The sequence below is a fragment of the Eschrichtius robustus genome, chromosome 9 (genome assembly GCF_028021215.1).
Source record: "Eschrichtius robustus isolate mEscRob2 chromosome 9, mEscRob2.pri, whole genome shotgun sequence".
Taxonomy (NCBI): Eukaryota; Metazoa; Chordata; class Mammalia; order Artiodactyla; family Eschrichtiidae; genus Eschrichtius; species Eschrichtius robustus.
The window spans coordinates 100,584,282-100,655,422 of record NC_090832.1 but is presented as its reverse complement, the minus strand read 5'-3'; positions in this window follow the sequence as shown (position 1 = coordinate 100,655,422).

Sequence of the window (71,141 nt, the reverse complement as noted above, 5' to 3'; positions counted from 1 at the left end):
CAGAAGCAGAGGCGTGTAGCAGTTTCCATGAGGCCGTAGTCGCTGCTCGGCAGCATTTTTACGCCAGTAGGCTTGTTAGGACACCTAGGTGCCAAGCCTGGAATATCTATTGCCTGCAAGAACACTGAGTACCCTCTGGCTCCCCTGGCCCTTCTAAGCAATATCCAGGCCAGGAGCTTTCCGAATCACAGTGTGTATGCCGAAGGTAGGGTAACACAGTGCACTCTTACTGGTACATCTTGATTTAGCCAGCAATCGCACAGATTGACGAGCACGGTTCTAGCAAGTTCCAACTTGCCGTGGAAGTCTCACTCCTTCCCTAGTTTGAGCTGCACAGAGAAAAACACTAGCCTTCTCCTTCCATCCAGGACCTCCTAGCTGAAGTCAACCTGCCTACAGGAGAAAGACGGCTACGTTCCTATTGCAACTAAAGCACAGTATTTCCTGTAGCACGGCAGGCATTTGAAGAGGCACGGGCCAGGAGGCCTAGCTAGGGCTTTCCTGGGTGAGGCCGTTTACTAGTTGCAGAACACCCTGCCTCGAGAAGTTGACTGAGGGAAGCAACCAGTGTGTACTCTGTGTCTCATTTGACTTGTTAAAAACCACAGAGATGTATGCTGGCTGTGCCCATGGAAATGGGGGCATGATGGGACTAACCTTGCTTTCCATTTGGAAACCTCCATTCTTGCTGCCGTGAAGTTCTCAGAAATTCTCTGCTGTTGACAGGCCCCTGGTCACTGTAGGCATGGGTCTGGGAAGAAAATGAGTTTTCTCTGGCCACACACGGAGCTTCATTGGCCGGGGTGGGGCGCACCTTGCCATGCTCTAGAGCTAAAGGGAATCTCCACGTGAGTCCTTGCCTCGAGGTAAGGACCTGAGTACCCTTGCAGAAAGGGAGGCATGCAGCTCTTTCCATGAGCTCTTAGTCGCTGTTGTGCTTTACTTTAAAGGAAGTACCCTTTTCAGGACTCCTCGCGCCCTCTGGTGAGCATCACTGTTGTTCAAAGATCTCAGAGTACCTCCACACCCCTGTAGGCCTGCTGAGCAATAACGAGGCCCATTGGTCCCTCGGAGGTCGTCTGTGTCTGCTGAGTCATGGGCAACACACTGCACTCTTTCTTGTGATATCTTGATTCTCAGCACTCGCACAGGTTCAAGAGCAACGTTCAAGCAAGGTCTAACATGCCGTGGAAATGGCACTCATTCCCTAGTCTGAGCTGCACAGAGAAAAACACTAGGCTTCTCCTTCCAATCAGGACCTCCTACCTGAAGTCAACCTGCCTACAGGAGAAAGACGGCTTGCGTTCTTTTGCAACTAAAGCACAGTTTTTCCTGTAGCACTGCAGGCTTTTGAAGAGGCACGGTCCCAGAGGCCTGGCTACGGCGTTCGTTGGTGAAACCGTTCACTAGATGCAGAACACCCTGCCTCGAGAAATTGATTCAGGGAAGCAACCAGTATGTACTCTGTGTCCCTTTTGACTTGTTAAAAACCACAGAGATATATGCTGCCTGTGCCCATGGAAATAGGGGCGTGATGGGACTAACCTTGCTTTCCATTTGGAAAGATCCATTCTTGCTGCCATGAAGCTCTCTGAAATTCTCTGCTGTTGACAGGCCTCTGGCCACTGTAGGCATGGGTCTGGTAAGAAAATGAGTTTTCTCTGGGTACACACGGAGCTTCATTGGCCGGGGTGGGGCTCACCTTGCCATGCTCTAGAGCTAAAGGGAATCTCCACGTGAGTCCTTGCCTCGAGGTAAGGCCCTGAGTAGCCCTGCAGAAAGGGAGGCATGCAGCTCTTTCCATGAGCTCTTAGTGGAGGTTCTGCTTTATTTTAAAGGAAGTACCCTTTTCAGGACTCCTAGGCCCCTCGGGTGAGCATCATTTTGGTTCCAAGATCACTGACTCCCTCCACACCCCTGTGGGCCTGCTGAGCAGCATTGAGTCCCATACGTCCCTCGGAGGCCCTCTGGGTCTGCCGAGTCTCGGGCAACACACTCTACGTTACTTCAGGAGAGCTACATTTCCAGAGCACTCGAACAGCATCAGAACCACATTTCTAGGCAGTCCAACATGCCCTGGAAGTCTTCGACATTGCCCTCGTCTGAGCTGCCCTGAGAAAACACTCTGCTTAGAATTTATCGAGGACCTCGTTCCTGAAGTCACTCTATTCAAGGAGAAATACAGCATCCTAACATGCTGTATCGCTCCCAGGGCAAGCAACGTGAGAACTTGCCTCGAGGTAAAGCCCTGAAATGCTATGCAGAAGCAGAGGCGTGTAGCAGTTTCCATGAGGCCGTAGTCGCTGCTCGGCAGCATTTTTACGCCAGTAGGCTTGTTAGGACACCTAGGTGCCAAGCCTGGAATATCTATTGCCTGCAAGAACACTGAGTACCCTCAGGCTCCCCTGGCCCTTCTAAGCAATATCCAGGCCAGGAGCTTTCCGAATCACAGTGTGTATGCCGAAGGTAGGGTAACACAGTGCACTCTTACTGGTACATCTTGATTTAGCCAGCAATCGCACAGATTCACGAGCACGGTTCTAGCAAGTTCCAACTTGCCGTGGAAGTCTCACTCCTTCCCTAGTTTGAGCTGCACAGAGAAAAACACTAGCCTTCTCCATCCATCCAGGACCTCCTAGCTGAAGTCACCTTGCCTCCTAGAGAAAGACGGCTACGTTCCTATTGCAACTAAAGCACAGTATTTCCTGTAGCACGGCAGGCATTTGAAGAGGCACGGGCCAGGAGGCCTAGCTAGGGCTATCCTGGGTGAGGCCGTTTACTAGTTGCAGAACACCCTGCCTCGAGAAGTTGACTGAGGGAAGCAACCAGTGTGTACTCTGTGTCTCATTTGACTTGTTAAAAACCACAGAGATGAATGCTGGCTGTGCCCATGGAAATGGGGGCATGATGGGACTAACCTTGCTTTCCATTTGGAAACCTCCATTCTTGCTGCCGTGAAGTTCTCAGAAATTCTCTGCTGTTGACAGGCCCCTGGTCACTGTAGGCATGGGTCTGGGAAGAAAATGAGTTTTCTCTGGCCACACACGGAGCTTCATTGGCCGGGGTGGGGCGCACCTTGCCATGCTCTAGAGCTAAAGGGAATCTCCACGTGAGTCCTTGCCTCGAGGTAAGGCCCTGAGTAGCCCTGCAGAAAGGGAGGCATGCAGCTCTTTCCATGAGCTCTTAGTGGAGGTTCTGCTTTATTTTAAAGGAAGTACCCTTTTCAGGACTCCTAGGCCCCTCGGGTGAGCATCATTTTGGTTCCAAGGTCACTGACTCCCTCCACACCCCTGTGGGCCTGCTGAGCAGCATTGAGTCCCATACGTCCCTCGGAGGCCCTCTGGGTCTGCCGAGTCTCGGGCAACACACTCTACGTTACTTCAGGAGAGCTACATTTCCAGAGCACTCGAACAGCATCAGAACCACATTTCTAGGCAGTCCAACATGCCCTGGAAGTCTTCGACATTGCCCTCGTCTGAGCTGCCCTGAGAAAACACTCTGCTTAGAATTTATCGAGGACCTCGTTCCTGAAGTCACTCTATTCAAGGAGAAATACAGCATCCTAACATGCTGTATCACTCACAGGGCAAGCAACGTGAGAACTTGCCTCGAGGTAAAGCCCTGAAATGCTATGCAGAAGCAGAGGCGTGTAGCAGTTTCCATGAGGCCGTAGTCGCTGCTCGGCAGCATTTTTACGCCAGTAGGCTTGTTAGGACACCTAGGTGCCAAGCCTGGAATATCTATTGCCTGCAAGAACACTGAGTACCCTCTGGCTCCCCTGGCCCTTCTAAGCAATATCCAGGCCAGGAGCTTTCCGAATCACAGTGTGTATGCCGAAGGTAGGGTAACACAGTGCACTCTTACTGGTACATCTTGATTTAGCCAGCAATCGCACAGATTGACGAGCACGGTTCTAGCAAGTTCCAACTTGCCGTGGAAGTCTCACTCCTTCCCTAGTTTGAGCTGCACAGAGAAAAACACTAGCCTTCTCCTTCCATCCAGGACCTCCTAGCTGAAGTCAACCTGCCTACAGGAGAAAGACGGCTACGTTCCTATTGCAACTAAAGCACAGTATTTCCTGTAGCACGGCAGGCATTTGAAGAGGCACGGGCCAGGAGGCCTAGCTAGGGCTTTCCTGGGTGAGGCCGTTTACTAGTTGCAGAACACCCTGCCTCGAGAAGTTGACTGAGGGAAGCAACCAGTGTGTACTCTGTGTCTCATTTGACTTGTTAAAAACCACAGAGATGTATGCTGGCTGTGCCCATGGAAATGGGGGCATGATGGGACTAACCTTGCTTTCCATTTGGAAACCTCCATTCTTGCTGCCGTGAAGTTCTCAGAAATTCTCTGCTGTTGACAGGCCCCTGGTCACTGTAGGCATGGGTCTGGGAAGAAAATGAGTTTTCTCTGGCCACACACGGAGCTTCATTGGCCGGGGTGGGGCGCACCTTGCCATGCTCTAGAGCTAAAGGGAATCTCCACGTGAGTCCTTGCCTCGAGGTAAGGACCTGAGTACCCTTGCAGAAAGGGAGGCATGCAGCTCTTTCCATGAGCTCTTAGTCGCTGTTGTGCTTTACTTTAAAGGAAGTACCCTTTTCAGGACTCCTCGCGCCCTCTGGTGAGCATCACTGTTGTTCAAAGATCTCAGAGTACCTCCACACCCCTGTAGGCCTGCTGAGCAATAACGAGGCCCATTGGTCCCTCGGAGGTCGTCTGTGTCTGCTGAGTCATGGGCAACACACTGCACTCTTTCTTGTGATATCTTGATTCTCAGCACTCGCACAGGTTCAAGAGCAACGTTCAAGCAAGGTCTAACATGCCGTGGAAATGGCACTCATTCCCTAGTCTGAGCTGCACAGAGAAAAACACTAGGCTTCTCCTTCCAATCAGGACCTCCTACCTGAAGTCAACCTGCCTACAGGAGAAAGACGGCTTGCGTTCTTTTGCAACTAAAGCACAGTTTTTCCTGTAGCACTGCAGGCTTTTGAAGAGGCACGGTCCCAGAGGCCTGGCTACGGCGTTCGTTGGTGAAACCGTTCACTAGATGCAGAACACCCTGCCTCGAGAAATTGATTCAGGGAAGCAACCAGTATGTACTCTGTGTCCCTTTTGACTTGTTAAAAACCACAGAGATATATGCTGCCTGTGCCCATGGAAATAGGGGCGTGATGGGACTAACCTTGCTTTCCATTTGGAAAGATCCATTCTTGCTGCCATGAAGCTCTCTGAAATTCTCTGCTGTTGACAGGCCTCTGGCCACTGTAGGCATGGGTCTGGTAAGAAAATGAGTTTTCTCTGGGTACACACGGAGCTTCATTGGCCGGGGTGGGGCTCACCTTGCCATGCTCTAGAGCTAAAGGGAATCTCCACGTGAGTCCTTGCCTCGAGGTAAGGCCCTGAGTAGCCCTGCAGAAAGGGAGGCATGCAGCTCTTTCCATGAGCTCTTAGTGGAGGTTCTGCTTTATTTTAAAGGAAGTACCCTTTTCAGGACTCCTAGGCCCCTCGGGTGAGCATCATTTTGGTTCCAAGATCACTGACTCCCTCCACACCCCTGTGGGCCTGCTGAGCAGCATTGAGTCCCATACGTCCCTCGGAGGCCCTCTGGGTCTGCCGAGTCTCGGGCAACACACTCTACGTTACTTCAGGAGAGCTACATTTCCAGAGCACTCGAACAGCATCAGAACCACATTTCTAGGCAGTCCAACATGCCCTGGAAGTCTTCGACATTGCCCTCGTCTGAGCTGCCCTGAGAAAACACTCTGCTTAGAATTGATCGAGGACCTCGTTCCTGAAGTCACTCTATTCAAGGAGAAATACAGCATCCTAACATGCTGTATCACTCACAGGGCAAGCAACGTGAGAACTTGCCTCGAGGTAAAGCCCTGAAATGCTATGCAGAAGCAGAGGCGTGTAGCAGTTTCCATGAGGCCGTAGTCGCTGCTCGGCAGCATTTTTACGCCAGTAGGCTTGTTAGGACACCTAGGTGCCAAGCCTGGAATATCTATTGCCTGCAAGAACACTGAGTACCCTCTGGCTCCCCTGGCCCTTCTAAGCAATATCCAGGCCAGGAGCTTTCCGAATCACAGTGTGTATGCCGAAGGTAGGGTAACACAGTGCACTCTTACTGGTACATCTTGATTTAGCCAGCAATCGCACAGATTGACGAGCACGGTTCTAGCAAGTTCCAACTTGCCGTGGAAGTCTCACTCCTTCCCTAGTTTGAGCTGCACAGAGAAAAACACTAGCCTTCTCCTTCCATCCAGGACCTCCTAGCTGAAGTCAACCTGCCTACAGGAGAAAGACGGCTACGTTCCTATTGCAACTAAAGCACAGTATTTCCTGTAGCACGGCAGGCATTTGAAGAGGCATGGGCCAGGAGGCCTAGCTAGGGCTTTCCTGGGTGAGGCCGTTTACTAGTTGCAGAACACCCTGCCTCGAGAAGTTGACTGAGGGAAGCAACCAGTGTGTACTCTGTGTCTCATTTGACTTGTTAAAAACCACAGAGATGTATGCTGGCTGTGCCCATGGAAATGGGGGCATGATGGGACTAACCTTGCTTTCCATTTGGAAACCTCCATTCTTGCTGCCGTGAAGTTCTCAGAAATTCTCTGCTGTTGACAGGCCCCTGGTCACTGTAGGCATGGGTCTGGGAAGAAAATGAGTTTTCTCTGGCCACACACGGAGCTTCATTGGCCGGGGTGGGGCGCACCTTGCCATGCTCTAGAGCTAAAGGGAATCTCCACGTGAGTCCTTGTCTCGAGGTAAGGACCTGAGTACCCTTGCAGAAAGGGAGGCATGCAGCTCTTTCCATGAGCTCTTAGTCGCTGTTGTGCTTTACTTTAAAGGAAGTACCCTTTTCAGGACTCCTCGCGCCCTCTGGTGAGCATCACTGTTGTTCCAAGATCTCAGAGTACCTCCACACCCCTGTAGGCCTGCTGAGCAATAACGAGGCCCATTGGTCCCTCGGAGGTCGTCTGTGTCTGCTGAGTCATGGGCAACACACTGCACTCTTTCTTGTGATATCTTGATTCTCAGCACTCGCACAGGTTCAAGAGCAACGTTCAAGCAAGGTCTAACATGCCGTGGAAATGGCACTCATTCCCTAGTCTGAGCTGCACAGAGAAAAACACTAGGCTTCTCCTTCCAATCAGGACCTCCTACCTGAAGTCACCCTGCCTCCAGGAGAAAGACGGCTTGCGTTCTTTTGCAACTAAAGCACAGTTTTTCCTGTAGCACTGCAGGCTTTTGAAGAGGCACGGTCCCAGAGGCCTGGCTACGGCGTTCGTTGGTGAAACCGTTCACTAGATGCAGAACACCCTGCCTCGAGAAGTTGATTCAGGGAAGCAACCAGTATGTAATCTGTGTCCCTTTTGACTTGTTAAAAACCACAGAGATATATGCTGCCTGTGCCCATGGAAATAGGGGCGTGATGGTACTAACCTTGCTTTCCATTTGGAAAGATCCATTCTTGCTGCCATGAAGCTCCCTGAAATTCTCTGCTGTTGACAGGACTCTGGCCACTGTAAGCATGGGTCTGGTAAGAAAATGAGTTTTCTCTGGGTACACACGGAGCTTCATTCGCCGGGCTGGGGCTCACCTTGCCATGCTCTAGAGCTAAAGGGAATCTCCACGTGAGTCCTTGCCTCGAGGTAAGGCCCTGAGTAGCCCTGCAGAAAGGGAGGCATGCAGCTCTTTCCATGAGCTCTTAGTGGAGGTTCTGCTTTATTTTAAAGGAAGTACCCTTTTCAGGACTCCTAGGCCCCTCGGGTGAGCATCATTTTGGTTCCAAGATCACTGACTCCCTCCACACCCCTGTGGGCCTGCTGAGGAGCATTGAGTCCCATACGTCCTTCGGAGGCACTCTGTGTCTGCCGAGTCTTGGGCAACACACTCTACGTTACTTCAGGAGAGCTACATTTCCAGAGCACTCGAACAGCATCAGAACCACATTTCTAGGCAGTCCAACATGCCCTGGAAGTCTTCGACATTGCCCTCGTCTGAGCTGCCCTTAGAAAACACTCTGCTTAGAATTTATCGAGGACCTCGTTCCTGAAGTCACTCTATTCAAGGAGAAATACAGCATCCTAACATGCTGTATCGCTCACAGGGCAAGCAACGTGAGAACTTGCCTCGAGGTAAAGCCCTGAAATGCTATGCAGAAGCAGAGGCGTGTAGCAGTTTCCATGAGGCCGTAGTCGCTGCTCGGCAGCATTTTTACGCCAGTAGGCTTGTTAGGACACCTAGGTGCCAAGCCTGGAATATCTATTGCCTGCAAGAACACTGTGTACCCTCAGGCTCCCCTGGCCCTTCTAAGCAATATCCAGGCCAGGAGCTTTCCGAATCACAGTGTGTATGCCGAAGGTAGGGCAACACAGTGCACTCTTACTGGTACATCTTGATTTAGCCAGCAATCGCACAGATTCACGAGCACGGTTCTAGCAAGTTCCAACTTGCCGTGGAAGTCTCACTCCTTCCCTAGTTTGAGCTGCACAGAGAAAAACACTAGCCTTCTCCATCCATCCAGGACCTCCTAGCTGAAGTCACCTTGCCTCCTAGAGAAAGACGGCTACGTTCCTATTGCAACTAAAGCACAGTATTTCCTGTAGCACGGCAGGCATTTGAAGAGGCACGGGCCAGGAGGCCTAGCTAGGGCTTTCCTGGGTGAGGCCGTTTACTAGTTGCAGAACACCCTGCCTCGAGAAGTTGACTGAGGGAAGCAACCAGTGTGTACTCTGTGTCTCATTTGACTTGTTAAAAACCACAGAGATGTATGCTGGCTGTGCCCATGGAAATGGGGGCATGATGGGACTAACCTTGCTTTCCATTTGGAAAGATCCATTCTTGCTGCCGTGAAGTTCTCAGAAATTCTCTGCTGTTGACAGGCCCCTGGTCACTGTAGGCATGGGTCTGGGAAGAAAATGAGTTTTCTCTGGCCACACACGGAGCTTCATTGGCCGGGGTGGGGCGCACCTTGCCATGCTCTAGAGCTAAAGGGAATCTCCACGTGAGTCCTTGCCTCGAGGTAAGGACCTGAGTACCCTTGCAGAAAGGGAGGCATGCAGCTCTTTCCATGAGCTCTTAGTCGCTGTTGTGCTTTACTTTAAAGGAAGTACCCTTTTCAGGACTCCTCGCGCCCTCTGGTGAGCATCACTGTTGTTCCAAGATCTCAGAGTACCTCCACACCCCTGTAGGCCTGCTGAGCAATAACGAGGCCCATTGGTCCCTCGGAGGTCGTCTGTGTCTGCTGAGTCATGGGCAACACACTGCACTCTTTCTTGTGATATCTTGATTCACAGCACTCGCACAGGTTCAAGAGCAACGTTCAAGTAAGGTCTAACATGCCGTGGAAATGGCACTCATTCCCTAGTCTGAGCTGCACAGAGAAAAACACTAGGCTTCTCCTTCCAATCAGGACCTCCTACCTGAAGTCACCCTGCCTACAGGAGAAAGACGGCTTGCGTTCTTTTGCAACTAAAGCACAGTTTTTCCTGTAGCACTGCAGGCTTTTGAAGAGGCACGGTCCCAGAGGCCTGGCTACGGCGTTCGTTGGAGAAACCGTTCACTAGATGCAGAACACCCTGCCTCGAGAAGTTGATTCAGGGAAGCAACCAGTATGTACTCTGTGTCCCTTTTGACTTGTTAAAAACCACAGAGATATATGCTGCCTGTGCCCATGGAAATAGGGGCGTGATGGTACTAACCTTGCTTTCCATTTGGAAAGATCCATTCTTGCTGCCATGAAGCTCCCTGAAATTCTCTGCTGTTGACAGGCCTCTGGCCACTGTAGGCATGGGTCTGGTAAGAAAATGAGTTTTCTCTGGGTACACACGGAGCTTCATTGGCCGGGGTGGGGCTCACCTTGCCATGCTCTAGAGCTAAAGGGAATCTCCACGTGAGTCCTTGCCTCGAGGTAAGGCCCTGAGTAGCCCTGCAGAAAGGGAGGCATGCAGCTCTTTCCAAGAGCTCTTAGTGGTGGTTCTGCTTTATTTTAAAGGAAGTACCCTTTTCAGGACTCCTAGGTCTCTCGGGTGAGCATCATTTTGGTTCCAAGATCACTGACTCCCTCCACATCCCTGTGGGCCTGCTGAGCAGCATTGAGTCCCATACGTCCCTCGGAGGCCCTCTGTGTCTGCCGAGTCTCGGGCAACACACTCTACGTTACTTCAGGAGAGCTACATTTCCAGAGCACTCGAACAGCATCAGAACCACATTTCTAGGCAGTCCAACATGCCCTGGAAGTCTTCGACATTGCCCTCGTCTGAGCTGCCCTGAGAAAACACTCTGCTTAGAATTATCGAGGACCTCGTTCCTGAAGTCACTCTATTCAAGGAGAAATACAGCATCCTAACATGCTGTATCGCTCCCAGGGCAAGCAACGTGAGAACTTGCCTCGAGGTAAAGCCCTGAAATGCTATGCAGAAGCAGAGGCGTGTAGCAGTTTCCATGAGGCCGTAGTCGCTGCTCGGCAGCATTTTTACGCCAGTAGGCTTGTTAGGACACCTAGGTGCCAAGCCTGGAATATCTATTGCCTGCAAGAACACTGAGTACCCTCAGGCTCCCCTGGCCCTTCTAAGCAATATCCAGGCCAGGAGCTTTCCGAATCTCAGTGTGTATGCCGAAGGTAGGGTAACACAGTGCACTCTTACTGTTACATCTTGATTTAGCCAGCAATCGCACAGATTCACGAGCACGGTTCTAGCAAGTTCCAACTTGCCGTGGAAGTCTCACTCCTTCCCTAGTTTGAGCTGCACAGAGAAAAACACTAGCCTTCTCCATCCATCCAGGACCTCCTAGCTGAAGTCACCTTGCCTCCTAGAGAAAGACGGCTACGTTCCTATTGCAACTAAAGCACAGTATTTCCTGTAGCACGGCAGGCATTTGAAGAGGCACGGGCCTGGAGGCCTAGCTAGGGCTTTCCTGGGTGAGGCCGTTTACTAGTTGCAGAACACCCTGCCTCGAGAAGTTGACTGAGGGAAGCAACCAGTGTGTACTCTGTGTCTCATTTGACTTGTTAAAAACCACAGAGATGTTTGCTGGCTGTGCCCATGGAAATGGGGGCATGATGGGACTAACCTTGCTTTCCATTTGGAAACCTCCATTCTTGCTGCCGTGAAGTTCTCAGAAATTCTCTGCTGTTGACAGGCCCCTGGTCACTGTAGGCATGGGTCTGGGAAGAAAATGAGTTTTCTCTGGCCACACACGGAGCTTCATTGGCCGGGGTGGGGCGCACCTTGCCATGCTCTAGAGCTAAAGGGAATCTCCACGTGAGTCCTTGCCTCGAGGTAAGGCCCTGAGTAGCCCTGCAGAAAGGGAGGCATGCAGCTCTTTCCATGAGCTCTTAGTGGAGGTTCTGCTTTATTTTAAAGGAAGTACCCTTTTCAGGACTCCTAGGCCCCTCGGGTGAGCATCATTTTGGTTCCAAGGTCACTGACTCCCTCCACACCCCTGTGGGCCTGCTGAGCAGCATTGAGTCCCATACGTCCCTCGGAGGCCCTCTGGGTCTGCCGAGTCTCGGGCAACACACTCTACGTTACTTCAGGAGAGCTACATTTCCAGAGTACTCGAACAGCATCAGAACCACATTTCTAGGCAGTCCAACATGCCCTGGAATTCTTCGACATTGCCCTCGTCTGAGCTGCCCTGAGAAAACACTCTGCTTAGAATTTATCGAGGACCTCGTTCCTGAAGTCACTCTATTCAAGGAGAAATACAGCATCCTAACATGCTGTATCGCTCCCAGGGCAAGCAACGTGAGAACTTGCCTCGAGGTAAAGCCCTGAAATGCTATGCAGAAGCAGAGGCGTGTAGCAGTTTCCATGAGGCCGTAGTCGCTGCTCGGCAGCATTTTTACGCCAGTAGGCTTGTTAGGACACCTAGGTGCCAAGCCTGGAATATCTATTGCCTGCAAGAACACTGAGTACCCTCAGGCTCCCCTGGCCCTTCTAAGCAATATCCAGGCCAGGAGCTTTCCGAATCACAGTGTGTATGCCGAAGATAGGGCAACACAGTGCACTCTTATTGGTACATCTTGATTTAGCCAGCAATCGCACAGATTCACGAATAAGGTTCTAGCAAGTTCCAACTTGCCGTGGAAGTCTTACTCCTTCCCTAGTTTGAGCTGCACAGAGAAAAACACTAGCCTTCTCCATCCATCCAGGACCTCCTAGCTGAAGTCACCTTGCCTCCTAGAGAAAGACGGCTACGTTCCTATTGCAACTAAAGCACAGTATTTCCTGTAGCACGGCAGGCATTTGAAGAGGCACGGGCCAGGGGGCCTAGCTAGGGCTTTCCTAGGTGAGGCCGTTTACTAGTTGCAGAACACCCTGCCTCGAGAAGTTGACTGAGGGAAGCAACCAGTGTGTACTCTGTGTCTCATTTGACTTGTTAAAAACCACAGAGATGTATGCTGGCTGTGCCCATGGAAATGGGGGCATGATGGGACTAACCTTGCTTTCCATTTGGAAACCTCCATTCTTGCTGCCGTGAAGTTCCCAGAAATTCTCTGCTGTTGACAGGCCCCTGGTCACTGTAGGCATGGGTCTGGGAAGAAAATGAGTTTTCTCTGGCCACACACGGAGCTTCATTGGCCGGGGTGGGGCGCACCTTGCCATGCTCTAGAGCTAAAGGGAATCTCCACGTGAGTCCTTGCCTCGAGGTAAGGACCTGAGTACCCTTGCAGAAAGGGAGGCATGCAGCTCTTTCCATGAGCTCTTAGTCGCTGTTGTGCTTTACTTTAAAGGAAGTACCCTTTTCAGGACTCCTCGCGCCCTCTGGTGAGCATCACTGTTGTTCCAAGATCTCAGAGTACCTCCACACCCCTGTAGGCCTGCTGAGCAATAACGAGGCCCATTGGTCCCTCGGAGGTCGTCTGTGTCTGCTGAGTCATGGGCAACACACTGCACTCTTTCTTGTGATATCTTGATTCACAGCACTCGCACAGGTTCAAGAGCAACGTTCAAGCAAGGTCTAACATGCCGTGGAAATGGCACTCATTCCCTAGTCTGAGCTGCACAGAGAAAAACACTAGGCTTCTCCTTCCAATCAGGACCTCCTACCTGAAGTCAACCTGCCTACAGGAGAAAGACGGCTTGCGTTCTTTTGCAACTAAAGCACAGTTTTTCCTGTAGCACTGCAGGCTTTTGAAGAGGCACGGTCCCAGAGGCCTGGCTACGGCGTTCGTTGGTGAAACCGTTCACTAGTTGCAGAACAACCTGCCTCGAGAAGTTGATTCAGGGAAGCAACCAGTATGTACTCTGTGTCCCTTTTGACTTGTTAAAAACCACAGAGATATATGCTGCCTGTGCCCATGGAAATAGGGGCGTGATGGGACTAACCTTGCTTTCCATTTGGAAAGATCCATTCTTGCTGCCATGAAGCTCTCTGAAATTCTCTGCTGTTGACAGGCCTCTGGCCACTGTAGGCATGGGTCTGGTAAGAAAATGAGTTTTCTCTGGGTACACACGGAGCTTCATTGGCCGGGGTGGGGCTCACCTTGCCATGCTCTAGAGCTAAAGGGAATCTCCACGTGAGTCCTTGCCTCGAGGTAAGGCCCTGAGTAGCCCTGCAGAAAGGGAGGCATGCAGCTCTTTCCATGAGCTCTTAGTGGAGGTTCTGCTTTATTTTAAAGGAAGTACCCTTTTCAGGACTCCTAGGCCCCTCGGGTGAGCATCATTTTGGTTCCAAGATCACTGACTCCCTCCACACCCCTGTGGGCCTGCTGAGCAGCATTGAGTCCCATACGTCCCTCGGAGGCCCTCTGTGTCTGCCGAGTCTCGGGCAACACACTCTACGTTACTTCAGGAGAGCTACATTTCCAGAGCACTCGAACAGCATCAGAACCACATTTCTAGGCAGTCCAACATGCCCTGGAAGTCTTCGACATTGCCCTCGTCTGAGCTGCCCTGAGAAAACACTCTGCTTAGAATTTATCGAGGACCTCGTTCCTGAAGTCACTCTATTCAAGGAGAAATACAGCATCCTAAAATGCTGTATCGCTCCCAGGGCAAGCACCGTGAGAACTTGCCTCGAGGTAAAGCCCTGAAATGCTATGCAGAAGCAGAGGCGTGTAGCAGTTTCCATGAGGCCGTAGTCGCTGCTCGGCAGCATTTTTACGCCAGTAGGCTTGTTAGGACACCTAGGTGCCAAGCCTGGAATATCTATTGCCTGCAAGAACACTGAGTACCCTCAGGCTCCCCTGGCCCTTCTAAGCAATATCCAGGCCAGGAGCTTTCCGAATCACAGTGTGTATGCCGAAGATCGGGCAACACAGTGCACTCTTATTGGTACATCTTGATTTAGCCAGCAATCGCACAGATTCACGAGCAAGGTTCTAGCAAGTTCCAACTTGCCGTGGAAGTCTCACTCCTTCCCTAGTTTGAGCTGCACAGAGAAAAACACTAGCCTTCTCCATCCATCCAGGACCTCCTAGCTGAAGTCACCTTGCCTCCTAGAGAAAGACGGCTACGTTCCTATTGCAACTAAAGCACAGTATTTCCTGCAGCACGGCAGGCATTTGAAGAGGCACGGGCCAGGAGGCCTAGCTAGGGCTTTCCTAGGTGAGGCCGTTTACTAGTTGCAGAACACCCTGCCTCGAGAAGTTGACTGAGGGAAGCAACCAGTGTGTACTCTGTGTCTCATTTGACTTGTTAAAAACCACAGAGATGTATGCTGGCTGTGCCCATGGAAATGAGGGCATGATGGGACTAACCTTGCTTTCCATTTGGAAACCTCCATTCTTGCTGCCGTGAAGTTCCCAGAAATTCTCTGCTGTTGACAGGCCCCTGGTCACTGTAGGCATGGGTCTGGGAAGAAAATGAGTTTTCTCTGGCCACACACGGAGCTTCATTGGCCGGGGTGGGGCGCACCTTGCCATGCTCTAGAGCTAAAGGGAATCTCCACGTGAGTCCTTGCCTCGAGGTAAGGACCTGAGTACCCTTGCAGAAAGGGAGGCATGCAGCTCTTTCCATGAGCTCTTAGTCGCTGTTGTGCTTTACTTTAAAGGAAGTACCCTTTTCAGGACTCCTCGCGCCCTCTGGTGAGCATCACTGTTGTTCCAAGATCTCAGAGTACCTCCACACCCCTGTAGGCCTGCTGAGCAATAACGAGGCCCATTGGTCCCTCGGAGGTCGTCTGTGTCTGCTGAGTCATGGGCAACACACTGCACTCTTTCTTGTGATATCTTGATTCACAGCACTCGCACAGGTTCAAGAGCAACGTTCAAGCAAGGTCTAAAATGCCGTGGAAATGGCACTCATTCCCTAGTCTGAGCTGCACAGAGAAAAACACTAGGCTTCTCCTTCCAATCAGGACCTCCTACCTGAAGTCAACCTGCCTACAGGAGAAAGACGGCTTGCGTTCTTTTGCAACTAAAGCACAGTTTTTCCTGTAGCACTGCAGGCTTTTGAAGAGGCACGGTCCCAGAGGCCTGGCTACGGCGTTCGTTGGTGAAACCGTTCACTAGTTGCAGAACAACCTGCCTCGAGAAGTTGATTCAGGGAAGCAACCAGTATGTACTCTGTGTCCCTTTTGACTTGTTAAAAACCACAGAGATATATGCTGCCTGTGCCCATGGAAAATGGGGGCGTGATGGGACTAACCTTGCTTTCCATTTGGAAAGATCCATTCTTGCTGCCATGAAGCTCTCTGAAATTCTCTGCTGTTGACAGGCCTCTGGCCACTGTAGGCATGGGTCTGGTAAGAAAATGAGTTTTCTCTGGGTACACACGGAGCTTCATTGGCCGGGGTGGGGCTCACCTTGCCATGCTCTAGAGCTAAAGGGAATCTCCACGTGAGTCCTTGCCTCGAGGTAAGGCCCTGAGTAGCCCTGCAGAAAGGGAGGCATGCAGCTCTTTCCATGAGCTCTTAGTGGAGGTTCTGCTTTATTTTAAAGGAAGTACCCTTTTCAGGACTCCTAGGCCCCTCGGGTGAGCATCATTTTGGTTCCAAGATCACTGACTCCCTCCACACCCCTGTGGGCCTGCTGAGCAGCATTGAGTCCCATACGTCCCTCGGAGGCCCTCTGTGTCTGCCGAGTCTCGGGCAACACACTCTACGTTACTTCAGGAGAGCTACATTTCCAGAGCACTCGAACAGCATCAGAACCACATTTCTAGGCAGTCCAACATGCCCTGGAAGTCTTCGACATTGCCCTCGTCTGAGCTGCCCTGAGAAAACACTCTGCTTAGAATTTATCGAGGACCTCGTTCCTGAAGTCACTCTATTCAAGGAGAAATACAGCATCCTAACATGCTGTATCGCTCACAGGGCAAGCAACGTGAGAACTTGCCTCGAGGTAAAGCCCTGAAATGCTATGCAGAAGCAGAGGCGTGTAGCAGTTTCCATGAGGCCGTAGTCGCTGCTCGGCAGCATTTTTACGCCAGTAGGCTTGTTAGGACACCTAGGTGCCAAGCCTGGAATATCTATTGCCTGCAAGAACACTGAGTACCCTCAGGCTCCCCTGGCCCTTCTAAGCAATATCCAGGCCAGGAGCTTTCCGAATCACAGTGTGTATGCCGAAGATCGGGCAACACAGTGCACTCTTATTGGTACATCTTGATTTAGCCAGCAATCGCACAGATTCACGAGCAAGGTTCTAGCAAGTTCCAACTTGCCGTGGAAGTCTCACTCCTTCCCTAGTTTGAGCTGCACAGAGAAAAACACTAGCCTTCTCCATCCATCCAGGACCTCCTAGCTGAAGTCACCTTGCCTCCTAGAGAAAGACGGCTACGTTCCTATTGCAACTAAAGCACAGTATTTCCTGCAGCACGGCAGGCATTTGAAGAGGCACGGGCCAGGAGGCCTAGCTAGGGCTTTCCTAGGTGAGGCCGTTTACTAGTTGCAGAACACCCTGCCTCGAGAAGTTGACTGAGGGAAGCAACCAGTGTGTACTCTGTGTCTCATTTGACTTGTTAAAAACCACAGAGATGTATGCTGGCTGTGCCCATGGAAATGGGGGCATGATGGGACTAACCTTGCTTTCCATTTGGAAACCTCCATTCTTGCTGCCGTGAAGTTCCCAGAAATTCTCTGCTGTTGACAGGCCCCTGGTCACTGTAGGCATGGGTCTGGGAAGAAAATGAGTTTTCTCTGGCCACACACGGAGCTTCATTGGCCGGGGTGGGGCGCACCTTGCCATGCTCTAGAGCTAAAGGGAATCTCCACGTGAGTCCTTGCCTCGAGGTAAGGACCTGAGTACCCTTGCAGAAAGGGAGGCATGCAGCTCTTTCCATGAGCTCTTAGTCGCTGTTGTGCTTTACTTTAAAGGAAGTACCCTTTTCAGGACTCCTCGCGCCCTCTGGTGAGCATCACTGTTGTTCCAAGATCTCAGAGTACCTCCACACCCCTGTAGGCCTGCTGAGCAATAACGAGGCCCATTGGTCCCTCGGAGGTCGTCTGTGTCTGCTGAGTCATGGGCAACACACTGCACTCTTTCTTGTGATATCTTGATTCACAGCACTCGCACAGGTTCAAGAGCAACGTTCAAGCAAGGTCTAACATGCCGTGGAAATGGCACTCATTCCCTAGTCTGAGCTGCACAGAGAAAAACACTAGGCTTCTCCTTCCAATCAGGACCTCCTACCTGAAGTCAACCTGCCTACAGGAGAAAGACGGCTTGCGTTCTTTTGCAACTAAAGCACAGTTTTTCCTGTAGCACTGCAGGCTTTTGAAGAGGCACGGTCCCAGAGGCCTGGCTACGGCGTTCGTTGGTGAAACCGTTCACTAGATGCAGAACAACCTGCCTCGAGAAGTTGATTCAGGGAAGCAACCAGTATGTACTCTGTGTCCCTTTTGACTTGTTAAAAACCACAGAGATATATGCTGCCTGTGCCCATGGAAATAGGGGCGTGATGGGACTAACCTTGCTTTCCATTTGGAAAGATCCATTCTTGCTGCCATGAAGCTCTCTGAAATTCTCTGCTGTTGACAGGCCTCTGGCCACTGTAGGCATGGGTCTGGTAAGAAAATGAGTTTTCTCTGGGTACACACGGAGCTTCATTGGCCGGGGTGGGGCTCACCTTGCCATGCTCTAGAGCTAAAGGGAATCTCCACGTGAGTCCTTGCCTCGAGGTAAGGCCCTGAGTAGCCCTGCAGAAAGGGAGGCATGCAGCTCTTTCCATGAGCTCTTAGTGGAGGTTCTGCTTTATTTTAAAGGAAGTACCCTTTTCAGGACTCCTAGGCCCCTCGGGTGAGCATCATTTTGGTTCCAAGATCACTGACTCCCTCCACACCCCTGTGGGCCTGCTGAGCAGCATTGAGTCCCATACGTCCCTCGGAGGCCCTCTGTGTCTGCCGAGTCTCGGGCAACACACTCTACGTTACTTCAGGAGAGCTACATTTCCAGAGCACTCGAACAGCATCAGAACCACATTTCTAGGCAGTCCAACATGCCCTGGAAGTCTTCGACATTGCCCTCGTCTGAGCTGCCCTGAGAAAACACTCTGCTTAGAATTTATCGAGGACCTCGTTCCTGAAGTCACTCTATTCAAGGAGAAATACAGCATCCTAACATGCTGTATCGCTCACAGGGCAAGCAACGTGAGAACTTGCCTCGAGGTAAAGCCCTGAAATGCTATGCAGAAGCAGAGGCGTGTAGCAGTTTCCATGAGGCCGTAGTCGCTGCTCGGCAGCATTTTTACGCCAGTAGGCTTGTTAGGACACCTAGGTGCCAAGCCTGGAATATCTATTGCCTGCAAGAACACTGAGTACCCTCAGGCTCCCCTGGCCCTTCTAAGCAATATCCAGGCCAGGAGCTTTCCGAATCACAGTGTGTATGCCGAAGGTAGGGTAACACAGTGCACTCTTACTGGTACATCTTGATTTAGCCAGCAATCGCACAGATTCACGAGCACGGTTCTAGCAAGTTCCAACTTGCCGTGGAAGTCTCACTCCTTCCCTAGTTTGAGCTGCACAGAGAAAAACACTAGCCTTCTCCATCCATCCAGGACCTCCTAGCTGAAGTCACCTTGCCTCCTAGAGAAAGACGGCTACGTTCCTATTGCAACTAAAGCACAGTATTTCCTGTAGCACGGCAGGCATTTGAAGAGGCACGGGCCAGGAGGCCTAGCTAGGGCTATCCTGGGTGAGGCCGTTTACTAGTTGCAGAACACCCTGCCTCGAGAAGTTGACTGAGGGAAGCAACCAGTGTGTACTCTGTGTCTCATTTGACTTGTTAAAAACCACAGAGATGTATGCTGGCTGTGCCCATGGAAATGGGGGCATGATGGGACTAACCTTGCTTTCCATTTGGAAACCTCCATTCTTGCTGCCGTGAAGTTCTCAGAAATTCTCTGCTGTTGACAGGCCCCTGGTCACTGTAGGCATGGGTCTGGGAAGAAAATGAGTTTTCTCTGGCCACACACGGAGCTTCATTGGCCGGGGTGGGGCGCACCTTGCCATGCTCTAGAGCTAAAGGGAATCTCCACGTGAGTCCTTGCCTCGAGGTAAGGCCCTGAGTAGCCCTGCAGAAAGGGAGGCATGCAGCTCTTTCCATGAGCTCTTAGTGGAGGTTCTGCTTTATTTTAAAGGAAGTACCCTTTTCAGGACTCCTAGGCCCCTCGGGTGAGCATCATTTTGGTTCCAAGGTCACTGACTCCCTCCACACCCCTGTGGGCCTGCTGAGCAGCATTGAGTCCCATACGTCCCTCGGAGGCCCTCTGGGTCTGCCGAGTCTCGGGCAACACACTCTACGTTACTTCAGGAGAGCTACATTTCCAGAGCACTCGAACAGCATCAGAACCACATTTCTAGGCAGTCCAACATGCCCTGGAAGTCTTCGACATTGCCCTCGTCTGAGCTGCCCTGAGAAAACACTCTGCTTAGAATTTATCGAGGACCTCGTTCCTGAAGTCACTCTATTCAAGGAGAAATACAGCATCCTAACATGCTGTATCACTCACAGGGCAAGCAACGTGAGAACTTGCCTCGAGGTAAAGCCCTGAAATGCTATGCAGAAGCAGAGGCGTGTAGCAGTTTCCATGAGGCCGTAGTCGCTGTTCGGCAGCATTTTTACGCCAGTAGGCTTGTTAGGACACCTAGGTGCCAAGCCTGGAATATCTATTGCCTGCAAGAACACTGAGTACCCTCTGGCTCCCCTGGCCCTTCTAAGCAATATCCAGGCCAGGAGCTTTCCGAATCACAGTGTGTATGCCGAAGGTAGGGTAACACAGTGCACTCTTACTGGTACATCTTGATTTAGCCAGCAATCGCACAGATTGACGAGCACGGTTCTAGCAAGTTCCAACTTGCCGTGGAAGTCTCACTCCTTCCCTAGTTTGAGCTGCACAGAGAAAAACACTAGCCTTCTCCTTCCATCCAGGACCTCCTAGCTGAAGTCAACCTGCCTACAGGAGAAAGACGGCTACGTTCCTATTGCAACTAAAGCACAGTATTTCCTGTAGCACGGCAGGCATTTGAAGAGGCACGGGCCAGGAGGCCTAGCTAGGGCTTTCCTGGGTGAGGCCGTTTACTAGTTGCAGAACACCCTGCCTCGAGAAGTTGACTGAGGGAAGCAACCAGTGTGTACTCTGTGTCTCATTTGACTTGTTAAAAACCACAGAGATGTATGCTGGCTGTGCCCATGGAAATGGGGGCATGATGGGACTAACCTTGCTTTCCATTTGGAAACCTCCATTCTTGCTGCCGTGAAGTTCTCAGAAATTCTCTGCTGTTGACAGGCCCCTGGTCACTGTAGGCATGGGTCTGGGAAGAAAATGAGTTTTCTCTGGCCACACACGGAGCTTCATTGGCCGGGGTGGGGCGCACCTTGCCATGCTCTAGAGCTAAAGGGAATCTCCACGTGAGTCCTTGCCTCGAGGTAAGGACCTGAGTACCCTTGCAGAAAGGGAGGCATGCAGCTCTTTCCATGAGCTCTTAGTCGCTGTTGTGCTTTACTTTAAAGGAAGTACCCTTTTCAGGACTCCTCGCGCCCTCTGGTGAGCATCACTGTTGTTCAAAGATCTCAGAGTACCTCCACACCCCTGTAGGCCTGCTGAGCAATAACGAGGCCCATTGGTCCCTCGGAGGTCGTCTGTGTCTGCTGAGTCATGGGCAACACACTGCACTCTTTCTTGTGATATCTTGATTCTCAGCACTCGCACAGGTTCAAGAGCAACGTTCAAGCAAGGTCTAACATGCCGTGGAAATGGCACTCATTCCCTAGTCTGAGCTGCACAGAGAAAAACACTAGGCTTCTCCTTCCAATCAGGACCTCCTACCTGAAGTCAACCTGCCTACAGGAGAAAGACGGCTTGCGTTCTTTTGCAACTAAAGCACAGTTTTTCCTGTAGCACTGCAGGCTTTTGAAGAGGCACGGTCCCAGAGGCCTGGCTACGGCGTTCGTTGGTGAAACCGTTCACTAGATGCAGAACACCCTGCCTCGAGAAATTGATTCAGGGAAGCAACCAGTATGTACTCTGTGTCCCTTTTGACTTGTTAAAAACCACAGAGATATATGCTGCCTGTGCCCATGGAAATAGGGGCGTGATGGGACTAACCTTGCTTTCCATTTGGAAAGATCCATTCTTGCTGCCATGAAGCTCTCTGAAATTCTCTGCTGTTGACAGGCCTCTGGCCACTGTAGGCATGGGTCTGGTAAGAAAATGAGTTTTCTCTGGGTACACACGGAGCTTCATTGGCCGGGGTGGGGCTCACCTTGCCATGCTCTAGAGCTAAAGGGAATCTCCACGTGAGTCCTTGCCTCGAGGTAAGGCCCTGAGTAGCCCTGCAGAAAGGGAGGCATGCAGCTCTTTCCATGAGCTCTTAGTGGAGGTTCTGCTTTATTTTAAAGGAAGTACCCTTTTCAGGACTCCTAGGCCCCTCGGGTGAGCATCATTTTGGTTCCAAGATCACTGACTCCCTCCACACCCCTGTGGGCCTGCTGAGCAGCATTGAGTCCCATACGTCCCTCGGAGGCCCTCTGGGTCTGCCGAGTCTCGGGCAACACACTCTACGTTACTTCAGGAGAGCTACATTTCCAGAGCACTCGAACAGCATCAGAACCACATTTCTAGGCAGTCCAACATGCCCTGGAAGTCTTCGACATTGCCCTCGTCTGAGCTGCCCTGAGAAAACACTCTGCTTAGAATTGATCGAGGACCTCGTTCCTGAAGTCACTCTATTCAAGGAGAAATACAGCATCCTAACATGCTGTATCACTCACAGGGCAAGCAACGTGAGAACTTGCCTCGAGGTAAAGCCCTGAAATGCTATGCAGAAGCAGAGGCGTGTAGCAGTTTCCATGAGGCCGTAGTCGCTGCTCGGCAGCATTTTTACGCCAGTAGGCTTGTTAGGACACCTAGGTGCCAAGCCTGGAATATCTATTGCCTGCAAGAACACTGAGTACCCTCTGGCTCCCCTGGCCCTTCTAAGCAATATCCAGGCCAGGAGCTTTCCGAATCACAGTGTGTATGCCGAAGGTAGGGTAACACAGTGCACTCTTACTGGTACATCTTGATTTAGCCAGCAATCGCACAGATTGACGAGCACGGTTCTAGCAAGTTCCAACTTGCCGTGGAAGTCTCACTCCTTCCCTAGTTTGAGCTGCACAGAGAAAAACACTAGCCTTCTCCTTCCATCCAGGACCTCCTAGCTGAAGTCAACCTGCCTACAGGAGAAAGACGGCTACGTTCCTATTGCAACTAAAGCACAGTATTTCCTGTAGCACGGCAGGCATTTGAAGAGGCATGGGCCAGGAGGCCTAGCTAGGGCTTTCCTGGGTGAGGCCGTTTACTAGTTGCAGAACACCCTGCCTCGAGAAGTTGACTGAGGGAAGCAACCAGTGTGTACTCTGTGTCTCATTTGACTTGTTAAAAACCACAGAGATGTATGCTGGCTGTGCCCATGGAAATGGGGGCATGATGGGACTAACCTTGCTTTCCATTTGGAAACCTCCATTCTTGCTGCCGTGAAGTTCTCAGAAATTCTCTGCTGTTGACAGGCCCCTGGTCACTGTAGGCATGGGTCTGGGAAGAAAATGAGTTTTCTCTGGCCACACACGGAGCTTCATTGGCCGGGGTGGGGCGCACCTTGCCATGCTCTAGAGCTAAAGGGAATCTCCACGTGAGTCCTTGTCTCGAGGTAAGGACCTGAGTACCCTTGCAGAAAGGGAGGCATGCAGCTCTTTCCATGAGCTCTTAGTCGCTGTTGTGCTTTACTTTAAAGGAAGTACCCTTTTCAGGACTCCTCGCGCCCTCTGGTGAGCATCACTGTTGTTCCAAGATCTCAGAGTACCTCCACACCCCTGTAGGCCTGCTGAGCAATAACGAGGCCCATTGGTCCCTCGGAGGTCGTCTGTGTCTGCTGAGTCATGGGCAACACACTGCACTCTTTCTTGTGATATCTTGATTCTCAGCACTCGCACAGGTTCAAGAGCAACGTTCAAGCAAGGTCTAACATGCCGTGGAAATGGCACTCATTCCCTAGTCTGAGCTGCACAGAGAAAAACACTAGGCTTCTCCTTCCAATCAGGACCTCCTACCTGAAGTCACCCTGCCTCCAGGAGAAAGACGGCTTGCGTTCTTTTGCAACTAAAGCACAGTTTTTCCTGTAGCACTGCAGGCTTTTGAAGAGGCACGGTCCCAGAGGCCTGGCTACGGCGTTCGTTGGTGAAACCGTTCACTAGATGCAGAACACCCTGCCTCGAGAAGTTGATTCAGGGAAGCAACCAGTATGTAATCTGTGTCCCTTTTGACTTGTTAAAAACCACAGAGATATATGCTGCCTGTGCCCATGGAAATAGGGGCGTGATGGTACTAACCTTGCTTTCCATTTGGAAAGATCCATTCTTGCTGCCATGAAGCTCCCTGAAATTCTCTGCTGTTGACAGGACTCTGGCCACTGTAAGCATGGGTCTGGTAAGAAAATGAGTTTTCTCTGGGTACACACGGAGCTTCATTCGCCGGGCTGGGGCTCACCTTGCCATGCTCTAGAGCTAAAGGGAATCTCCACGTGAGTCCTTGCCTCGAGGTAAGGCCCTGAGTAGCCCTGCAGAAAGGGAGGCATGCAGCTCTTTCCATGAGCTCTTAGTGGAGGTTCTGCTTTATTTTAAAGGAAGTACCCTTTTCAGGACTCCTAGGCCCCTCGGGTGAGCATCATTTTGGTTCCAAGATCACTGACTCCCTCCACACCCCTGTGGGCCTGCTGAGGAGCATTGAGTCCCATACGTCCTTCGGAGGCACTCTGTGTCTGCCGAGTCTCGGGCAACACACTCTACGTTACTTCAGGAGAGCTACATTTCCAGAGCACTCGAACAGCATCAGAACCACATTTCTAGGCAGTCCAACATGCCCTGGAAGTCTTCGACATTGCCCTCGTCTGAGCTGCCCTGAGAAAACACTCTGCTTAGAATTTATCGAGGACCTCGTTCCTGAAGTCACTCTATTCAAGGAGAAATACAGCATCCTAACATGCTGTATCGCTCACAGGGCAAGCAACGTGAGAACTTGCCTCGAGGTAAAGCCCTGAAATGCTATGCAGAAGCAGAGGCGTGTAGCAGTTTCCATGAGGCCGTAGTCGCTGCTCGGCAGCATTTTTACGCCAGTAGGCTTGTTAGGACACCTAGGTGCCAAGCCTGGAATATCTATTGCCTGCAAGAACACTGTGTACCCTCAGGCTCCCCTGGCCCTTCTAAGCAATATCCAGGCCAGGAGCTTTCCGAATCACAGTGTGTATGCCGAAGGTAGGGCAACACAGTGCACTCTTACTGGTACATCTTGATTTAGCCAGCAATCGCACAGATTCACGAGCACGGTTCTAGCAAGTTCCAACTTGCCGTGGAAGTCTCACTCCTTCCCTAGTTTGAGCTGCACAGAGAAAAACACTAGCCTTCTCCATCCATCCAGGACCTCCTAGCTGAAGTCACCTTGCCTCCTAGAGAAAGACGGCTACGTTCCTATTGCAACTAAAGCACAGTATTTCCTGTAGCACGGCAGGCATTTGAAGAGGCACGGGCCAGGAGGCCTAGCTAGGGCTTTCCTGGGTGAGGCCGTTTACTAGTTGCAGAACACCCTGCCTCGAGAAGTTGACTGAGGGAAGCAACCAGTGTGTACTCTGTGTCTCATTTGACTTGTTAAAAACCACAGAGATGTATGCTGGCTGTGCCCATGGAAATGGGGGCATGATGGGACTAACCTTGCTTTCCATTTGGAAAGATCCATTCTTGCTGCCGTGAAGTTCTCAGAAATTCTCTGCTGTTGACAGGCCCCTGGTCACTGTAGGCATGGGTCTGGGAAGAAAATGAGTTTTCTCTGGCCACACACGGAGCTTCATTGGCCGGGGTGGGGCGCACCTTGCCATGCTCTAGAGCTAAAGGGAATCTCCACGTGAGTCCTTGCCTCGAGGTAAGGACCTGAGTACCCTTGCAGAAAGGGAGGCATGCAGCTCTTTCCATGAGCTCTTAGTCGCTGTTGTGCTTTACTTTAAAGGAAGTACCCTTTTCAGGACTCCTCGCGCCCTCTGGTGAGCATCACTGTTGTTCCAAGATCTCAGAGTACCTCCACACCCCTGTAGGCCTGCTGAGCAATAACGAGGCCCATTGGTCCCTCGGAGGTCGTCTGTGTCTGCTGAGTCATGGGCAACACACTGCACTCTTTCTTGTGATATCTTGATTCACAGCACTCGCACAGGTTCAAGAGCAACGTTCAAGTAAGGTCTAACATGCCGTGGAAATGGCACTCATTCCCTAGTCTGAGCTGCACAGAGAAAAACACTAGGCTTCTCCTTCCAATCAGGACCTCCTACCTGAAGTCACCCTGCCTACAGGAGAAAGACGGCTTGCGTTCTTTTGCAACTAAAGCACAGTTTTTCCTGTAGCACTGCAGGCTTTTGAAGAGGCACGGTCCCAGAGGCCTGGCTACGGCGTTCGTTGGTGAAACCGTTCACTAGATGCAGAACACCCTGCCTCGAGAAGTTGATTCAGGGAAGCAACCAGTATGTACTCTGTGTCCCTTTTGACTTGTTAAAAACCACAGAGATATATGCTGCCTGTGCCCATGGAAATAGGGGCGTGATGGTACTAACCTTGCTTTCCATTTGGAAAGATCCATTCTTGCTGCCATGAAGCTCCCTGAAATTCTCTGCTGTTGACAGGCCTCTGGCCACTGTAGGCATGGGTCTGGTAAGAAAATGAGTTTTCTCTGGGTACACACGGAGCTTCATTGGCCGGGGTGGGGCTCACCTTGCCATGCTCTAGAGCTAAAGGGAATCTCCACGTGAGTCCTTGCCTCGAGGTAAGGCCCTGAGTAGCCCTGCAGATAGGGAGGCATGCAGCTCTTTCCAAGAGCTCTTAGTGGAGGTTCTGCTTTATTTTAAAGGAAGTACCCTTTTCAGGACTCCTAGGTCTCTCGGGTGAGCATCATTTTGGTTCCAAGATCACTGACTCCCTCCACATCCCTGTGGGCCTGCTGAGCAGCATTGAGTCCCATACGTCCCTCGGAGGCCCTCTGTGTCTGCCGAGTCTCGGGCAACACACTCTACGTTACTTCAGGAGAGCTACATTTCCAGAGCACTCGAACAGCATCAGAACCACATTTCTAGGCAGTCCAACATGCCCTGGAAGTCTTCGACATTGCCCTCGTCTGAGCTGCCCTGAGAAAACACTCTGCTTAGAATTTATCGAGGACCTCGTTCCTGAAGTCACTCTATTCAAGGAGAAATACAGCATCCTAACATGCTGTATCGCTCCCAGGGCAAGCAACGTGAGAACTTGCCTCGAGGTAAAGCCCTGAAATGCTATGCAGAAGCAGAGGCGTGTAGCAGTTTCCATGAGGCCGTAGTCGCTGCTCGGCAGCATTTTTACGCCAGTAGGCTTGTTAGGACACCTAGGTGCCAAGCCTGGAATATCTATTGCCTGCAAGAACACTGAGTACCCTCAGGCTCCCCTGGCCCTTCTAAGCAATATCCAGGCCAGGAGCTTTCCGAATCACAGTGTGTATGCCGAAGGTAGGGTAACACAGTGCACTCTTACTGTTACATCTTGATTTAGCCAGCAATCGCACAGATTCACGAGCACGGTTCTAGCAAGTTCCAACTTGCCGTGGAAGTCTCACTCCTTCCCTAGTTTGAGCTGCACAGAGAAAAACACTAGCCTTCTCCATCCATCCAGGACCTCCTAGCTGAAGTCACCTTGCCTCCTAGAGAAAGACGGCTACGTTCCTATTGCAACTAAAGCACAGTATTTCCTGTAGCACGGCAGGCATTTGAAGAGGCACGGGCCTGGAGGCCTAGCTAGGGCTTTCCTGGGTGAGGCCGTTTACTAGTTGCAGAACACCCTGCCTCGAGAAGTTGACTGAGGGAAGCAACCAGTGTGTACTCTGTGTCTCATTTGACTTGTTAAAAACCACAGAGATGTTTGCTGGCTGTGCCCATGGAAATGGGGGCATGATGGGACTAACCTTGCTTTCCATTTGGAAACCTCCATTCTTGCTGCCGTGAAGTTCTCAGAAATTCTCTGCTGTTGACAGGCCCCTGGTCACTGTAGGCATGGGTCTGGGAAGAAAATGAGTTTTCTCTGGCCACACACGGAGCTTCATTGGCCGGGGTGGGGCACACCTTGCCATGCTCTAGAGCTAAAGGGAATCTCCACGTGAGTCCTTGCCTCGAGGTAAGGCCCTGAGTAGCCCTGCAGAAAGGGAGGCATGCAGCTCTTTCCATGAGCTCTTAGTGGAGGTTCTGCTTTATTTTAAAGGAAGTACCCTTTTCAGGACTCCTAGGCCCCTCGGGTGAGCATCATTTTGGTTCCAAGATCACTGACTCCCTCCACACCCCTGTGGGCCTGCTGAGCAGCATTGAGTCCCATACGTCCCTCGGAGGCCCTCTGTGTCTGCCGAGTCTCGGGCAACACACTCTACGTTACTTCAGGAGAGCTACATTTCCAGAGCACTCGAACAGCATCAGAACCACATTTCTAGGCAGTCCAACATGCCCTGGAAGTCTTCGACATTGCCCTCGTCTGAGCTGCCCTGAGAAAACACTCTGCTTAGAATTGATCGAGGACCTCGTTCCTGAAGTCACTCTATTCAAGGAGAAATACAGCATCCTAACATGCTGTATCGCTCACAGGGCAAGCAACGTGAGAACTTGCCTCGAGGTAAAGCCCTGAAATGCTATGCAGAAGCAGAGGCGTGTAGCAGTTTCCATGAGGCCGTAGTCGCTGCTCGGCAGCATTTTTACGCCAGTAGGCTTGTTAGGACACCTAGGTGCCAAGCCTGGAATATCTATTGCCTGCAAGAACACTGAGTACCCTCTGGCTCCCCTGGCCCTTCTAAGCAATATCCAGGCCAGGAGCTTTCCGAATCACAGTGTGTATGCCGAAGGTAGGGTAACACAGTGCACTCTTACTGGTACATCTTGATTTAGCCAGCAATCGCACAGATTGACGAGCACGGTTCTAGCAAGTTCCAACTTGCCGTGGAAGTCTCACTCCTTCCCTAGTTTGAGCTGCACAGAGAAAAACACTAGCCTTCTCCTTCCATCCAGGACCTCCTAGCTGAAGTCAACCTGCCTACAGGAGAAAGACGGCTACGTTCCTATTGCAACTAAAGCACAGTATTTCCTGTAGCACGGCAGGCATTTGAAGAGGCACGGGCCAGGAGGCCTAGCTAGGGCTTTCCTGGGTGAGGCCGTTTACTAGTTGCAGAACACCCTGCCTCGAGAAGTTGACTGAGGGAAGCAACCAGTGTGTACTCTGTGTCTCATTTGACTTGTTAAAAACCACAGAGATGTATGCTGGCTGTGCCCATGGAAATGGGGGCATGATGGGACTAACCTTGCTTTCCATTTGGAAACCTCCATTCTTGCTGCCGTGAAGTTCTCAGAAATTCTCTGCTGTTGACAGGCCCCTGGTCACTGTAGGCATGGGTCTGGGAAGAAAATGAGTTTTCTCTGGCCACACACGGAGCTTCATTGGCCGGGGTGGGGCGCACCTTGCCATGCTCTAGAGCTAAAGGGAATCTCCACGTGAGTCCTTGCCTCGAGGTAAGGACCTGAGTACCCTTGCAGAAAGGGAGGCATGCAGCTCTTTCCATGAGCTCTTAGTCGCTGTTGTGCTTTACTTTAAAGGAAGTACCCTTTTCAGGACTCCTCGCGCCCTCTGGTGAGCATCACTGTTGTTCCAAGATCTCAGAGTACCTCCACACCCCTGTAGGCCTGCTGAGCAATAACGAGGCCCATTGGTCCCTCGGAGGTCGTCTGTGTCTGCTGAGTCATGGGCAACACACTGCACTCTTTCTTGTGATATCTTGATTCTCAGCACTCGCACAGGTTCAAGAGCAACGTTCAAGCAAGGTCTAACATGCCGTGGAAATGGCACTCATTCCCTAGTCTGAGCTGCACAGAGAAAAACACTAGGCTTCTCCTTCCAATCAGGACCTCCTACCTGAAGTCACCCTGCCTCCAGGAGAAAGACGGCTTGCGTTCTTTTGCAACTAAAGCACAGTTTTTCCTGTAGCACTGCAGGCTTTTGAAGAGGCACGGTCCCAGAGGCCTGGCTACGGCGTTCGTTGGTGAAACCGTTCACTAGATGCAGAACACCCTGCCTCGAGAAGTTGATTCAGGGAAGCAAGCAGTATGTACTCTGTGTCCCTTTTGACTTGTTAAAAGCCACAGAGATATATGCTGCCTGTGCCCATGGAAATAGGGGCGTGATGGTACTAACCTTGCTTTCCATTTGGAAAGATCCATTCTTGCTGCCATGAAGCTCCCTGAAATTCTCTGCTGTTGACAGGACTCTGGCCACTGTAAGCATGGGTCTGGTAAGAAAATGAGTTTTCTCTGGGTACACACGGAGCTTCATTCGCCGGGCTGGGGCTCACCTTGCCATGCTCTAGAGCTAAAGGGAATCTCCACGTGAGTCCTTGCCTCGAGGTAAGGCCCTGAGTAGCCCTGCAGAAAGGGAGGCATGCAGCTCTTTCCATGAGCTCTTAGTGGAGGTTCTGCTTTATTTTAAAGGAAGTACCCTTTTCAGGACTCCTAGGCCCCTCGGGTGAGCATCATTTTGGTTCCAAGATCACTGACTCCCTCCACACCCCTTTGGGCCTGCTGAGGAGCATTGAGTCCCATACGTCCCTCGGAGGCCCTCTGGGTCTGCCGAGTCTCGGGCAACACACTCTACGTTACTTCAGGAGAGCTACATTTCCAGAGCACTCGAACAGCATCAGAACCACATTTCTAGGCAGTCCAACATGCCCTGGAAGTCTTCGACATTGCCCTCGTCTGAGCTGCCCTTAGAAAACACTCTGCTTAGAATTTATCGAGGACCTCGTTCCTGAAGTCACTCTATTCAAGGAGAAATACAGCATCCTAACATGCTGTATCGCTCACAGGGCAAGCAACGTGAGAACTTGCCTCGAGGTAAAGCCCTGAAATGCTATGCAGAAGCAGAGGCGTGTAGCAGTTTCCATGAGGCCGTAGTCGCTGCTCGGCAGCATTTTTACGCCAGTAGGCTTGTTAGGACACCTAGGTGCCAAGCCTGGAATATCTATTGCCTGCAAGAACACTGAGTACCCTCAGGCTCCCCTGGCCCTTCTAAGCAATATCCAGGCCAGGAGCTTTCCGAATCACAGTGTGTATGCCGAAGGTAGGGCAACACAGTGCACTCTTACTGGTACATCTTGATTTAGCCAGCAATCGCACAGATTCACGAGCACGGTTCTAGCAAGTTCCAACTTGCCGTGGAAGTCTCACTCCTTCCCTAGTTTGAGCTGCACAGAGAAAAACACTAGCCTTCTCCATCCATCCAGGACCTCCTAGCTGAAGTCACCTTGCCTCCTAGAGAAAGACGGCTACGTTCCTATTGCAACTAAAGCACAGTATTTCCTGTAGCACGGCAGGCATTTGAAGAGGCACGGGCCAGGAGGCCTAGCTAGGGCTTTCCTGGGTGAGGCCGTTTACTAGTTGCAGAACACCCTGCCTCGAGAAGTTGACTGAGGGAAGCAACCAGTGTGTACTCTGTGTCTCATTTGACTTGTTAAAAACCACAGAGATGTATGCTGGCTGTGCCCATGGAAATGGGGGCATGATGGGACTAACCTTGCTTTCCATTTGGAAAGATCCATTCTTGCTGCCGTGAAGTTCTCAGAAATTCTCTGCTGTTGACAGGCCCCTGGTCACTGTAGGCATGGGTCTGGGAAGAAAATGAGTTTTCTCTGGCCACACACGGAGCTTCATTGGCCGGGGTGGGGCGCACCTTGCCATGCTCTAGAGCTAAAGGGAATCTCCACGTGAGTCCTTGCCTCGAGGTAAGGACCTGAGTACCCTTGCAGAAAGGGAGGCATGCAGCTCTTTCCATGAGCTCTTAGTCGCTGTTGTGCTTTACTTTAAAGGAAGTACCCTTTTCAGGACTCCTCGCGCCCTCTGGTGAGCATCACTGTTGTTCCAAGATCTCAGAGTACCTCCACACCCCTGTAGGCCTGCTGAGCAATAACGAGGCCCATTGGTCCCTCGGAGGTCGTCTGTGTCTGCTGAGTCATGGGCAACACACTGCACTCTTTCTTGTGATATCTTGATTCACAGCACTCGCACAGGTTCAAGAGCAACGTTCAAGTAAGGTCTAACATGCCGTGGAAATGGCACTCATTCCCTAGTCTGAGCTGCACAGAGAAAAACACTAGGCTTCTCCTTCCAATCAGGACCTCCTACCTGAAGTCACCCTGCCTACAGGAGAAAGACGGCTTGCGTTCTTTTGCAACTAAAGCACAGTTTTTCCTGTAGCACTGCAGGCTTTTGAAGAGGCACGGTCCCAGAGGCCTGGCTACGGCGTTCGTTGGTGAAACCGTTCACTAGATGCAGAACACCCTGCCTCGAGAAGTTGATTCAGGGAAGCAACCAGTATGTACTCTGTGTCCCTTTTGACTTGTTAAAAACCACAGAGATATATGCTGCCTGTGCCCATGGAAATAGGGGCGTGATGGTACTAACCTTGCTTTCCATTTGGAAAGATCCATTCTTGCTGCCATGAAGCTCCCTGAAATTCTCTGCTGTTGACAGGCCTCTGGCCACTGTAGGCATGGGTCTGGTAAGAAAATGAGTTTTCTCTGGGTACACACGGAGCTTCATTGGCCGGGGTGGGGCTCACCTTGCCATGCTCTAGAGCTAAAGGGAATCTCCACGTGAGTCCTTGCCTCGAGGTAAGGCCCTGAGTAGCCCTGCAGATAGGGAGGCATGCAGCTCTTTCCAAGAGCTCTTAGTGGAGGTTCTGCTTTATTTTAAAGGAAGTACCCTTTTCAGGACTCCTAGGTCTCTCGGGTGAGCATCATTTTGGTTCCAAGATCACTGACTCCCTCCACATCCCTGTGGGCCTGCTGAGCAGCATTGAGTCCCATACGTCCCTCGGAGGCCCTCTGTGTCTGCCGAGTCTCGGGCAACACACTCTACGTTACTTCAGGAGAGCTACATTTCCAGAGCACTCGAACAGCATCAGAACCACATTTCTAGGCAGTCCAACATGCCCTGGAAGTCTTCGACATTGCCCTCGTCTGAGCTGCCCTGAGAAAACACTCTGCTTAGAATTTATCGAGGACCTCGTTCCTGAAGTCACTCTATTCAAGGAGAAATACAGCATCCTAACATGCTGTATCGCTCCCAGGGCAAGCAACGTGAGAACTTGCCTCGAGGTAAAGCCCTGAAATGCTATGCAGAAGCAGAGGCGTGTAGCAGTTTCCATGAGGCCGTAGTCGCTGCTCGGCAGCATTTTTACGCCAGTAGGCTTGTTAGGACACCTAGGTGCCAAGCCTGGAATATCTATTGCCTGCAAGAACACTGAGTACCCTCAGGCTCCCCTGGCCCTTCTAAGCAATATCCAGGCCAGGAGCTTTCCGAATCACAGTGTGTATGCCGAAGGTAGGGTAACACAGTGCACTCTTACTGTTACATCTTGATTTAGCCAGCAATCGCACAGATTCACGAGCACGGTTCTAGCAAGTTCCAACTTGCCGTGGAAGTCTCACTCCTTCCCTAGTTTGAGCTGCACAGAGAAAAACACTAGCCTTCTCCATCCATCCAGGACCTCCTAGCTGAAGTCACCTTGCCTCCTAGAGAAAGACGGCTACGTTCCTATTGCAACTAAAGCACAGTATTTCCTGTAGCACGGCAGGCATTTGAAGAGGCACGGGCCTGGAGGCCTAGCTAGGGCTTTCCTGGGTGAGGCCGTTTACTAGTTGCAGAACACCCTGCCTCGAGAAGTTGACTGAGGGAAGCAACCAGTGTGTACTCTGTGTCTCATTTGACTTGTTAAAAACCACAGAGATGTTTGCTGGCTGTGCCCATGGAAATGGGGGCATGATGGGACTAACCTTGCTTTCCATTTGGAAACCTCCATTCTTGCTGCCGTGAAGTTCTCAGAAATTCTCTGCTGTTGACAGGCCCCTGGTCACTGTAGGCATGGGTCTGGGAAGAAAATGAGTTTTCTCTGGCCACACACGGAGCTTCATTGGCCGGGGTGGGGCGCACCTTGCCATGCTCTAGAGCTAAAGGGAATCTCCACGTGAGTCCTTGCCTCGAGGTAAGGACCTGAGTACCCTTGCAGAAAGGGAGGCATGCAGCTCTTTCCATGAGCTCTTAGTCGCTGTTGTGCTTTACTTTAAAGGAAGTACCCTTTTCAGGACTCCTCGCGCCCTCTGGTGAGCATCACTGTTGTTCCAAGATCTCAGAGTACCTCCACACCCCTGTAGGCCTGCTGAGCAATAACGAGGCCCATTGGTCCCTCGGAGGTCGTCTGTGTCTGCTGAGTCATGGGCAACACACTGCACTCTTTCTTGTGATATCTTGATTCACAGCACTCGCACAGGTTCAAGAGCAACGTTCAAGTAAGGTCTAACATGCCGTGGAAATGGCACTCATTCCCTAGTCTGAGCTGCACAGAGAAAAACACTAGGCTTCTCCTTCCAATCAGGACCTCCTACCTGAAGTCACCCTGCCTACAGGAGAAAGACGGCTTGCGTTCTTTTGCAACTAAAGCACAGTTTTTCCTGTAGCACTGCAGGCTTTTGAAGAGGCACGGTCCCAGAGGCCTGGCTACGGCGTTCGTTGGTGAAACCGTTCACTAGATGCAGAACACCCTGCCTCGAGAAGTTGATTCAGGGAAGCAACCAGTATGTACTCTGTGTCCCTTTTGACTTGTTAAAAACCACAGAGATATATGCTGCCTGTGCCCATGGAAATAGGGGCGTGATGGTACTAACCTTGCTTTCCATTTGGAAAGATCCATTCTTGCTGCCATGAAGCTCCCTGAAATTCTCTGCTGTTGACAGGCCTGTGGCCACTGTAGGCATGGGTCTGGTAAGAAAATGAGTTTTCTCTGGGTACACACGGAGCTTCATTGGCCGGGGTGGGGCTCACCTTGCCATGCTCTAGAGCTAAAGGGAATCTCCACGTGAGTCCTTGCCTCGAGGTAAGGCCCTGAGTAGCCCTGCAGATAGGGAGGCATGCAGCTCTTTCCAAGAGCTCTTAGTGGAGGTTCTGCTTTATTTTAAAGGAAGTACCCTTTTCAGGACTCCTAGGTCTCTCGGGTGAGCATCATTTTGGTTCCAAGATCACTGACTCCCTCCACATCCCTGTGGGCCTGCTGAGCAGCATTGAGTCCCATACGTCCCTCGGAGGCCCTCTGTGTCTGCCGAGTCTCGGGCAACACACTCTACGTTACTTCAGGAGAGCTACATTTCCAGAGCACTCGAACAGCATCAGAACCACATTTCTAGGCAGTCCAACATGCCCTGGAAGTCTTCGACATTGCCCTCGTCTGAGCTGCCCTGAGAAAACACTCTGCTTAGAATTTATCGAGGACCTCGTTCCTGAAGTCACTCTATTCAAGGAGAAATACAGCATCCTAACATGCTGTATCGCTCCCAGGGCAAGCAACGTGAGAACTTGCCTCGAGGTAAAGCCCTGAAATGCTATGCAGAAGCAGAGGCGTGTAGCAGTTTCCATGAGGCCGTAGTCGCTGCTCGGCAGCATTTTTACGCCAGTAGGCTTGTTAGGACACCTAGGTGCCAAGCCTGGAATATCTATTGCCTGCAAGAACACTGAGTACCCTCAGGCTCCCCTGGCCCTTCTAAGCAATATCCAGGCCAGGAGCTTTCCGAATCACAGTGTGTATGCCGAAGGTAGGGTAACACAGTGCACTCTTACTGTTACATCTTGATTTAGCCAGCAATCGCACAGATTCACGAGCACGGTTCTAGCAAGTTCCAACTTGCCGTGGAAGTCTCACTCCTTCCCTAGTTTGAGCTGCACAGAGAAAAACACTAGCCTTCTCCATCCATCCAGGACCTCCTAGCTGAAGTCACCTTGCCTCCTAGAGAAAGACGGCTACGTTCCTATTGCAACTAAAGCACAGTATTTCCTGTAGCACGGCAGGCATTTGAAGAGGCACGGGCCTGGAGGCCTAGCTAGGGCTTTCCTGGGTGAGGCCGTTTACTAGTTGCAGAACACCCTGCCTCGAGAAGTTGACTGAGGGAAGCAACCAGTGTGTACTCTGTGTCTCATTTGACTTGTTAAAAACCACAGAGATGTTTGCTGGCTGTGCCCATGGAAATGGGGGCATGATGGGACTAACCTTGCTTTCCATTTGGAAACCTCCATTCTTGCTGCCGTGAAGTTCTCAGAAATTCTCTGCTGTTGACAGGCCCCTGGTCACTGTAGGCATGGGTCTGGGAAGAAAATGAGTTTTCTCTGGCCACACACGGAGCTTCATTGGCCGGGGTGGGGCGCACCTTGCCATGCTCTAGAGCTAAAGGGAATCTCCACGTGAGTCCTTGCCTCGAGGTAAGGACCTGAGTACCCTTGCAGAAAGGGAGGCATGCAGCTCTTTCCATGAGCTCTTAGTCGCTGTTGTGCTTTACTTTAAAGGAAGTACCCTTTTCAGGACTCCTCGCGCCCTCTGGTGAGCATCACTGTTGTTCCAAGATCTCAGAGTACCTCCACACCCCTGTAGGCCTGCTGAGCAATAACGAGGCCCATTGGTCCCTCGGAGGTCGTCTGTGTCTGCTGAGTCATGGGCAACACACTGCACTCTTTCTTGTGATATCTTGATTCACAGCACTCGCACAGGTTCAAGAGCAACGTTCAAGTAAGGTCTAACATGCCGTGGAAATGGCACTCATTCCCTAGTCTGAGCTGCACAGAGAAAAACACTAGGCTTCTCCTTCCAATCAGGACCTCCTACCTGAAGTCACCCTGCCTACAGGAGAAAGACGGCTTGCGTTCTTTTGCAACTAAAGCACAGTTTTTCCTGTAGCACTGCAGGCTTTTGAAGAGGCACGGTCCCAGAGGCCTGGCTACGGCGTTCGTTGGTGAAACCGTTCACTAGATGCAGAACACCCTGCCTCGAGAAGTTGATTCAGGGAAGCAACCAGTATGTACTCTGTGTCCCTTTTGACTTGTTAAAAACCACAGAGATATATGCTGCCTGTGCCCATGGAAATAGGGGCGTGATGGTACTAACCTTGCTTTCCATTTGGAAAGATCCATTCTTGCTGCCATGAAGCTCCCTGAAATTCTCTGCTGTTGACAGGCCTGTGGCCACTGTAGGCATGGGTCTGGTAAGAAAATGAGTTTTCTCTGGGTACACACGGAGCTTCATTGGCCGGGGTGGGGCTCACCTTGCCATGCTCTAGAGCTAAAGGGAATCTCCACGTGAGTCCTTGCCTCGAGGTAAGGCCCTGAGTAGCCCTGCAGATAGGGAGGCATGCAGCTCTTTCCAAGAGCTCTTAGTGGAGGTTCTGCTTTATTTTAAAGGAAGTACCCTTTTCAGGACTCCTAGGTCTCTCGGGTGAGCATCATTTTGGTTCCAAGATCACTGACTCCCTCCACATCCCTGTGGGCCTGCTGAGCAGCATTGAGTCCCATACGTCCCTCGGAGGCCCTCTGTGTCTGCCGAGTCTCGGGCAACACACTCTACGTTACTTCAGGAGAGCTACATTTCCAGAGCACTCGAACAGCATCAGAACCACATTTCTAGGCAGTCCAACATGCCCTGGAAGTCTTCGACATTGCCCTCGTCTGAGCTGCCCTGAGAAAACACTCTGCTTAGAATTTATCGAGGACCTCGTTCCTGAAGTCACTCTATTCAAGGAGAAATACAGCATCCTAACATGCTGTATCGCTCCCAGGGCAAGCAACGTGAGAACTTGCCTCGAGGTAAAGCCCTGAAATGCTATGCAGAAGCAGAGGCGTGTAGCAGTTTCCATGAGGCCGTAGTCGCTGCTCGGCAGCATTTTTACGCCAGTAGGCTTGTTAGGACACCTAGGTGCCAAGCCTGGAATATCTATTGCCTTCAAGAACACTGAGTACCCTCAGGCTCCCCTGGCCCTTCTAAGCAATATCCAGGCCAGGAGCTTTCCGAATCACAGTGTGTATGCCGAAGGTAGGGTAACACAGTGCACTCTTACTGTTACATCTTGATTTAGCCAGCAATCGCACAGATTCACGAGCACGGTTCTAGCAAGTTCCAACTTGCCGTGGAAGTCTCACTCCTTCCCTAGTTTGAGCTGCACAGAGAAAAACACTAGCCTTCTCCATCCATCCAGGACCTCCTAGCTGAAGTCACCTTGCCTCCTAGAGAAAGACGGCTACGTTCCTATTGCAACTAAAGCACAGTATTTCCTGTAGCACGGCAGGCATTTGAAGAGGCACGGGCCTGGAGGCCTAGCTAGGGCTTTCCTGGGTGAGGCCGTTTACTAGTTGCAGAACACCCTGCCTCGAGAAGTTGACTGAGGGAAGCAACCAGTGTGTACTCTGTGTCTCATTTGACTTGTTAAAAACCACAGAGATGTTTGCTGGCTGTGCCCATGGAAATGGGGGCATGATGGGACTAACCTTGCTTTCCATTTGGAAACCTCCATTCTTGCTGCCGTGAAGTTCTCAGAAATTCTCTGCTGTTGACAGGCCCCTGGTCACTGTAGGCATGGGTCTGGGAAGAAAATGAGTTTTCTCTGGCCACACACGGAGCTTCATTGGCCGGGGTGGGGCGCACCTTGCCATGCTCTAGAGCTAAAGGGAATCTCCACGTGAGTCCTTGCCTCGAGGTAAGGCCCTGAGTAGCCCTGCAGAAAGGGAGGCATGCAGCTCTTTCCATGAGCTCTTAGTGGAGGTTCTGCTTTATTTTAAAGGAAGTACCCTTTTCAGGACTCCTAGGCCCCTCGGGTGAGCATCATTTTGGTTCCAAGATCACTGACTCCCTCCACACCCCTGTGGGCCTGCTGAGCAGCATTGAGTCCCATACGTCCCTCGAAGGCCCTCTGTGTCTGCCAAGTCTCGGGCAACACACTCTACGTTACTTCAGGAGAGCTACATTTCCAGAGCACTCGAACAGCATCAGAACCACATTTCTAGGCAGTCCAACATGCCCTGGAAGTCTTCGACATTGCCCTCGTCTGAGCTGCCCTGAGAAAACACTCTGCTTAGAATTTATCGAGGACCTCGTTCCTGAAGTCACTCTATTCAAGGAGAAATACAGCATCCTAACATGCTGTATCGCTCCCAGGGCAAGCAACGTGAGAACTTGCCTCGAGGTAAAGCCCTGAAATGCTATGCAGAAGCAGAGGCGTGTAGCAGTTTCCATGAGGCCGTAGTCGCTGCTCGGCAGCATTTTTACGCCAGTAGGCTTGTTAGGACACCTAGGTGCCAAGCCTGGAATATCTATTGCCTGCAAGAACACTGAGTACCCTCAGGCTCCCCTGGCCCTTCTAAGCAATATCCAGGCCAGGAGCTTTCCGAATCACAGTGTGTATGCCGAAGGTAGGGTAACACAGTGCACTCTTACTGTTACATCTTGATTTAGCCAGCAATCGCACAGATTCACGAGCACGGTTCTAGCAAGTTCCAACTTGCCGTGGAAGTCTCACTCCTTCCCTAGTTTGAGCTGCACAGAGAAAAACACTAGCCTTCTCCATCCATCCAGGACCTCCTAGCTGAAGTCACCTTGCCTCCTAGAGAAAGACGGCTACGTTCCTATTGCAACTAAAGCACAGTATTTCTTGTAGCACGGCAGGCATTTGAAGAGGCACGGGCCTGGAGGCCTAGCTAGGGCTTTCCTAGGTGAGGCCGTTTACTAGTTGCAGAACACCCTGCCTCGAGAAGTTGACTGAGGGAAGCAACCAGTGTGTACTCTGTGTCTCATTTGACTTGTTAAAAACCACAGAGATGTTTGCTGGCTGTGCCCATGGAAATGGGGGCATGATGGGACTAACCTTGCTTTCCATTTGGAAACCTCCATTCTTGCTGCCGTGAAGTTCTCAGAAATTCTCTGCTGTTGACAGGCCCCTGGTCACTGTAGGCATGGGTCTGCGAAGAAAATGAGTTTTCTCTGGCCACACACGGAGCTTCATTGGCCGGGGTGGGGCGCACCTTGCCATGCTCTAGAGCTAAAGGGAATCTCCACGTGAGTCCTTGCCTCGAGGTAAGGCCCTGAGTAGCCCTGCAGAAAGGGAGGCATGCAGCTCTTTCCATGAGCTCTTAGTGGAGGTTCTGCTTTATTTTAAAGGAAGTACCCTTTTCAGGACTCCTAGGCCCCTCGGGTGAGCATCATTTTGGTTCCAAGATCACTGACTCCCTCCACACCCCTGTGGGCCTGCTGAGCAGCATTGAGTCCCATACGTCCCTCGAAGGCCCTCTGTGTCTGCCAAGTCTCGGGCAACACACTCTACGTTACTTCAGGAGAGCTACATTTCCAGAGCACTCGAACAGCATCAGAACCACATTTCTAGGCAGTCCAACATGCCCTGGAAGTCTTCGACATTGCCCTCGTCTGAGCTGCCCTGAGAAAACACTCTGCTTAGAATTTATCGAGGACCTCGTTCCTGAAGTCACTCTATTCAAGGAGAAATACAGCATCCTAACATGCTGTATCGCTCACAGGGCAAGCAACGTGAGAACTTGCCTCGAGGTAAAGCCCTGAAATGCTATGCAGAAGCAGAGGCGTGTAGCAGTTTCCATGAGGCCGTAGTCGCTGCTCGGCAGCATTTTTACGCCAGTAGGCTTGTTAGGACACCTAGGTGCCAAGCCTGGAATATCTATTGCCTGCAAGAACACTGAGTACCCTCTGGCTCCCCTGGCCCTTCTAAGCAATATCCAGGCCAGGAGCTTTCCGAATCACAGTGTGTATGCCGAAGGTAGGGTAACACAGTGCACTCTTACTGGTACATCTTGATTTAGCCAGCAATCGTACAGATTCACGAGCACGGTTCTAGCAAGTTCCAACTTGCCGTGGAAGTCTCACTCCTTCCCTAGTTTGAGCTGCACAGAGAAAAACACTAGCCTTCTCCATCCATCCAGGACCTCCTAGCTGAAGTCACCTTGCCTCCTAGAGAAAGACGGCTACGTTCCTATTGCAACTAAAGCACAGTATTTCCTGTAGCACGGCAGGCATTTGAAGAGGCATGGGCCAGGAGGCCTAGCTAGGGCTTTCCTGGGTGAGGCCGTTTACTAGTTGCAGAACACCCTGCCTCGAGAAATTGACTGAGGGAAGCAACCAGTGTGTACTCTGTGTCTCATTTGACTTGTTAAAAACCACAGAGATGTATGCTGGCTGTGCCCATGGAAATGGGGGCATGATGGGACTAACCTTGCTTTCCATTTGGAAACCTCCATTCTTGCTGCCGTGAAGTTCTCAGAAATTCTCTGCTGTTGACAGGCCCCTGGTCACTGTAGGCATGGGTCTGGGAAGAAAATGAGTTTTCTCTGGCCACACACGGAGCTTCATTGGCCGGGGTGGGGCGCACCTTGCCATGCTCTAGAGCTAAAGGGAATCTCCACGTGAGTCCTTGCCTCGAGGTAAGGACCTGAGTACCCTTGCAGAAAGGGAGGCATGCAGCTCTTTCCATGAGCTCTTAGTCGCTGTTGTGCTTTACTTTAAAGGAAGTACCCTTTTCAGGACTCCTCGCGCCCTCTGGTGAGCATCACTGTTGTTCCAAGATCTCAGAGTACCTCCACACCCCTGTAGGCCTGCTGAGCAATAACGAGGCCCATTGGTCCCTCGGAGGTCGTCTGTGTCTGCTGAGTCATGGGCAACACACTGCACTCTTTCTTGTGATATCTTGATTCACAGCACTCGCACAGGTTCAAGAGCAACGTTCAAGCAAGGTCTAACATGCCGTGGAAATGGCACTCATTCCCTAGTCTGAGCTGCACAGAGAAAAACACTAGGCTTCTCCTTCCAATCAGGACCTCCTACCTGAAGTCACCCTGCCTACAGGAGAAAGACGGCTTGCGTTCTTTTGCAACTAAAGCACAGTTTTTCCTGTAGCACTGCAGGCTTTTGAAGAGGCACGGTCCCAGAGGCCTGGCTACGGCGTTCGTTGGTGAAACCTTTCACTAGATGCAGAACACCCTGCCTCGAGAAGTTGACTCAGGGAAGCAACCAGTATGTACTCTGTGTCCCTTTTGACTTGTTAAAAACCACAGAGATATATGCTGCCTGTGCCCATGGAAATAGGGGCGTGATGGTACTAACCTTGCTTTCCATTTGGAAAGATCCATTCTTGCTGCCATGAAGCTCTCTGAAATTCTCTGCTGTTGACAGGCCTCTGGCCACTGTAGGCATGGGTCTGGTAAGAAAATGAGTTTTCTCTGGGTACACACGGAGCTTCATTGGCCGGGGTGGGGCTCACCTTGCCATGCTCTAGAGCTAAAGGGAATCTCCACGTGAGTCCTTGCCTCGAGGTAAGGCCCTGAGTAGCCCTGCAGAAAGGGAGGCATGCAGCTCTTTCCAAGAGCTCTTAGTGGAGGTTCTGCTTTATTTTAAAGGAAGTACCCTTTTCAGGACTCCTAGGTCTCTCGGGTGAGCATCATTTTGGTTCCAAGATCACTGACTCCCTCCACACCCCTGTGGGCCTGCTGAGCAGCATTGAGTCCCATACGTCCCTCGGAGGCCCTCTGTGTCTGCCGAGTCTCGGGCAACACAGTCTACGTTACTTCAGGAGAGCTACATTTCCAGAGCACTCGAACAGCATCAGAACCACATTTCTAGGCAGTCCAACATGCCCTGGAAGTCTTCGACATTGCCCTCGTCTGAGCTGCCCTGAGAAAACACTCTGCTTAGAATTTATCGAGGACCTCGTTCCTGAATTCACTCTATTCAAGGAGAAATACAGCATCCTAACATGCTGTATCGCTCACAGGGCAAGCAACGTGAGAACTTGCCTCGAGGTAAAGCCCTGAAATGCTATGCAGAAGCAGAGGCGTGTAGCAGTTTCCATGAGGCCGTAGTCGCTGCTCGGCAGCATTTTTACGCCAGTAGGCTTGTTAGGACACCTAGGTGCCAAGCCTGGAATATCTATTGCCTGCAAGAACACTGAGTACCCTCAGGCTCCCCTGGCCCTTCTAAGCAATATCCAGGCCAGGAGCTTTCCGAATCACAGTGTGTATGCCGAAGGTAGGGTAACACAGTGCACTCTTACTGGTACATCCTGATTTAGCCAGCAATCGCACAGATTCACGAGCACGGTTCTAGCAAGTTCCAACTTGCCGTGGAAGTCTCACTCCTTCCCTAGTTTGAGCTGCACAGAGAAAAACACTAGCCTTCTCCATCCATCCAGGACCTCCTAGCTGAAGTCACCTTGCCTCCTAGAGAAAGACGGCTACGTTCCTATTGCAACTAAAGCACAGTATTTCCTGTAGCACGGCAGGCATTTGAAGAGGCACGGGCCAGGAGGCCTAGCTAGGGCTTTCCTGGGTGAGGCCGTTTACTAGTTGCAGAACACCCTGGCTCGAGAAGTTGACTGAGGGAAGCAACCAGTGTGTATTCTGTATCTCATTTGACTTGTTAAAAACCACAGAGATGTATGCTGGCTGTGCCCATGGAAATGGGGGCATGATGGGACTAACCTTGCTTTCCATTTGGAAACCTCCATTCTTGGTGCCGTGTAGTTCCCAGAAATTCTCTGCTGTTGACAGGCCCCTGGTCACTGTAGGCATGGGTCTGGGAAGAAAATGAGTTTTCTCTGGCCAAACACGGAGCTTCATTGGCCGGGGTGGGGCGCACCTTGCCATGCTCTAGAGCTAAAGGGAATCTCCACGTGAGTCCTTGCCTCGAGGTAAGGCCCTGAGTAGCCCTGCAGAAAGGGAGGCATGCAGCTCTTTCCATGAGCTCTTAGTGGAGGTTCTGCTTTATTTTAAAGGAAGTACCCTTTTCAGGACTCCTAGGCCCCTCGGGTGAGCATCATTTTGGTTCCAAGATCTCTGACTCCCTCCATACCCCTGTGGGCCTGCTGAGCAGCATTGAGTCCCATACGTCCCTCGGAGGCCCTCTGTGTCTGCCGAGTCTCGGGCAACACACTCTACGTTACTTCAGGAGAGCTACATTTCCAGAGCACTCGAACAGCATCAGAACCACATTTCTAGGCAGTCCAACATGCCCTGGAAGTCTTCGACATTGCCCTCGTCTGAGCTGCCCTGAGAAAACACTCTGCTTAGAATTTATCGAGGACCTCGTTCCTGAAGTCACTCTATTCAAGGAGAAATACAGCATCCTAACATGCTGTATCGCTCACAGGGCAAGCAACGTGAGAACTTGCCTCGAGGTAAAGCCCTGAAATGCTATGCAGAAGCAGAGGCGTGTAGCAGTTTCCATGAGGCCGTAGTCGCTGCTCGGCAGCATTTTTACGCCAGTAGGCTTGTTAGGACACCTAGGTGCCAAGCCTGGAATATCTATTGCCTGCAAGAACACTGAGTACCCTCTGGCTCCCCTGGCCCTTCTAAGCAATATCCAGGCCAGGAGCTTTCCGAATCACAGTGTGTATGCCGAAGGTAGGGTAACACAGTGCACTCTTACTGGTACATCTTGATTTAGCCAGCAATCGCACAGATTCACGAGCACGGTTCTAGCAAGTTCCAACTTGCCGTGGAAGTCTCACTCCTTCCCTAGTTTGAGCTGCACAGAGAAAAACACTAGCCTTCTCCTTCCATCCAGGACCTCCTAGCTGAAGTCACCTTGCCTCCTAGAGAAAGACGGCTACGTTCCTATTGCAACTAAAGCACAGTATTTCCTGTAGCACGGCAGGCATTTGAAGAGGCACAGGCCAGGAGGCCTAGCTAGGGCTTTCCTGGGTGAGGCCGTTTACTAGTTGCAGAACACCCTGCCTCGAGAAGTTGACTGAGGGAAGCAACCAGTGTGTACTCTGTGTCTCATTTGACTTGTTAAAAACCACAGAGATGTATGCTGGCTGTGCCCATGGAAATGGGGGCATGATGGGACTAACCTTGCTTTCCATTTGGAAACCTCCATTCTTGCTGCCGTGAAGTTCTCAGAAATTCTCTGCTGTTGACAGGCCCCTGGTCACTGTAGGCATGGGTCTGGGAAGAAAATGAGTTTTCTCTGGCCACACACGGAGCTTCATTGGCCGGGGTGGGGCGCACCTTGCCATGCTCTAGAGCTAAAGGGAATCTCCACGTGAGTCCTTGCCTCGAGGTAAGGACCTGAGTACCCTTGCAGAAAGGGAGGCATGCAGCTCTTTCCATGAGCTCTTAGTCGCTGTTGTGCTTTACTTTAAAGGAAGTACCCTTTTCAGGACTCCTCGCGCCCTCTGGTGAGCATCACTGTTGTTCCAAGATCTCAGAGTACCTCCACACCCCTGTAGGCCTGCTGAGCAATAACGAGGCCCATTGGTCCCTCGGAGGTCGTCTGTGTCTGCTGAGTCATGGGCAACACACTGCACTCTTTCTTGTGATATCTTGATTCACAGCACTCGCACAGGTTCAAGAGCAACGTTCAAGCAAGGTCTAACATGCCGTGGAAATGGCACTCATTCCCTAGTCTGAGCTGCACAGAGAAAAACACTAGGCTTCTCCTTCCAATCAGGACCTCCTACATGAAGTCACCCTGCATACAGGAGAAAGACGGCTTGCATTCTTTTGCAACTAAAGCACAGTTTTTCCTGTAGCACTGCAGGCTTTTGAAGAGGCACGGTCCCAGAGGCCTGGCTACGGCGTTCGTTGGTGAAACCGTTCACTAGATGCAGAACACCCTGCCTCGAGAAGTTGATTCAGGGAAGCAACCAGTATGTACTCTGTGTCCCTTTTGACTTGTTAAAAACCACAGAGATATATGCTGCCTGTGCCCATGGAAATAGGGGCGTGGTGGTACTAACCTTGCTTTCCATTTGGAAAGATCCATTCTTGCTGCCATGAAGCTCTCTGAAATTCTCTGCTGTTGACAGGCCTCTGGCCACTGTAGGCATGGGTCTGGTAAGAAAATGAGTTTTCTCTGGGTACACACGGAGCTTCATTGGCCGGGGTGGGGCTCACCTTGCCATGCTCTAGAGCTAAAGGGAATCTCCACGTGAGTCCTTGCCTCGAGGTAAGGCCCTGAGTAGCCCTGCAGAAGGGGAGGCATGCAGCTCTTTCTAAGAGCTCTTAGTGGAGGTTCTGCTTTATTTTAAAGGAAGTACCCTTTTCAGGACTCCTAGGTCTCTCGGGTGAGCATCATTTTGGTTCCAAGATCACTGACTCCCTCCACACCCCTGTGGGCCTGCTGAGCAGCATTGAGTCCCATACGTCCCTCGGAGGCCCTCTGTGTCTGCCGAGTCTCGGGCAACACACTCTACGTTACTTCAGGAGAGCTACATTTCCAGAGCACTCGAAAAGCATCAGAACCACATTTCTAGGCAGTCCAACATGCCCTGGAAGTCTTCGACCTTGCCCTCGTCTGAGCTGCCCTGAGAAAACACTCTGCTTAGAATTTATCGAGGACCTCGTTCCTGAAGTCACTCTATTCAAGGAGAAATACAGCATCCTAACATGCTGTATCGCTCACAGGGCAAGCAACGTGAGAACTTGCCTCGAGGTAAAGCCCTGAAATGCTATGCAGAAGCAGAGGCGTGTAGCAGTTTCCATGAGGCCGTAGTCGCTGCTCGGCAGCATTTTTACGCCAGTAGGCTTGTTAGGACACCTAGGTGCCAAGCCTGGAATATCTATTGCCTGCAAGAACACTGAGTACCCTCAGGCTCCCCTGGCCCTTCTAAGCAATATCCAGGCCAGGAGCTTTCCGAATCACAGTGTGTATGCCGAAGGTAGGGTAACACAGTGCACTCTTACTGGTACATCCTGATTTAGCCAGCAATCGCACAGATTCACGAGCACGGTTCTAGCAAGTTCCAACTTGCCGTGGAAGTCTCACTCCTTCCCTAGTTTGAGCTGCACAGAGAAAAACACTAGCCTTCTCCATCCATCCAGGACCTCCTAGCTGAAGTCACCTTGCCTCCTAGAGAAAGACGGCTACGTTCCTATTGCAACTAAAGCACAGTATTTCCTGTAGCACGGCAGGCATTTGAAGAGGCACGGGCCAGGAGGCCTAGCTAGGGCTTTCCTGGGTGAGGCCGTTTACTAGTTGCAGAACACCCTGCCTCGAGATGTTGACTGAGGGAAGCAACCAGTGTGTACTCTGTATCTCATTTGACTTGTTAAAAACCACAGAGATGTATCCTGGCTGTGCCCATGGAAATGGGGGCATGATGGGACTAACCTTGCTTTCCATTTGGAAACCTCCATTCTTGGTGCCGTGTAGTTCCCAGAAATTCTCTGCTGTTGACAGGCCCCTGGTCACTGTAGGCATGGGTCTGGGAAGAAAATGAGTTTTCTCTGGCCACACACGGAGCTTCATTGGCCGGGGTGGGGCGCACCTTGCCATGCTCTAGAGCTAAAGGGAATCTCCACGTGAGTCCTTGCCTCGAGGTAAGGCCCTGAGTAGCCCTGCAGAAAGGGAGGCATGCAGCTCTTTCCATGAGCTCTTAGTGGAGGTTCTGCTTTATTTTAAAGGAAGTACCCTTTTCAGGACTCCTAGGCCCCTCGGGTGAGCATCATTTTGGTTCCAAGATCACTGACTCCCTCCACACCCCTGTGGGCCTGCTGAGCAGCATTGAGTCCCATACGTCCCTCGGAGGCCCTCTGTGTCTGCCGAGTCTCGGGCAACACACTCTACGTTACTTCAGGAGAGCTACATTTCCAGAGCACTCGAACAGCATCAGAACCACATTTCTAGGCAGTCCAACATGCCCTGGAAGTCTTCGACATTGCCCTCGTCTGAGCTGCCCTGAGAAAACACTCTGCTTAGAATTTATCGAGGACCTCGTTCCTGAAGTCACTCTATTCAAGGAGAAATACAGCATCCTAACATGCTGTATCGCTCCCAGGGCAAGCAACGTGAGAACTTGCCTCGAGGTAAAGCCCTGAAATGCTATGCAGAAGCAGAGGCGTGTAGCAGTTTCCATGAGGCCGTAGTCGCTGCTCGGCAGCATTTTTACGCCAGTAGGCTTGTTAGGACACCTAGGTGCCAAGCCTGGAATATCTATTGCCTGCAAGAACACTGAGTACCCTCTGGCTCCCCTGGCCCTTCTAAGCAATATCCAGGCCAGGAGCTTTCCGAATCACAGTGTGTATGCCGAAGGTAGGGCAACACAGTGCACTCTTACTGGTACATCTTGATTTAGCCAGCAATCGCACAGATTCACGAGCACGGTTCTAGCAAGTTCCAACTTTCCGTGGAAGTCTCACTCCTTCCCTAGTTTGAGCTGCACAGAGAAAAACACTAGCCTTCTCCTTCCATCCAGGACCTCCTAGCTGAAGTCACCTTGCCTCCTAGAGAAAGACGGCTACGTTCCTATTGCAACTAAAGCACAGTATTTCCTGTAGCACGGCAGGCATTTGAAGAGGCACGGGCCAGGAGGCCTAGCTAGGGCTTTCCTGGGTGAGGCCGTTTACTAGTTGCAGAACACCCTGCCTCGAGAAGTTGACTGAGGGAAGCAACCAGTGTGTACTCTGTGTCTCATTTGACTTGTTAAAAACCACAGAGATGTATGCTGGCTGTGCCCATGGAAATGGGGGCATGATGGGACTAACCTTGCTTTCCATTTGGAAACCTCCATTCTTGCTGCCGTGAAGTTCCCAGAAATTCTCTGGTGTTGACAGGCCCCTGGTCACTGTAGGCATGGGTCTGGGAAGAAAATGAGTTTTCTCTGGCCACACACGGAGCTTCATTGGCCGGGGTGGGGCGCACCTTGCCATGCTCTAGAGCTAAAGGGAATCTCCACGTGAGTCCTTGCCTCGAGGTAAGGACCTGAGTACCCTTGCAGAAAGGGAGGCATGCAGCTCTTTCCATGAGCTCTTAGTCGCTGTTGTGCTTTACTTTAAAGGAAGTACCCTTTTCAGGACTCCTCACGCCCTCTGGTGAGCATCACTGTTGTTCCCAGATCTCAGAGTACCTCCACACCCCTGTAGGCCTGCTGAGCAATAACGAGGCCCATTGGTCCCTCGGAGGTCGTCTGTGTCTGCTGAGTCATGGGCAACACACTGCACTCTTTCTTGTGATATCTTGATTCACAGCACTCGCACAGGTTCAAGAGCAACGTTCAAGCAAGGTCTAACATGCCGTGGAAATGGCACTCATTCCCTAGTCTGAGCTGCACAGAGAAAAACACTAGGCTTCTCTTTCCAATCAGGACCTCCTACCTGAAGTCACCCTGCCTACAGGAGAAAGACGGCTTGCGTTCTTTTGCAACTAAAGCACAGTTTTTCCTGTAGCACGGCAGGCTTTTGAAGAGGCACGGTCCCAGAGGCCTGGCTACGGCGTTCGTTGGTGAAACCGTTCACTAGATGCAGAACACCCTGCCTCGAGAAGTTGATTCAGGGAAGCAACCAGTATGTACTCTGTGTCCCTTTTGACTTGTTAAAAACCACAGAGATATATGCTGCCTGTGCCCATGGAAATAGGGGCGTGATGGTACTAACCTTGCTTTCCATTTGGAAAGATCCATTCTTGCTGCCATGAAGCTCTCTGAAATTCTCTGCTGTTGACAGGCCTCTGGCCACTGTAGGCATGGGTCTGGGAAGAAAATGAGTTTTCTCTGGGTACACACGGAGCTTCATTGGCCGGGGTGGGGCTCACCTTGCCAAGCTCTAGAGCTAAAGGGAATCTCCACGTGAGTCCTTGCCTCGAGGTAAGGCCCTGAGTAGCCCTGCAGAAGGGGAGGCATGCAGCTCTTTCCAAGAGCTCTTAGTGGAGGTTCTGCTTTATTTTAAAGGAAGTACCCTTTTCAGGACTCCTAGGTCTCTCGGGTGAGCATCATTTTGGTTCCAAGATCACTGACTCCCTCCACACCCCTGTGGGCCTGCTGAGCAGCATTGAGTCCCATACGTCCCTCGGAGGCCCTCTGTGTCTGCCGAGTCTCGGGCAACACACTCTACGTTACTTCAGGAGAGCTACATTTCCAGAGCACTCGAAAAGTATCAGAACCACATTTCTAGGCAGTCCAACATGCCCTGGAAGTCTTCGACATTGCCCTCGTCTGAGCTGCCCTGAGAAAACACTCTGCTTAGAATTTATCGAGGACCTCGTTCCTGAAGTCACTCTATTCAAGGAGAAATACAGCATCCTAACATGCTGTATCGCTCACAGGGCAAGCAACGTGAGAACTTGCCTCGAGGTAAAGCCCTGAAATGCTATGCAGAAGCAGAGGCGTGTAGCAGTTTCCATGAGGCCGTAGTCGCTGCTCGGCAGCATTTTTACGCCAGTAGGCTTGTTAGGACACCTAGGTGCCAAGCCTGGAATATCTATTGCCTGCAAGAACACTGAGTACCCTCTGGCTCCCCTGGCCCTTCTAAGCAATATCCAGGCCAGGAGCTTTCCGAATCACAGTGTGTATGCCGAAGGTAGGGTAACACAGTGCACTCTTACTGGTACATCTTGATTTAGCCAGCAATCGCACAGATTCACGAGCACGGTTCTAGCAAGTTCCAACTTGCCGTGGAAGTCTCACTCCTTCCCTAGTTTGAGCTGCACAGAGAAAAACACTAGCCTTCTCCATCCATCCAGGACCTCCTAGCTGAAGTCACCTTGCCTCCTAGAGAAAGATGGCTACGTTCCTATTGCAACTAAAGCACAGTATTTCCTGTAGCACGGCAGGCATTTGAAGAGGCACGGGCCAGGAGGCCTAGCTAGGGCTTTCCTGGGTGAGGCCGTTTACTAGTTGCAGAACACCCTGCCTCGAGAAGTTGACTGAGGGAAGCAACCAGTGTGTACTCTGTGTCTCATTTGACTTGTTAAAAACCACAGAGATGTATGCTGGCTGTGCCCATGGAAATGGGGGCATGATGGGACTAACCTTGCTTTCCATTTGGAAACCTCCATTCTTGCTGCCGTGAAGTTCCCAGAAATTCTCTGGTGTTGACAGGCCCCTGGTCACTGTAGGCATGGGTCTGGGAAGAAAATGAGTTTTCTCTGGCCACACACGGAGCTTCATTGGCCGGGGTGGGGCGCACCTTGCCATGCTCTAGAGCTAAAGGGAATCTCCACGTGAGACCTTGCCTCGAGGTAAGGACCTGAGTACCCTTGCAGAAAGGGAGGCATGCAGCTCTTTCCATGAGCTCTTAGTCGCTGTTGTGCTTTACTTTAAAGGAAGTACCCTTTTCAGGACTCCTCGCGCCCTCTGGTGAGCATCACTGTTGTTCCAAGATCTCAGAGTACCTCCACACCCCTGTAGGCCTGCTGAGCAATAACGAGGCCCATTGGTCCCTCGGAGGTCGTCTGTGTCTGCTGAGTCATGGGCAACACACTGCACTCTTTCTTGTGATATCTTGATTCACAGCACTCGCACAGGTTCAAGAGAAAGGTTCAAGCAAGGTCTAACATGCCGTGGAAATGGCACTCATGCCCTAGTCTGAGATGCACAGAGAAAAACACTAGGCTTCTCCTTCCAATCAGGACCTCCTACCTGAAGTCAACCTGCCTACAGGAGAAAGACGGCTTGCGTTCTTTTGCAACTAAAGCACAGTTTTTCCTGTAGCACGGCAGGCTTTTGAAGAGGCACGGTCCCAGAGGCCTGGCTACGGCGTTCGTTGGTGAAACCGTTCACTAGATGCAGAACACCCTGCCTCGAGAAGTTGATTCAGGGAAGCAACCAGTATGTACTCTGTGTCCCTTTTGACTTGTTAAAAACCACAGAGATGTATGCTGGCTGTGCCCATGGAAATGGGGGCATGATGGGACTAACCTTGCTTTCCATTTGGAAAGATCCATTCTTGCTGCCGTGAAGTTCTCAGAAATTCTCTGCTGTTGACAGGCCCCTGGCCACTGTAGGCATGGGTCTGGGAAGAAAATGAGTTTTCTCTGGCCACACACGGAGCTTCATTGGCCGGGGTGGGGTGCACCTTGCCATGCTCTAGAGCTAAAGGTAATCTCCACGTGAGTCCTTGCCTCGAGGTAAGGACCTGAGTACCCTTGCAGAAAGGGAGGCATGCAGCTCTTTCCATGAGCTCTTAGTCGCTGTTGTGCTTTACTTTAAAGGAAGTACCCTTTTCAGGACTCCTCGCGCCCTCTGGTGAGCATCACTGTTGTTCCAAGATCTCAGAGTACCTCCACACCCCTGTAGGCCTGCTGAGCAATAACGAGGCCCATTGGTCCCTCGGAGGTCGTCTGTGTCTGCTGAGTCATGGGCAACACACTGCACTCTTTCTTGTGATATCTTGATTCACAGCACTCGCACAGGTTCAAGAGCAACGTTCAAGCAAGGTCTAACATGCCGTGGAAATGGCACTCATTCCCTAGTCTGAGCTGCACAGAGAAAAACACTAGGCTTCTCCTTCCAATCAGGACCTCCTACCTGAAGTCAACCTGCCTACAGGAGAAAGACGGCTTGCGTCCTTTTGCAACTAAAGCACAGTTTTTCCTGTAGCACTGCAGGCTTTTGAAGAGGCACGGTCCCAGAGGCCTGGCTACGGCGTTCGTTGGTGAAACCGTTCACTAGATGCAGAACACCTTGCCTCGAGAAGTTGATTCAGGGAAGCAACCAGTATGTACTCTGTGTCCCTTTTGACTTGTTAAAAACCACAGAGATATATGCTGCCTGTGCCCATGGAAATAGGGGCGTGATGGGACTAACCTTGCTTTCCATTTGGAAAGATCCATTCTTGCTGCCATGAAGCTCTCTGAAATTCTCTGCTGTTGACAGGCCTCTGGCCACTGTAGGCATGGGTCTGGTAAGAAAATGAGTTTTCTCTGGGTACACACGGAGCTTCATTGGCCGGGGTGGGGCTCACCTTGCCATGCTCTAGAGCTAAAGGGAATCTCCACGTGAGTCCTTGCCTCGAGGTAAGGCCCTGAGTAGCCCTGCAGAAAGGGAGGCATGCAGCTCTTTCCATGAGCTCTTAGTGGAGGTTCTGCTTTATTTTAAAGGAAGTACCCTTTTCAGGACTCCTAGGCCCCTCGGGTGAGCATCATTTTGCTTCCAAGATCACTGACTCCCTCCACACCCCTGTGGGCCTGCTGAGCAGCATTGAGTCCCATACGTCCCTCGGAGGCCCTCTGTGTCTGCCGAGTCTCGGGCAACACACTCTACGTTACTTCAGGAGAGCTACATTTCCAGAGCACTCGAACAGCATCAGAACCACATTTCTAGGCAGTCCAACATGCCCTGGAAGTCTTCGACATTGCCCTCGTCTGAGCTGCCCTGAGAAAACACTCTGCTTAGAATTTATCGAGGACCTCGTTCCTGAAGTCACTCTATTCAAGGAGAAATACAGCATCCTAACATGCTGTATCGCTCACAGGGCAAGCAACGTGAGAACTTGCCTCGAGGTAAAGCCCTGAAATGCTATGCAGAAGCAGAGGCGTGTAGCAGTTTCCATGAGGCCGTAGTCGCTGCTCGGCAGCATTTTTACGCCAGTAGGCTTGTTAGGACACCTAGGTGCCAAGCCTGGAATATCTATTGCCTGCAAGAACACTGAGTACCCTCTGGCTCCCCTGGCCCTTCTAAGCAATATCCAGGCCAGGAGCTTTCCGAATCACAGTGTGTATGCCGAAGGTAGGGTAACACAGTGCACTCTTACTGGTACATCTTGATTTAGCCAGCAATCGCACAGATTCACGAGCACGGTTCTAGCAAGTTCCAACTTGCCGTGGAAGTCTCACTCCTTCCCTAGTTTGAGCTGCACAGAGAAAAACACTAGCCTTCTCCATCCATCCAGGACCTCCTAGCTGAAGTCACCTTGCCTCCTAGAGAAAGACGGCTACGTTCCTATTGCAACTAAAGCACAGTATTTCCTGTAGCACGGCAGGCATTTGAAGAGGCACGGGCCAGGAGGCCTAGCTAGGGCTTTCCTGGGTGAGGCCGTTTACTAGTTGCAGAACACCCTGCCTCGAGAAGTTGACTGAGGGAAGCAACCAGTGTGTACTCTGTGTCTCATTTGACTTGTTAAAAACCACAGAGATGTATGCTGGCTGTGCCCATGGAAATGGGGGCATGATGGGACTAACCTTGCTTTCCATTTGGAAACCTCCATTCTTGCTGCCGTGAAGTTCTCAGAAATTCTCTGCTGTTGACAGGCCCCTGGTCACTGTAGGCATGGGTCTGGGAAGAAAATGAGTTTTCTCTGGCCACACACGGAGCTTCATTGGCCGGGGTGGGGCGCACCTTGCCATGCTCTAGAGCTAAAGGGAATCTCCACGTGAGTCCTTGCCTCGAGGTAAGGCCCTGAGTAGCCCTGCAGAAAGGGAGGCATGCAGCTCTTTCCATGAGCTCTTAGTGGAGGTTCTGCTTTATTTTAAAGGAAGTACCCTTTTCAGGACTCCTAGGCCCCTCGGGTGAGCATCATTTTGGTTCCAAGGTCACTGACTCCCTCCACACCCCTGTGGGCCTGCTGAGCAGCATTGAGTCCCATACGTCCCTCGGAGGCCCTCTGGGTCTGCCGAGTCTCGGGCAACACACTCTACGTTACTTCAGGAGAGCTACATTTCCAGAGCACTCGAACAGCATCAGAACCACATTTCTAGGCAGTCCAACATGCCCTGGAAGTCTTCGACATTGCCCTCGTCTGAGCTGCCCTGAGAAAACACTCTGCTTAGAATTTATCGAGGACCTCGTTCCTGAAGTCACTCTATTCAAGGAGAAATACAGCATCCTAACATGCTGTATCGCTCCCAGGGCAAGCAACGTGAGAACTTGCCTCGAGGTAAAGCCCTGAAATGCTATGCAGAAGCAGAGGCGTGTAGCAGTTTCCATGAGGCCGTAGTCGCTGCTCGGCAGCATTTTTACGCCAGTAGGCTTGTTAGGACACCTAGGTGCCAAGCCTGGAATATCTATTGCCTGCAAGAACACTGAGTACCCTCAGGCTCCCCTGGCCCTTCTAAGCAATATCCAGGCCAGGAGCTTTCCGAATCACAGTGTGTATGCCGAAGATAGGGCAACACAGTGCACTCTTATTGGTACATCTTGATTTAGCCAGCAATCGCACAGATTCACGAGCAAGGTTCTAGCAAGTTCCAACTTGCCGTGGAAGTCTCACTCCTTCCCTAGTTTGAGCTGCACAGAGAAAAACACTAGCCTTCTCCATCCATCCAGGACCTCCTAGCTGAAGTCACCTTGCCTCCTAGAGAAAGACGGCTACGTTCCTATTGCAACTAAAGCACAGTATTTCCTGTAGCACGGCAGGCATTTGAAGAGGCACGGGCCAGGAGGCCTAGCTAGGGCTTTCCTGGGTGAGGCCGTTTACTAGTTGCAGAACACCCTGCCTCGAGAAGTTGACTGAGGGAAGCAACCAGTGTGTACTCTGTGTCTCATTTGACTTGTTAAAAACCACAGAGATGTATGCTGGCTGTGCCCATGGAAATGGGGGCATGATGGGACTAACCTTGCTTTCCATTTGGAAACCTCCATTCTTGCTGCCGTGAAGTTCCCAGAAATTCTCTGCTGTTGACAGGCCCCTGGTCACTGTAGGCATGGGTCTGGGAAGAAAATGAGTTTTCTCTGGCCACACACGGAGCTTCATTGGCCGGGGTGGGGCGCACCTTGCCATGCTCTAGAGCTAAAGGTAATCTCCACGTGAGTCCTTGCCTCGAGGTAAGGACCTGAGTACCCTTGCAGAAAGGGAGGCATGCAGCTCTTTCCATGAGCTCTTAGTCGCTGTTGTGCTTTACTTTAAAGGAAGTACCCTTTTCAGGACTCCTCGCGCCCTCTGGTGAGCATCACTGTTGTTCCAAGATCTCAGAGTACCTCCACACCCCTGTAGGCCTGCTGAGCAATAACGAGGCCCATTGGTCCCTCGGAGGTCGTCTGTGTCTGCTGAGTCATGGGCAACACACTGCACTCTTTCTTGTGATATCTTGATTCACAGCACTCGCACAGGTTCAAGACAAAGGTTCAAGCAAGGTCTAACATGCCGTGGAAATGGCACTCATGCCCTAGTCTGAGCTGCACAGAGAAAAACACTAGGCTTCTCCTTCCAATCAGGACCTCCTACCTGAAGTCAACCTGCCTACAGGAGAAAGACGGCTTGCGTTCTTTTGCAACTAAAGCACAGTTTTTCCTGTAGCACGGCAGGCTTTTGAAGAGGCACGGTCCCAGAGGCCTGGCTACGGCGTTCGTTGGTGAAACCGTTCACTAGATGCAGAACACCCTGCCTCGAGAAGTTGATTCAGGGAAGCAACCAGTATGTACTCTGTGTCCCTTTTGACTTGTTAAAAACCACAGAGATGTATGCTGGCTGTGCCCATGGAAATGGGGGCATGATGGGACTAACCTTGCTTTCCATTTGGAAAGATCCATTCTTGCTGCCGTGAAGTTCCCAGAAATTCTCTGCTGTTGACAGGCCCCTGGTCACTGTAGGCATGGGTCTGGGAAGAAAATGAGTTTTCTCTGGCCACACACGGAGCTTCATTGGCCGGGGTGGGGCGCACCTTGCCATGCTCTAGAGCTAAAGGTAATCTCCACGTGAGTCCTTGCCTCGAGGTAAGGACCTGAGTACCCTTGCAGAAAGGGAGGCATGCAGCTCTTTCCATGAGCTCTTAGTCGCTGTTGTGCTTTACTTTAAAGGAAGTACCCTTTTCAGGACTCCTCGCGCCCTCTGGTGAGCATCACTGTTGTTCCAAGATCTCAGAGTACCTCCACACCCCTGTAGGCCTGCTGAGCAATAACGAGGCCCATTGGTCCCTCGGAGGTCGTCTGTGTCTGCTGAGTCATGGGCAACACACTGCACTCTTTCTTGTGATATCTTGATTCACAGCACTCGCACAGGTTCAAGAGCAACGTTCAAGCAAGGTCTAACATGCCGTGGAAATGGCACTCATTCCCTAGTCTGAGCTGCACAGAGAAAAACACTAGGCTTCTCCTTCCAATCAGGACCTCCTACCTGAAGTCAACCTGCCTACAGGAGAAAGACGGCTTTCGTTCTTTTGCAACTAAAGCACAGTTTTTCCTGTAGCACTGCAGGCTTTTGAAGAGGCACGGTCCCAGAGGCCTGGCTACGGCGTTCGTTGGTGAAACCGTTCACTAGATGCAGAACACCCTGCCTCGAGAAGTTGATTCAGGGAAGCAACCAGTATGTACTCTGTGTCCCTTTTGACTTGTTAAAAACCACAGAGATATATGCTGCCTGTGCCCATGGAAATAGGGGCGTGATGGTACTAACCTTGCTTTCCATTTGGAAAGATCCATTCTTGCTGCCATGAAGCTCTCTGAAATTCTCTGCTGTTGACAGGCCTCTGGCCACTGTAGGCATGGGTCTGGTAAGAAAATAAGTTTTCTCTGGGTACACACGGAGCTTCATTGGCCGGGGTGGGGCTCACCTTGCCATGCTCTAGAGCTAAAGGGAATCTCCACGTGAGTCCTTGCCTCGAGGTAAGGCCCTGAGTAGCCCTGCAGAAAGGGAGGCATGCAGCTCTTTCCATGAGCTCTTAGTCGCTGTTGTGCTTTACTTTAAAGGAAGTACCCTTTTCAGGACTCCTCGCGCCCTCTGGTGAGCATCACTGTTTATCCAAGATCTCAGAGTACCTCCACACCCCTGTAGGCCTGCTGAGCAATAACGAGGCCCATTGGTCCCTCGGAGGTCGTCTGTGTCTGCTGAGTCATGGGCAACACACTGCACTCTTTCTTGTGATATCTTGATTCACAGCACTCGCACAGGTTCAAGAGAAAGGTTCAAGCAAGGTCTAACATGCCGTGGAAATGGCACTCATGCCCTAGTCTGAGATGCACAGAGAAAAACACTAGGCTTCTCCTTCCAATCAGGACCTCCTACCTGAAGTCAACCTGCCTACAGGAGAAAGACGGCTTGCGTTCTTTTGCAACTAAAGCACAGTTTTTCCTGTAGCACGGCAGGCTTTTGAAGAGGCACGGTCCCAGAGGCCTGGCTACGGCGTTCGTTGGTGAAACCGTTCACTAGATGCAGAACACCCTGCCTCGAGAAGTTGATTCAGGGAAGCAACCAGTATGTACTCTGTGTCCCTTTTGACTTGTTAAAAACCACAGAGATGTATGCTGGCTGTGCCCATGGAAATGGGGGCATGATGGGACTAACCTTGCTTTCCATTTGGAAAGATCCATTCTTGCTGCCATGAAGTTCTCAGAAATTCTCTGCTGTTGACAGGCCCCTGGCCACTGTAGGCATGGGTCTGGGAAGAAAATGAGTTTTCTCTGGCCACACACGGAGCTTCATTGGCCGGGGTGGGGCGCACCTTGCCATGCTCTAGAGCTAAAGGTAATCTCCACGTGAGTCCTTGCCTCGAGGTAAGGACCTGAGTACCCTTGCAGAAAGGGAGGCATGCAGCTCTTTCCATGAGCTCTTAGTCGCTGTTGTGCTTTACTTTAAAGGAAGTACCCTTTTCAGGACTCCTCGCGCCCTCTGGTGAGCATCACTGTTGTTCCAAGATCTCAGAGTACCTCCACACCCCTGTAGGCCTGCTGAGCAATAACGAGGCCCATTGGTCCCTCGGAGGTCGTCTGTGTCTGCTGAGTCATGGGCAACACACTGCACTCTTTCTTGTGATATCTTGATTCACAGCACTCGCACAGGTTCAAGAGCAACGTTCAAGCAAGGTCTAACATGCCGTGGAAATGGCACTCATTCCCTAGTCTGAGCTGCACAGAGAAAAACACTAGGCTTCTCCTTCCAATCAGGACCTCCTACCTGAAGTCAACCTGCCTACAGGAGAAAGACGGCTTTCGTTCTTTTGCAACTAAAGCACAGTTTTTCCTGTAGCACTGCAGGCTTTTGAAGAGGCACGGTCCCAGAGGCCTGGCTACGGCGTTCGTTGGTGAAACCGTTCACTAGATGCAGAACACCCTGCCTCGAGAAGTTGATTCAGGGAAGCAACCAGTATGTACTCTGTGTCCCTTTTGACTTGTTAAAAACCACAGAGATATATGCTGCCTGTGCCCATGGAAATAGGGGCGTGATGGTACTAACCTTGCTTTCCATTTGGAAAGATCCATTCTTGCTGCCATGAAGCTCTCTGAAATTCTCTGCTGTTGACAGGCCTCTGGCCACTGTAGGCATGGGTCTGGTAAGAAAATAAGTTTTCTCTGGGTACACACGGAGCTTCATTGGCCGGGGTGGGGCTCACCTTGCCATGCTCTAGAGCTAAAGGGAATCTCCACGTGAGTCCTTGCCTCGAGGTAAGGCCCTGAGTAGCCCTGCAGAAAGGGAGGCATGCAGCTCTTTCCATGAGCTCTTAGTCGCTGTTGTGCTTTACTTTAAAGGAAGTACCCTTTTCAGGACTCCTCGCGCCCTCTGGTGAGCATCACTGTTTATCCAAGATCTCAGAGTACCTCCACACCCCTGTAGGCCTGCTGAGCAATAACGAGGCCCATTGGTCCCTCGGAGGTCGTCTGTGTCTGCTGAGTCATGGGCAACACACTGCACTCTTTCTTGTGATATCTTGATTCACAGCACTCGCACAGGTTCAAGAGAAAGGTTCAAGCAAGGTCTAACATGCCGTGGAAATGGCACTCATGCCCTAGTCTGAGATGCACAGAGAAAAACACTAGGCTTCTCCTTCCAATCAGGACCTCCTACCTGAAGTCAACCTGCCTACAGGAGAAAGACGGCTTGCGTTCTTTTGCAACTAAAGCACAGTTTTTCCTGTAGCACGGCAGGCTTTTGAAGAGGCACGGTCCCAGAGGCCTGGCTACGGCGTTCGTTGGTGAAACCGTTCACTAGATGCAGAACACCCTGCCTCGAGAAGTTGATTCAGGGAAGCAACCATTATGTACTCTGTGTCCCTTTTGACTTGTTAAAAACCACAGAGATGTATGCTGGCTGTGCCCATGGAAATGGGGGCATGATGGGACTAACCTTGCTTTCCATTTGGAAAGATCCATTCTTGCTGCCGTGAAGTTCTCAGAAATTCTCTGCTGTTGACAGGCCCCTGGCCACTGTAGGCATCGGTCTGGGAAGAAAATGAGTTTTCTCTGGCCACACACGGAGCTTCATTGGCCGGGGTGGGGCGCACCTTGCCATGCTCTAGAGCTAAAGGTAATCTCCACGTGAGTCCTTGCCTCGAGGTAAGGACCTGAGTACCCTTGCAGAAAGGGAGGCATGCAGCTCTTTCCATGAGCTCTTAGTCGCTGTTGTGCTTTACTTTAAAGGAAGTACCCTTTTCAGGACTCCTCGCGCCCTCTGGTGAGCATCACTGTTGTTCCAAGATCTCAGAGTACCTCCACACCCCTGTAGGCCTGCTGAGCAATAACGAGGCCCATTGGTCCCTCGGAGGTCGTCTGTGTCTGCTGAGTCATGGGCAACACACTGCACTCTTTCTTGTGATATCTTGATTCACAGCACTCGCACAGGTTCAAGAGCAACGTTCAAGCAAGGTCTAACATGCCGTGGAAATGGCACTCATTCCCTAGTCTGAGCTGCACAGAGAAAAACACTAGGCTTCTCCTTCCAATCAGGACCTCCTACCTGAAGTCAACCTGCCTACAGGAGAAAGACGGCTTGCGTCCTTTTGCAACTAAAGCACAGTTTTTCCTGTAGCACTGCAGGCTTTTGAAGAGGCACGGTCCCAGAGGCCTGGCTACGGCGTTCGTTGGTGAAACCGTTCACTAGATGCAGAACACCCTGCCTCGAGAAGTTGATTCAGGGAAGCAACCAGTATGTACTCTGTGTCCCTTTTGACTTGTTAAAAACCACAGAGATATATGCTGCCTGTGCCCATGGAAATAGGGGCGTGATGGGACTAACCTTGCTTTCCATTTGGAAAGATCCATTCTTGCTGCCATGAAGCTCTCTGAAATTCTCTGCTGTTGACAGGCCTCTGGCCACTGTAGGCATGGGTCTGGTAAGAAAATGAGTTTTCTCTGGGTACACACGGAGCTTCATTGGCCGGGGTGGGGCTCACCTTGCCATGCTCTAGAGCTAAAGGGAATCTCCACGTGAGTCCTTGCCTCGAGGTAAGGCCCTGAGTAGCCCTGCAGAAAGGGAGGCATGCAGCTCTTTCCATGAGCTCTTAGTGGAGGTTCTGCTTTATTTTAAAGGAAGTACCCTTTTCAGGACTCCTAGGCCCCTCGGGTGAGCATCATTTTGGTTCCAAGATCACTGACTCCCTCCACACCCCTGTGGGCCTGCTGAGCAGCATTGAGTCCCATACGTCCCTCGGAGGCCCTCTGTGTCTGCCGAGTCTCGGGCAACACACTCTACGTTACTTCAGGAGAGCTACATTTCCAGAGCACTCGAACAGCATCAGAACCACATTTCTAGGCAGTCCAACATGCCCTGGAAGTCTTCGACATTGCCCTCGTCTGAGCTGCCCTGAGAAAACACTCTGCTTAGAATTTATCGAGGACCTCGTTCCTGAAGTCACTCTATTCAAGGAGAAATACAGCATCCTAACATGCTGTATCGCTCACAGGGCAAGCAACGTGAGAACTTGCCTCGAGGTAAAGCCCTGAAATGCTATGCAGAAGCAGAGGCGTGTAGCAGTTTCCATGAGGCCGTAGTCACTGCTCGGCAGCATTTTTACGCCAGTAGGCTTGTTAGGACACCTAGGTGCCAAGCCTGGAATATCTATTGCCTGCAAGAACACTGAGTACCCTCTGGCTCCCCTGGCCCTTCTAAGCAATATCCAGGCCAGGAGCTTTCCGAATCACAGTGTGTATGCCGAAGGTAGGGTAACACAGTGCACTCTTACTGGTACATCTTGATTTAGCCAGCAATCGCACAGATTCACGAGCACGGTTCTAGCAAGTTCCAACTTGCCGTGGAAGTCTCACTCCTTCCCTAGTTTGAGCTGCACAGAGAAAAACACTAGCCTTCTCCATCCATCCAGGACCTCCTAGCTGAAGTCACCTTGCCTCCTAGAGAAAGACGGCTACGTTCCTATTGCAACTAAAGCACAGTATTTCCTGTAGCACGGCAGGCATTTGAAGAGGCACGGGCCAGGAGGCCTAGCTAGGGCTTTCCTGGGTGAGGCCGTTTACTAGTTGCAGAACACCCTGCCTCGAGAAGTTGACTGAGGGAAGCAACCAGTGTGTACTCTGTGTCTCATTTGACTTGTTAAAAACCACAGAGATGTATGCTGGCTGTGCCCATGGAAATGGGGGCATGATGGGACTAACCTTGCTTTCCATTTGGAAACCTCCATTCTTGCTGCCGTGAAGTTCCCAGAAATTCTCTGCTGTTGACAGGCCCCTGGTCACTGTAGGCATGGGTCTGGGAAGAAAATGAGTTTTCTCTGGCCACACACGGAGCTTCATTGGCCGGGGTGGGGCGCACCTTGCCATGCTCTAGAGCTAAAGGGAATCTCCACGTGAGTCCTTGCCTCGAGGTAAGGACCTGAGTACCCTTGCAGAAAGGGAGGCATGCAGCTCTTTCCATGAGCTCTTAGTCGCTGTTGTGCTTTACTTTAAAGGAAGTACCCTTTTCAGGACTCCTCGCGCCCTCTGGTGAGCATCACTGTTGTTCCAAGATCTCAGAGTACCTCCACACCCCTGTAGGCCTGCTGAGCAATAACGAGGCCCATTGGTCCCTCGGAGGTCGTCTGTGTCTGCTGAGTCATGGGCAACACACTGCACTCTTTCTTGTGATATCTTGATTCACAGCACTCGCACAGGTTCAAGAGAAAGGTTCAAGCAAGGTCTAACATGCCGTGGAAATGGCACTCATTCCCTAGTCTGAGATGCACAGAGAAAAACACTAGGCTTCTCCTTCCAATCAGGACCTCCTACCTGAAGTCAACCTGCCTACAGGAGAAAGACGGCTTGCGTTCTTTTGCAACTAAAGCACAGTTTTTCCTGTAGCACGGCAGGCTTTTGAAGAGGCACGGTCCCAGAGGCCTGGCTACGGCGTTCGTTGGTGAAACCGTTCACTAGATGCAGAACACCCTGCCTCGAGAAGTTGATTCAGGGAAGCAACCAGTATGTACTCTGTGTCCCTTTTGACTTGTTAAAAACCACAGAGATGTATGCTGGCTGTGCCCATGGAAATGGGGGCATGATGGGACTAACCTTGCTTTCCATTTGGAAAGATCCATTCTTGCTGCCGTGAAGTTCCCAGAAATTCTCTGCTGTTGACAGGCCCCTGGTCACTGTAGGCATGGGTCTGGGAAGAAAATGAGTTTTCTCTGGCCACACACGGAGCTTCATTGGCCGGGGTGGGGCGCACCTTGCCATGCTCTAGAGCTAAAGGTAATCTCCACGTGAGTCCTTGCCTCGAGGTAAGGACCTGAGTACCCTTGCAGAAAGGGAGGCATGCAGCTCTTTCCATGAGCTCTTAGTCGCTGTTGTGCTTTACTTTAAAGGAAGTACCCTTTTCAGGACTCCTCGCGCCCTCTGGTGAGCATCACTCTTGTTCCAAGATCTCAGAGTACCTCCACACCCCTGTAGGCCTGCTGAGCAATAACGAGGCCCATTGGTCCCTCGGAGGTCGTCTGTGTCTGCTGAGTCATGGGCAACACACTGCACTCTTTCTTGTGATATCTTGATTCACAGCACTCGCACAGGTTCAAGAGCAACGTTCAAGCAAGGTCTAACATGCCGTGGAAATGGCACTCATTCCCTAGTCTGAGCTGCACAGAGAAAAACACTAGGCTTCTCCTTCCAATCAGGACCTCCTACCTGAAGTCAACCTGCCTACAGGAGAAAGACGGCTTTCGTTCTTTTGCAACTAAAGCACAGTTTTTCCTGTAGCACTGCAGGCTTTTGAAGAGGCACGGTCCCAGAGGCCTGGCTACGGCGTTCGTTGGTGAAACCGTTCACTAGATGCAGAACACCCTGCCTCGAGAAGTTGATTCAGGGAAGCAACCAGTATGTACTCTGTGTCCCTTTTGACTTGTTAAAAACCACAGAGATATATGCTGCCTGTGCCCATGGAAATAGGGGCGTGATGGGACTAACCTTGCTTTCCATTTGGAAAGATCCATTCTTGCTGCCATGAAGCTCTCTGAAATTCTCTGCTGTTGACAGGCCTCTGGCCACTGTAGGCATGGGTCTGGTAAGAAAATAAGTTTTCTCTGGGTACACACGGAGCTTCATTGGCCGGGGTGGGGCTCACCTTGCCATGCTCTAGAGCTAAAGGGAATCTCCACGTGAGTCCTTGCCTCGAGGTAAGGCCCTGAGTAGCCCTGCAGAAAGGGAGGCATGCAGCTCTTTCCATGAGCTCTTAGTCGCTGTTGTGCTTTACTTTAAAGGAAGTACCCTTTTCAGGACTCCTCGCGCCCTCTGGTGAGCATCACTGTTGTTCCAAGATCTCAGAGTACCTCCACACCCCTGTAGGCCTGCTGAGCAATAACGAGGCCCATTGGTCCCTCGGAGGTCGTCTGTGTCTGCTGAGTCATGGGCAACACACTGCACTCTTTCTTGTGATATCTTGATTCACAGCACTCGCACAGGTTCAAGAGAAAGGTTCAAGCAAGTTCTAACATGCCGTGGAAATGGCACTCATGCCCTAGTCTGAGATGCACAGAGAAAAACACTAGGCTTCTCCTTCCAATCAGGACCTCCTACCTGAAGTCAACCTGCCTACAGGAGAAAGACGGCTTGCGTTCTTTTGCAACTAAAGCACAGTTTTTCCTGTAGCACGGCAGGCTTTTGAAGAGGCACGGTCCCAGAGGCCTGGCTACGGCGTTCGTTGGTGAAACCGTTCACTAGATGCAGAACACCCTGCCTCGAGAAGTTGATTCAGGGAAGCAACCAGTATGTACTCTGTGTCCCTTTTGACTTGTTAAAAACCACAGAGATGTATGCTGGCTGTGCCCATGGAAATGGGGGCATGATGGGACTAACCTTGCTTTCCATTTGGAAAGATCCATTCTTGCTGCCGTGAAGTTCTCAGAAATTCTCTGCTGTTGACAGGCCCCTGGCCACTGTAGGCATGGGTCTGGGAAGAAAATGAGTTTTCTCTGGCCACACACGGAGCTTCATTGGCCGGGGTGGGGCGCACCTTGCCATGCTCTAGAGCTAAAGGGAATCTCCACGTGAGTCCTTGCCTCGAGGTAAGGACCTGAGTACCCTTGCAGAAAGGGAGGCATGCAGCTCTTTCCATGAGCTCTTAGTCGCTGTTGTGCTTTACTTTAAAGGAAGTACCCTTTTCAGGACTCCTCGCGCCCTCTGGTGAGCATCACTGTTGTTCCAAGATCTCAGAGTACCTCCACACCCCTGTAGGCCTGCTGAGCAATAACGAGGCCCATTGGTCCCTCGGAGGTCGTCTGTGTCTGCTGAGTCATGGGCAACACACTGCACTCTTTCTTGTGATATCTTGATTCACAGCACTCGCACAGGTTCAAGAGCAACGTTCAAGCAAGGTCTAACATGCCGTGGAAATGGCACTCATTCCCTAGTCTGAGCTGCACAGAGAAAAACACTAGGCTTCTCCTTCCAATCAGGACCTCCTACCTGAAGTCAACCTGCCTACAGGAGAAAGACGGCTTGCGTCCTTTTGCAACTAAAGCACAGTTTTTCCTGTAGCACTGCAGGCTTTTGAAGAGGCACGGTCCCAGAGGCCTGGCTACGGCGTTCGTTGGTGAAACCGTTCACTAGATGCAGAACACCCTGCCTCGAGAAGTTGATTCAGGGAAGCAACCAGTATGTACTCTGTGTCCCTTTTGACTTGTTAAAAACCACAGAGATATATGCTGCCTGTGCCCATGGAAATAGGGGCGTGATGGGACTAACCTTGCTTTCCATTTGGAAAGATCCATTCTTGCTGCCATGAAGCTCTCTGAAATTCTCTGCTGTTGACAGGCCTCTGGCCACTGTAGGCATGGGTCTGGTAAGAAAATGAGTTTTCTCTGGGTACACACGGAGCTTCATTGGCCGGGGTGGGGCTCACCTTGCCATGCTCTAGAGCTAAAGGGAATCTCCACGTGAGTCCTTGCCTCGAGGTAAGGCCCTGAGTAGCCCTGCAGAAAGGGAGGCATGCAGCTCTTTCCATGAGCTCTTAGTGGAGGTTCTGCTTTATTTTAAAGGAAGTACCCTTTTCAGGACTCCTAGGCCCCTCGGGTGAGCATCATTTTGGTTCCAAGATCACTGACTCCCTCCACACCCCTGTGGGCCTGCTGAGCAGCATTGAGTCCCATACGTCCCTCGGAGGCCCTCTGGGTCTGCCGAGTCTCGGGCAACACACTCTACGTTACTTCAGGAGAGCTACATTTCCAGAGCACTCGAACAGCATCAGAACCACATTTCTAGGCAGTCCAACATGCCCTGGAAGTCTTCGACATTGCCCTCGTCTGAGCTGCCCTGAGAAAACACTCTGCTTAGAATTTATCGAGGACCTCGTTCCTGAAGTCACTCTATTCAAGGAGAAATACAGCATCCTAACATGCTGTATCGCTCACAGGGCAAGCAACGTGAGAACTTGCCTCGAGGTAAAGCCCTGAAATGCTATGCAGAAGCAGAGGCGTGTAGCAGTTTCCATGAGGCCGTAGTCGCTGCTCGGCAGCATTTTTACGCCAGTAGGCTTGTTAGGACACCTAGGTGCCAAGCCTGGAATATCTATTGCCTGCAAGAACACTGAGTACCCTCTGGCTCCCCTGGCCCTTCTAAGCAATATCCAGGCCAGGAGCTTTCCGAATCACAGTGTGTATGCCGAAGGTAGGGTAACACAGTGCACTCTTACTGGTACATCTTGATTTAGCCAGCAATCGCACAGATTCACGAGCACGGTTCTAGCAAGTTCCAACTTGCCGTGGAAGTCTCACTCCTTCCCTAGTTTGAGCTGCACAGAGAAAAACACTAGCCTTCTCCATCCATCCAGGACCTCCTAGCTGAAGTCACCTTGCCTCCTAGAGAAAGACGGCTACGTTCCTATTGCAACTAAAGCACAGTATTTCCTGTAGCACGGCAGGCATTTGAAGAGGCACGGGCCAGGAGGCCTAGCTAGGGCTTTCCTGGGTGAGGCCGTTTACTAGTTGCAGAACACCCTGCCTCGAGAAGTTGACTGAGGGAAGCAACCAGTGTGTACTCTGTGTCTCATTTGACTTGTTAAAAACCACAGAGATGTATGCTGGCTGTGCCCATGGAAATGGGGGCATGATGGGACTAACCTTGCTTTCCATTTGGAAACCTCCATTCTTGCTGCCGTGAAGTTCTCAGAAATTCTCTGCTGTTGACAGGCCCCTGGTCACTGTAGGCATGGGTCTGGGAAGAAAATGAGTTTTCTCTGGCCACACACGGAGCTTCATTGGCCGGGGTGGGGCGCACCTTGCCATGCTCTAGAGCTAAAGGGAATCTCCACGTGAGTCCTTGCCTCGAGGTAAGGCCCTGAGTAGCCCTGCAGAAAGGGAGGCATGCAGCTCTTTCCATGAGCTCTTAGTGGAGGTTCTGCTTTATTTTAAAGGAAGTACCCTTTTCAGGACTCCTAGGCCCCTCGGGTGAGCATCATTTTGGTTCCAAGGTCACTGACTCCCTCCACACCCCTGTGGGCCTGCTGAGCAGCATTGAGTCCCATACGTCCCTCGGAGGCCCTCTGGGTCTGCCGAGTCTCGGGCAACACACTCTACGTTACTTCAGGAGAGCTACATTTCCAGAGCACTCGAACAGCATCAGAACCACATTTCTAGGCAGTCCAACATGCCCTGGAAGTCTTCGACATTGCCCTCGTCTGAGCTGCCCTGAGAAAACACTCTGCTTAGAATTTATCGAGGACCTCGTTCCTGAAGTCACTCTATTCAAGGAGAAATACAGCATCCTAACATGCTGTATCGCTCCCAGGGCAAGCAACGTGAGAACTTGCCTCGAGGTAAAGCCCTGAAATGCTATGCAGAAGCAGAGGCGTGTAGCAGTTTCCATGAGGCCGTAGTCGCTGCTCGGCAGCATTTTTACGCCAGTAGGCTTGTTAGGACACCTAGGTGCCAAGCCTGGAATATCTATTGCCTGCAAGAACACTGAGTACCCTCAGGCTCCCCTGGCCCTTCTAAGCAATATCCAGGCCAGGAGCTTTCCGAATCACAGTGTGTATGCCGAAGATAGGGCAACACAGTGCACTCTTATTGGTACATCTTGATTTAGCCAGCAATCGCACAGATTCACGAGCAAGGTTCTAGCAAGTTCCAACTTGCCGTGGAAGTCTCACTCCTTCCCTAGTTTGAGCTGCACAGAGAAAAACACTAGCCTTCTCCATCCATCCAGGACCTCCTAGCTGAAGTCACCTTGCCTCCTAGAGAAAGACGGCTACGTTCCTATTGCAACTAAAGCACAGTATTTCCTGTAGCACGGCAGGCATTTGAAGAGGCACGGGCCAGGAGGCCTAGCTAGGGCTTTCCTGGGTGAGGCCGTTTACTAGTTGCAGAACACCCTGCCTCGAGAAGTTGACTGAGGGAAGCAACCAGTGTGTACTCTGTGTCTCATTTGACTTGTTAAAAACCACAGAGATGTATGCTGGCTGTGCCCATGGAAATGGGGGCATGATGGGACTAACCTTGCTTTCCATTTGGAAACCTCCATTCTTGCTGCCGTGAAGTTCCCAGAAATTCTCTGCTGTTGACAGGCCCCTGGTCACTGTAGGCATGGGTCTGGGAAGAAAATGAGTTTTCTCTGGCCACACACGGAGCTTCATTGGCCGGGGTGGGGCGCACCTTGCCATGCTCTAGAGCTAAAGGGAATCTCCACGTGAGTCCTTGCCTCGAGGTAAGGACCTGAGTACCCTTGCAGAAAGGGAGGCATGCAGCTCTTTCCATGAGCTCTTAGTCGCTGTTGTGCTTTACTTTAAAGGAAGTACCCTTTTCAGGACTCCTCGCGCCCTCTGGTGAGCATCACTGTTGTTCCAAGATCTCAGAGTACCTCCACACCCCTGTAGGCCTGCTGAGCAATAACGAGGCCCATTGGTCCCTCGGAGGTCGTCTGTGTCTGCTGAGTCATGGGCAACACACTGCACTCTTTCTTGTGATATCTTGATTCACAGCACTCGCACAGGTTCAAGAGAAAGGTTCAAGCAAGGTCTAACATGCCGTGGAAATGGCACTCATTCCCTAGTCTGAGATGCACAGAGAAAAACACTAGGCTTCTCCTTCCAATCAGGACCTCCTACCTGAAGTCAACCTGCCTACAGGAGAAAGACGGCTTGCGTTCTTTTGCAACTAAAGCACAGTTTTTCCTGTAGCACGGCAGGCTTTTGAAGAGGCACGGTCCCAGAGGCCTGGCTACGGCGTTCGTTGGTGAAACCGTTCACTAGATGCAGAACACCCTGCCTCGAGAAGTTGATTCAGGGAAGCAACCAGTATGTACTCTGTGTCCCTTTTGACTTGTTAAAAACCACAGAGATGTATGCTGGCTGTGCCCATGGAAATGGGGGCATGATGGGACTAACCTTGCTTTCCATTTGGAAAGATCCATTCTTGCTGCCGTGAAGTTCCCAGAAATTCTCTGCTGTTGACAGGCCCCTGGTCACTGTAGGCATGGGTCTGGGAAGAAAATGAGTTTTCTCTGGCCACACACGGAGCTTCATTGGCCGGGGTGGGGCGCACCTTGCCATGCTCTAGAGCTAAAGGTAATCTCCACGTGAGTCCTTGCCTCGAGGTAAGGACCTGAGTACCCTTGCAGAAAGGAAGGCATGCAGCTCTTTCCATGAGCTCTTAGTCGCTGTTGTGCTTTACTTTAAAGGAAGTACCCTTTTCAGGACTCCTCGCGCCCTCTGGTGAGCATCACTGTTGTTCCAAGATCTCAGAGTACCTCCACACCCCTGTAGGCCTGCTGAGCAATAACGAGGCCCATTGGTCCCTCGGAGGTCGTCTGTGTCTGCTGAGTCATGGGCAACACACTGCACTCTTTCTTGTGATATCTTGATTCACAGCACTCGCACAGGTTCAAGAGCAACGTTCAAGCAAGGTCTAACATGCCGTGGAAATGGCACTCATTCCCTAGTCTGAGCTGCACAGAGAAAAACACTAGGCTTCTCCTTCCAATCAGGACCTCCTAACTGAAGTCAACCTGCCTACAGGAGAAAGACGGCTTTCGTTCTTTTGCAACTAAAGCACAGTTTTTCCTGTAGCACTGCAGGCTTTTGAAGAGGCACGGTCCCAGAGGCCTGGCTACGGCGTTCGTTGGTGAAACCGTTCACTAGATGCAGAACACCCTGCCTCGAGAAGTTGATTCAGGGAAGCAACCAGTATGTACTCTGTGTCCCTTTTGACTTGTTAAAAACCACAGAGATATATGCTGCCTGTGCCCATGGAAATAGGGGCGTGATGGGACTAACCTTGCTTTCCATTTGGAAAGATCCATTCTTGCTGCCATGAAGCTCTCTGAAATTCTCTGCTGTTGACAGGCCTCTGGCCACTGTAGGCATGGGTCTGGTAAGAAAATAAGTTTTCTCTGGGTACACACGGAGCTTCATTGGCCGGGGTGGGGCTCACCTTGCCATGCTCTAGAGCTAAAGGGAATCTCCACGTGAGTCCTTGCCTCGAGGTAAGGCCCTGAGTAGCCCTGCAGAAAGGGAGGCATGCAGCTCTTTCCATGAGCTCTTAGTCGCTGTTGTGCTTTACTTTAAAGGAAGTACCCTTTTCAGGACTCCTCGCGCCCTCTGGTGAGCATCACTGTTGTTCCAAGATCTCAGAGTACCTCCACACCCCTGTAGGCCTGCTGAGCAATAACGAGGCCCATTGGTCCCTCGGAGGTCGTCTGTGTCTGCTGAGTCATGGGCAACACACTGCACTCTTTCTTGTGATATCTTGATTCACAGCACTCGCACAGGTTCAAGAGAAAGGTTCAAGCAAGTTCTAACATGCCGTGGAAATGGCACTCATGCCCTAGTCTGAGATGCACAGAGAAAAACACTAGGCTTCTCCTTCCAATCAGGACCTCCTACCTGAAGTCAACCTGCCTATAGGCGAAAGACGGCTTGCGTTCTTTTGCAACTAAAGCACAGTTTTTCCTGTAGCACGGCAGGCTTTTGAAGAGGCACGGTCCCAGAGGCCTGGCTACGGCGTTCGTTGGTGAAACCGTTCACTAGATGCAGAACACCCTGCCTCGAGAAGTTGATTCAGGGAAGCAACCAGTATGTACTCTGTGTCCCTTTTGACTTGTTAAAAACCACAGAGATGTATGCTGGCTGTGCCCATGGAAATGGGGGCATGATGGGACTAACCTTGCTTTCCATTTGGAAAGATCCATTCTTGCTGCCGTGAAGTTCTCAGAAATTCTCTGCTGTTGACAGGCCCCTGGCCACTGTAGGCATGGGTCTGGGAAGAAAATGAGTTTTCTCTGGCCACACACGGAGCTTCATTGGCCGGGGTGGGGCGCACCTTGCCATGCTCTAGAGCTAAAGGGAATCTCCACGTGAGTCCTTGCCTCGAGGTAAGGACCTGAGTACCCTTGCAGAAAGGGAGGCATGCAGCTCTTTCCATGAGCTCTTAGTCGCTGTTGTGCTTTACTTTAAAGGAAGTACCCTTTTCAGGACTCCTCGCGCCCTCTGGTGAGCATCACTGTTGTTCCAAGATCTCAGAGTACCTCCACACCCCTGTAGGCCTGCTGAGCAATAACGAGGCCCATTGGTCCCTCGGAGGTCGTCTGTGTCTGCTGAGTCATGGGCAACACACTGCACTCTTTCTTGTGATATCTTGATTCACAGCACTCGCACAGGTTCAAGAGCAACGTTCAAGCAAGGTCTAACATGCCGTGGAAATGGCACTCATTCCCTAGTCTGAGCTGCACAGAGAAAAACATTAGGCTTCTCCTTCCAATCAGGACCTCCTACCTGAAGTCAACCTGCCTACAGGAGAAAGACGGCTTGCGTCCTTTTGCAACTAAAGCACAGTTTTTCCTGTAGCACTGCAGGCTTTTGAAGAGGCACGGTCCCAGAGGCCTGGCTACGGCGTTCGTTGGTGAAACCGTTCACTAGATGCAGAACACCCTGCCTCGAGAAGTTGATTCAGGGAAGCAACCAGTATGTACTCTGTGTCCCTTTTGACTTGTTAAAAACCACAGAGATATATGCTGCCTGTGCCCATGGAAATAGGGGCGTGA